The sequence below is a fragment of the Bufo bufo genome, chromosome 2 (assembly GCF_905171765.1).
Source record: "Bufo bufo chromosome 2, aBufBuf1.1, whole genome shotgun sequence".
NCBI lineage: Eukaryota > Metazoa > Chordata > Amphibia > Anura > Bufonidae > Bufo > Bufo bufo.
The window spans coordinates 723,248,070-723,320,158 of record NC_053390.1 but is presented as its reverse complement, the minus strand read 5'-3'; the positions used below and the strand labels follow the sequence as shown (position 1 = coordinate 723,320,158).

Sequence of the window (72,089 nt, the reverse complement as noted above, 5' to 3'; positions counted from 1 at the left end):
AGAAGGTCTGAAAGAATATCTGCACATTAGTTATCTGACAGCCTCTTTTGGTTTCACTTTGTCTGTGTGTTGCTGGTATGTCCACACCCCCTGTTCAGGTGTGGATCATGTGACCTTCACCTCCCCCTATTTAGTCTGACTTTACCCATCACTCCTTGCTCTGGATAGCTTCATTTGGTTTTTGAAAGAGTTGGAGTGTGGTTCGTGGTGAAGGCCTGTTTGTCCATCATCCATCAGCCTCAGAAGTTAAGTGTTCCGCTTGTTGTGTTTTGTATCCCCCCCACCTTTGTTGTTTACTAGGCCTCAGCGAGACGCTGGTTCCTTCACCAGGGAGGGAGTGGGTTGTCTCTGCCCTGTCATGACTATTAGGGCATCTCAGGGCCACCAGGGTTTTCTAGGTTCCTGTGTATGGGCATCTCTACCATCGAGAGGTGCCCATACGGATAGGAGTTAGGGCCAGGAACAGGGTTTTATAGGTGGTGACCCTTTTCCTTCCCTAGCGGTGAGGCCTAGTGTCTTTTACCTTCCTTCTAGTTGTCTTTTGGTGTTCTCCCCTACAACATCAGTGACACTAAGGAGCGTATGTGAGACACAAACAGGCGAGTACTAAGTGGCGACACCCCAAAAGGCAACAGTGGACTATCTGACCTGCGACCTACTAAGGCTACTTTCAGACTAGCGTTCAGAGAGGATCCGTCTGGTGTCTGCACAGACGGATCCTCTCCTATAATGCAGACGTTTGGATCCTTTCAGAACGGATCCGTCTGCATTATAGTTTAGAAAAAATTCTAAGTCTGAAAGTTGTTTACATTGAAAGTCAATGGGAGACGGATCCGTTTGAAAATTGAGCCATATTGTGTCAACTTCAAATGGATCTGTCCCCATTGACTTACATTGTAAGTCTGGACGGATCCGTTTGCCTCCGCACGGCCAGGCGGACACCCGAACGCTGAGAGCAGCGTTCGGGTGTCCGCCTGCTGAGCGGAGCGGAGGCTAAACGCTGCCAGACTGATGCATTCTGAGTGGATCCGCATCCACTCAGAATGCATTGGTAGCTGGACAGATGCGTTCGGGGCCGCTTGTGAGACCCTTCAAACGGAGCTCACAAGCGGAGCCCCGACGCTAGTGTGAAAGTAGCCTAAGGCTGCCTTCAACTGCTGAAGAACTCTGACAGGGCACCACCGGTGAGACGTGGGGAAGTAGGACACTGGGATCGGAGGACCCGTCTGAGAGGTCTTGGACGTCCTCAGAAGTAACTTGAAACCCTCAAGATGCGTAACCAGTTGGCTGTCTGTGACGAACTTACTGCTATTGGGGGGACAAGTAAACTCACCAGGCCTCAAGAAACCGTAAAATCGAAATAAATAGCCGCTTTAAGCACCAAGCTGGGCAAAACCCCGAAAGGATTCTTATCCAGAACATCAGACAGGTTACGGAATAGCCTACCCATAACGGCTTGTCTGCGTACCTGGCCTCCTGGGCCACATCTACTTAACCCCCTCAGCGTTGCTTTGAATGCATGAGCAGAAAACAACGAACCCCGTTCTGGATGACTAACGGAAAGGAAATGCTGCACCCCTGACAGGTAGGATTTCACTGTGTTGTGTGACAGGTTGAGTTCCGAGTGGCAGTAACCTATAAAAGCAAGGATGTACTCGATGAAGCTGGTCTCTCCTTGAGGGCATTTCTCCAGGAATTTGCAATATACGGCCCACCCAGTGCAGTAAGCATTAGCCGTGTTCGGAGAAAGTGACTCAGCTAATAAGGTATGGGCCATGGCCAGGTGACTAGTCAAACCAATATTAGCAACTTGTGGGGGGGGGGGGGGGGACAGCAGCACCCGAAACATCCGCCTCTGGCATGACCTGCGAAAAAAGGGAAAAAATTAGCCCTCGATAAGGCGTCAGCTGCCACATTTTGAGAACCTGGTACATGCGTACTAGTAATATAGAAATTATGTTGCAACGAGAGTTGAACTAGACGCCTCATGAGACACATGACATGTAACAACTTAGACAAACCACTGCTTATAATATCTACCACTGCGGCGTTGTCTGTTACAGTGAGATTTGTCCAGCGGCTGCCCCAGATAAAGGCGGCCGCCACTATGGGGTACAGCTCGAAGAGTGCGGAGGTTTGCAGGAAACCCGGGATCTGTCTAACCTCAGCTGGCCACTCACCTGCGACCCAGTGGGTGCCAAAAATAGCAGCAAAACCTGTGCCAGCAGCCGCGTCCGAGAAGATTACTGGAGACAGGCTAGACAATTCGGGAATAAACAAGGACACCCCATTCCACTGGCTGAGGAAGTGGTCCCACAAGTGTAGGTCAGATAAGGCCTGACTATGCAGGCGTCCTGGTGCGGAGCAGTAGCGAGGAGGGCCAACAAGCGGGAAATGAATGACCTGCCTTGCGGAATGATCCTCATAGCAAAATTTAACATGCCCAGTAACAATTGTAAATCAGCCTTAGTGACCACGGTGGTAACTGAGAACCTGTGAATGACTTCCCTGATCCTAACTTGTTCGACGGCAACCTGGCTAACATGTTATCCGAATCTAACACTATGACTAGGAAAGTAATGACTGTGGATGGGCCCTCAACTTTCTTGGGGGATACCGGGACTCCCATATGAGAAAAACAACTCAAAAGTTTCCCCAGACCCAGGGGGGCCGGCCCTGGCCTCTCGATCAGCAGGAAATCATCTAAGTAATGGAGGACGTGCTCACAGTGGATTTTATTCTCTAATACCCAATGGAGGGCCTGAGCCAACTGATCGAACAGCCACGGGCTGCTCTTAGAACCAAAAGTAAGTTTTGTGGAAAAGTAGTATTGGTCCCTCCACTTAATGCCGTGCCACTGCCAGAGAGCTGGCGTAATAGGGAGTAACTTAAAGGCATCAGAGATATTGGCCTTGGACAATGCTGCTCCGGGTCCTAACCGAATGATAATGGCGAAAGCCTGGTCAATGAACGAATACCTCATGCCCACTTCCTCTGAGGGAATAAGGGAGTTGAGGCTGGGAAAATGGGACCCATGCGGGGCTGACAGATCTATGATCAGTCTCTCCTTCTTACTAAACGTACCCGTGACCACCCCTACAGGACTGACTCTCCACCGCTGGAAAGGGGGCATCTTAAAAGGACCGATCAAAAAACCTTTATCCAACTCTGCGTTTATCAACTTGTCTATGGCGCTAGGATTCTTGCCAGCTGACTGAAGATTCTTACACTCGTGCGTAAACTCTGGAACGGTGACCAACCCGGTATGAAAACCTTTAGAAAATCCTGAAACCAAAAACTCCACGAAACCTGGATTAGGATGACCCACTAAGAACCCCCGTAAGCAACCAGTATCGACAACACTCATGTAGGCTTTGATCGATTTTAATGTGCAAGTGACTTTGGGGTGGGCCCTGAAGCAATTAGAACAAATATGTAGCAAGCGGCATTGACTGAAATTACACGAAGAGTAGTTGTAATTGTTACAAATCTGGGCCCTACCCAACTGAACAATAGGCCGACCCAACTTGTCAACTGAGCTGGAAGACCTGAAAACGTCTAGCGGTCCGGCCGACGAACCAGAAGGGTTAGACGGCACACTGGTGGCTGACTTGTGGCACCACTCAGGCGTGTGAAAAATCGACTGACATGATGAACAGGAAGGGGCTTTCAAACCAGCAAAATGCCTACAAAACAACTCAGTGTCTAAATTGGACCAATCTGTGACGAACTGAAACTGCGCTAAAGCCGCTGCTGCCTTGGCGGAATAGGAACAATGATAATCATAAAACAAACAGCCGAAATACTTATACCCTAACTCTGTGACTCGGAAAAGGTACAAATCAAATTCTTCCCTCCTATCAGGCCTAACAGAACATATCACATCTCTAAACAGACTGAACGCCATGACAAATTTGGGGATTGTCAACTTGCGATTGAGCCTGTGGTCACGGCCTCTCAGCACCACAGAGACCTCACCGCAGGCAATGACCTTACTGTCGGAGAAGTCCCTGGTGGCAATCAGCAAAGAAGCAAGGTTAACATCCCTACCCTCTAATATATCATTTTTGATGTTAGCCAGAACAAAATGTGCAGGAAAGACATTGGGAATGGCCTGCGTTGAACGACAGCCACCTGTTGCGGATGTAGAGGCAACGGGTAGGTCCGGAGGAGAGACAGGAACGACCGATGCACAAGACTCTACCGTCTCCAACCTTGCTTGTATACTAGTGACGGACGACACTAAGCTATTCAACATGACGTGTAACTGGGTGAGTGACGTTTGCACCGTGGCCATGGAGACGACATCTTGACACGGAGCCACTGAGTCTTTCAACAACCGGTACAACTCAGCCTTCCTGGCGGAAGCCAAGAAAGGAATACCCCTCTTTGTTAGTTCCGTAGTAAGCCTAGGGATAGTCCATGCACGTAGGGACGGAATACTGCCCCCTTCAGACATTCCCACAACATCCTCATCCACGGAAGCCTCAACGATATCTGAAGCTCGCGACATTTCAGCTGTAGAGACAATACAACACGAAACAACGGACAGCGAATGAGACATGAACAACACTTACAATCTTTCTCCTCCCCCCCGACGTGTACCCCTACTACCTGGCAGGTAAGTCAAGATCCTGGACGTAACTTGAGAGAAATGCTTTAACCTAGAAGCAAACAATTATGCCGTCAACACTGGATCACACACCACGCCGGGAGGAAACCACAAACAACGGTAAGAAGAGGGTAAGCAACCGAGACTAGCGAGTAGAATTGAAGGAGACTATGCTAACTTATATTATTACTCATAATATCACTTCTCCCCTTCTTTCCTCTTTTTATTTTTTTATTTATGTTATTTTTTTATTTATTTTCCCTTTTTTTTTTTTTTTAATCCAATTATATTTATTTCCCCCTCCTTTTACCCCTGAGAAAGACTGGCACCCTCAAGATACCACTAACAACCCGGTACAGGGCTTAAACCGACCAGGCAGAGCCCTCCACACACACACTGGCTCACCACCTGCCTGTTCAGACCCCGGGACAGACCAGTGACAACCCTGTAACTTACAAAACCCCTCAACAAGCCCCGCCTTTACACATATATATATATATACTGTGTGTGTATGCATGTATGTATGTGTGTGTGTGTGTGTGTGTGTGTGTACGGTATATATACACTCACCTAAAGAATTATTAGGAACACCATACTAATATGGTGTTGGACCCCCTTTTGCCTTCAGAACTGCCTTAATTCTACGTGGCATTGATTCAACAAGGTGCTGATAGCATTCTTTAGAAATGTTGGCCCATATTGATAGGATAGCATCTTGCAGTTGATGGAGATTTGAGGGATGCACATCCAGGGCACGAAGCTCCCGTTCCACCACATCCCAAAGATGCTCTATTGGGTTGAGATCTGGTGACTGTGGGGGCCATTTTAGTACAGTGAACTCATTGTCATGTTCAAGAAACCAATTTGAAATGATTCGAGCTTTGTGACATGGTGCATTATCCTGCTGGAAGTAGCCATCAGAGGATGGGTACATGGTGGTCATGAAGGGATGGACATGGTCAGAAACAATGCTCAGGTAGCCCGTGGCATTTAAACGATGCCCAATTGGCACTAAGGGGCCTAAAGTGTGCCCAGAAAACATCCCTCACACCATTACACCACCACCACCAGCCTGCACAGTGGTAACAAGGCATGATGGATACATGTTCTCATTCTGTAGTAATAGAGTAATGAGCGAGCACTCATACACTTGGCAACCAAATTGACATGTGCAGAAAATATTTATTATATCCCCATAAAATACAAGTAATAAAATTTATAAGAACAATGTAGCAATAATATACAACATTACAATCACATATATTGTGGTAGATATGATCAACACTATATTCATATGACTCAATAGTGTCGATAAATTCAATAATATATATCACACCAAGAAACTTCAAGTATATGCTGTTATTTGGGAAAGAGGGGGTATTATCTTCTAGCGCTCTATCCCAATTTGGGAAACTGAATGTCACTGAAAATGTTGTAGGTGTATTCACTGGGAGCGCAACATGTTCATAAAGTGTCCACAGGAATCCTGATAATGTGAAAAGTCTCTTATAGCATATCCTTTTATGGTCGATATGAGCTTTGGATTGAAGAAAACTTTAAATCGATATTTGGCTTACCGTCTAGCGTCTGCTGTCTCCCTATTGCTTCAATGGAGCTTTAAATATTTGCCGGCTTATTCAGTCGCTCCATACAGCAAGCTGGTTTAAATTTCGCGGGAGTTCCAAAGATCGCGGGAGTTGCCACTCTGTTCCGCAATTTCCTTTGGTGCAGCTTTCGACGATAAGAATAGTTAATCCTTTAACTGTAGAGATTTTCTTCTGTATGGCCATACAGTATTATCGGAGGCTTTTCAATGCAGGTACATCACTTGTTTCACCATACGCGTTACGGGTAGATTCACTCTCCCTTCCTCAGTGGTCCAGAGTGAATCTACCCGTGAATCTACCCGTAACGCGTATGGTGAAACAAGTGATGTACCTGCATTGAAAAGCCTCCGATAATACTGTATGGCCATACAGAAGAAAATCTCTACAGTAAAGGATTAACTATTCTTATCGTCGAAAGCTGCACCAAAGGAAATTGCGGAACAGAGTGGCAACTCCCGCGATCTTTGGAACTCCCGCGAAATTTAAACCAGCTTGCTGTATGGAGCGACTGAATAAGCCGGCAAATATTTAAAGCTCCATTGAAGCAATAGGGAGACAGCAGACGCTAGACGGTAAGCCAAATATCGATTTAAAGTTTTCTTCAATCCAAAGCTCATATCGACCATAAAAGGATATGCTATAAGAGACTTTTCACATTATCAGGATTCCTGTGGACACTTTATGAACATGTTGCGCTCCCAGTGAATACACCTACAACATTTTCAGTGACATTCAGTTTCCCAAATTGGGATAGAGCGCTAGAAGATAATACCCCCTCTTTCCCAAATAACAGCATATACTTGAAGTTTCTTGGTGTGATATATATTATTGAATTTATCGACACTATTGAGTCATATGAATATAGTGTTGATCATATCTACCACAATATATGTGACTGTAATGTTGTATATTATTGCTACATTGTTCTTATAAATTTTATTACTTGTATTTTATGGGGATATAATAAATATTTTCTGCACATGTCAATTTGGTTGCCAAGTGTATGAGTGCTCGCTCATTACTCTATTACTACATTTGCCTTTAAGAGAGGGTGGGGTGATTCCCTCTATATGAGCTTGCAGCACCATACCTTAACTACTTGCTAGTGAGCCACCACAACCTACCACTATTTTATGTTCTCATTCTGTTTACGCCATATTCGGACTCTACCATTTGAATGTCAGACAGTCCAATTTTGGTGAGCTTGTGCAAATTGTAGCCTCTTTTTCCTATTTGTAGTGGAGATGAGTGGTACCCGGTGGGGTCTTCTGCTGTTGTAGCCCATCCGCCTCAAGGTTGTGCGTGTTGTGGCTTCACAAATGCTTTGCTGCATACCTCGGTTGTAACGAGTGGTTATTTCAGTCAACGTTGCTCTTCTATCAGCTTGAATCAGTCGGCCCATTCTCCTCTGACCTCTAGCATCCACAAGGCATTTTTGCCCACAGGACTGCCGCATACTGGATGTTTTTCCCTTTTCACACCATTCTTTGTAAACCCTAGAAATGGTTGTGTGTGAAAATCCCAGTAACTGAGCAGATTGTGAAATACTCAGACCGGCCCGTCTGGCACCAACAACCATGCCACGCTCAAAATAGCTTAAATCACCTTTCTTTCCCATTCTGACATTCAGTTTGGAGTTCAGAAGATTGTCTTGACCAGGACCACCCCCCTAAATGCATTGAAGCAACTGCCATGTGATTGGTTGACTAGATAATTGCATTAATGAGAAATAGAACAGGTGTTCCTAATAATTCTTTAGGTGAGTGTGTATATATATATATTACTTAGGCTACTTTCACACTTGCAACAGAGTGATCCGGCAAGCAGTTCCGTCGCCGGAACTGCCTGCCGGATCAGGCAAAACGTATACCAACTGATGGCATTTGTAAGACTGATCAGGATCCTCATCAGTCTAAAAAATGCCTGATCAGTCAGAAAAATGCATTGAAATGCCGGATCCGTCTTTCCGGTGTAATCCGGCAAAACGGATCCGGCATTTTTAATTTTTTAACCTTTTTTTCGGTCTACGCATGCGCAGGCTGGAAGGACGGATCCGGCATTCCGGTATTTTAAATGCCCTATCCAGCACTAATACATTCCTATGGAAAAAAATGCCGGCATTCAGGCAAGTCTTTTGGCCGGAGAAAAAAACCGTAGCATGCTGCGGTTTTATCTTTTGCCTGATCAGTCAAAAAGACTGAACTGAAGACATCCTGGTGCATCCTGAATGGATTACTCTCCATTCAGAATGCATTAGGATAAAACTGATCAGTTATTTTCCGGTATAGAGCCCCTAGGACGGAACTCTATGCCGGAAAAGAAAAACGCAAGTGTCAAAGTACCCTTAAATTGTACTTTATATTTGTGCGGGGAGGGAGAAGCCCAATTCTGAGTTTTGCTATGGGGCCCCATGATTTCTATGTTCGCCCCTGGAGCCAAGCGTATTTGCAGACCCAAAGTGGATTTACAATCTTCCAAGCAGCAGCCAGGGTTCCTGTAGCCTGCCTTTACCCCCAGCAATCTTACCTGAAGTCCAGGGTGAAGATCCAATGAAGCTTGAGGTGAAGAATCTTCATTGCTCTGATCCAGGTCGGGAGGCGCCATCTAGTGGTGAGAGAATCAATGTTCAGTCAATGTCTAATTTACTTTCCAATCAACAATTTATATACCAACTTTCAGGGCAATTGGAACAACTTTGGTTTGGCCCGAATCAATTTGGATCAAAACCAAACTTTTTTAAAAAAATGAGGCGAACTTGACCCAAAACGAATCTCGACTGGTTTGCTAATCTCTAGTATGAATTTCAGAATATGGCGATTCAAATTACTGTATTTTTTAGGCTATAAGATGCACTGGACTATAATATGCAACTTAAATTTGGAGGAGGAGAAAATAAGAAAACATTTTTTTTTTATCAGACCTCAGATCAGACCCCCAGTCTTAGGCCTCATGCACACGACCGAGCCGTTTTTTTGCGGTCCGCGAATCCGCAAAAAACGGAAGCTGCCCGTATGCCTTCCGCGATTTGCAGAACGGAACGGGCGGCCCATTGTAGAAATGCCTATTCTTGTCTGCAAAACGGACAAGAATAGGACATGCTATATTTTTTTTGCGGGGCCACGGAATGGTGCAACGGATGCGGACAGCACACGGAGTTCTGTCCGCATCTTTTGCGGCCCCATTGAAGTGAATGGGTCCGCATCCGAGCCACCAAAACAGCGGCTCGGATGCGGACCCGAAAAATGGTCGTGTGCATGAGGCCTTAATCAGACCTCAGATCAGACCCTTATCAGATCCCCAGGTTCCATCAGCCTCAGATCAGACTTCATCAGCCTCAGATCGAACCCTCTGCCCCAACCTGCATCAGCCTTAGATCAGTTGCCTACCAGCCTCAGATCAGACCCCCATTAGTCCTCAGACCAAACTTACCTCGCTTGGTCTAGACAATGCTGCCACTCACTGCTCCCTGGTCTTCTTCTGTCCCATGCTGCACTGTGACCTGATGTCAGGTCAAAGTGTGTGCCTGCATGCAGTATATCCTGACACTGTCATATTATCAATGTGTCATAACATTGTCTTCATTAACATTTTGAACAGTTTTTCCTTTACAGCCTTAATTGTCAGTGTATCACCTTTAATTTGTCAGGGAGCTGCTCTGACTCTTTATCTGTACCCCTTATCTCTGAATTCCTGACGGCTCATTAACATTAAAGAATTTAGCTATAAGGGTCAGGAAAGCACAGCTAAGGGCTACAGATTGAACCATCAGAGCAGCTTCCAGACAGATTCAGTGTAAAGTAGAAAGAAATGGTCTGCAGAACAAAAATGGTTGAAACTTTTGAATCGTAGTCCGAAATGAGTAAAATGCAATGAGAAAAATTGCCTCCCAATGTGTTCATAGCCTGTAAGAGTTTTGAATCACTGGCTTATTACTTGCACTGATACTGAATGCTGTCTAGCCTATTATGTTGGGGTGCGCACTATGTGACTGGTGCTAGAGAGAGCTACCTTTATATCCTACTGCTTCTTCCTAAATTCGCTTTCAAGGTTTGGCATATGGTCAAAGACTACTATTCCTCCAACAGTCCCTCTGTGGCAAAATTCTATGTTTTCCTACTTAGACAACCTGGAGGATTGTTTTTTTGGGGGAAATGAGAGGTGCTGTTACTATGTATACGTTAGCAATGCCAATAAATCTTTTACTAAATGACAGGAGGTATATAATTGACTTTGTCACTCTTTTGATATCTACAGTTATGTCATGCTTTATGCTGTCAGTTTCCCAATATTGACTCTCCTATATCTAAGTACCCTTTAATTGGTCACCTAAGGTCCATAGGGACTTGTCTCTGCATTTTGGTTCTGCGTCTGATCCACATTGTTTTGGGAACACAGACACTGTCATTTCTATGGGGCTGCAAAAATGCAGACAGCACAAGGATGTCATCTGTGTGCTGTCCGCATCCGTGTGGCTGCTCCTCACATTACAGAACATGTCCTATTCTTGTCCATTTTGTGGACAAAGATAGGCATTTCTATTAAGGGACCGATGAAAGTGCAGGATGCACACAGCTGGTATTTGTATTTTGTGAATCTGATGTTTGCAAACCACAAAACAGCAAAGGCCATGTGCACGAGGCCTTATACATACACTTACTGGGCCCTAGACTTCCACACAACTTGCAGTTAACACAAGAGGAAGACACAAATGCTATGTTTTACAAATAGAGATTTGCAACCGGAGTTAGGGCTCTTTCACACCTGCGTTCTTTTCTTCCGGCATAGAGTTCCGTCGTCGGGGCTCTATGCCGGAAGAATCCTGATCAGTTTTATCCTAATGCATTCTGAATGGAGAGAAATCCGTTCAGGATGCATCAGGATGTCTTCAGTTCCGGAACGGAACGTTTTTTGGCCGGAGAAAATACCGCAGCATGCTGCGCTTTTTGCTCCGGCCAATAATCCGGAACACTTGCCGCAAGGCCGGATCCGGGATTAATGCCCATTGGAAGGCATTAATCCGGATCCGGCCTTAAGCTAAACGTCGTTTTGGCGCATTGCCGGACCCGACATTTAGCTTTTTCAGAGTGGTTACCATGGCTGCCGGGACGCTAAAGTCCTGACAGCCATGGTAAGTGTAGCGGGGAGCGGGGGAGCAGCATACTTACCGTCCGTGCGGCTCCCCGGGCGCTCCAGAGTGATGTCAGGGCGCCCCAAGCGCATGGATCATGTAATCGCATGGACACGTCATCCATGCGCATGGGGCGCTCTGACGTCATTCTGGAGCGCCCCGGGAGCCACACGGACTGTAAGTATACCGCTCCCCCGCTCCCCACTCCTACTATGGCAACCAGGACTTTAATAGCGTCCTGGGTGCCATAGTAACACTGAAAGCATTTTGAAGACGGCTCCGTCTTCAAATGCTTTCAGTACACTTGCGTTTTTCCAGATCCGGCGGGCACCTCCGGCAACGGAAGTGCACGCCGGATCCCAACAACGCAAGTGTGAAAGAGGCCTTAGCGTCCCCATTATATATTTCCCCCACAGTAAATAATATGACCACTCCATCAATGTTACTCATCACCGCAACAGCTAAAAAACACGAGAAGGCTTCCTCATAACAGGTGTCATCGTTGTGCACTCCCTAATGCAGAGTTCTGGCATATGGTATAGGAAAGCAAGTATATACAGTCATTCTAAGATGAGGTTCTAAATATCTGAACCAATATTATAATAATTCCAATTCTCGAACACACAGACTACATGGCCCAACCACACACATTTTCCAGTGAGAGATCTTATTTTTTTCGCTTGGAAGACTATTGTCATTCAGTGGATGAGAAATAGGCTTTCACGTTTAATTAACCACTTCCCGACCGCCCATTGACTATAAACGTCCTTGGGCGGTCGGTTTATCTCTGAATGGACGTTCTGGAATGTCCATTCAGAGATGGCAGCTGCACGCTAATCGTGCAGCTGCCGAGCAGGGGGCTCTCTGTCAGTGACAGCAGGGCACCCCAGGGAGAAGGCAGGGACCGTTCCTGGGTGTCCCTGCCTTCTAGATCGCTGTATACACTATGCCGCTTCCTGTCTCGACCCGGCGGTCATGTGATCCCCGGGGGCGGGTGAGTGCAGGAGCTGTCGAGTCTTCCATAGACCTCGATCAGCCCTGCACTGAGGCTGTACAGCGCTGTGTAGTGCTGTACAGCCTCTCTGGGGGGTGGATTTCCACTATAACTGGGGCTACTATGTCAGCCCCAGTTACAGGAGAAATCAACAGTGAAAAAAAAAAATGAAGTTAAATGTCCCCCAGAGGTCTTGTATGACCTTATAGGGGACACAAAGTGTAAAATAAAAAATGTAAAAATAAAAAAGTGTTTTAAAAAAAAAAAAGTTTCGCATAAAAAAAAAATTCCCCCCAAATCCGTTATTTCAAAAATGTTAAAAAAAAGAGAAGAAAAACAATAAAATAGACCGGCTCTATAATAATATCATATGATCTACCCCATCAGGTGTAAAAAAAAATAATAAAATATTGTGCCAAAACACAGTGAGCTCACCTCCCAAAAAACATAATGTTAATCAATCAAAAAATCGTATGTACCCCAAAATGGTAGCAATAAAAACGTCACCTCATCCTGCAAAAAATTTGCCCCCACACAAGACCATAGCCATAAAAATAAAAAAAATATGGCTCTATGAAAACTGCAACACAAAAACTTGATTTTTGTTTTCTAAAAATGCTCTTATTGTGTAAAATAAAAAATAATTGACATATTTGGTATCGTGGTGTCCGTAACAATTGGCTCTACAAAAATATCACATGACCTACCCCATCAAGTGAACGGTGTAAAAAAAAAAAAAAAAAAATTATGCCAAAAGTTTTTTTTGGTCACCTCACAAAAAACATAATGGTAGCAATAAAAACGTCACCTCGTACCACAAAAAACAAGCCCTCACACAAGACTGTAGCCATAAAAATGAAAAAAAATATATATGGCTCTAAGAAAATGTAAAACACAAAAACATGATTTTTTTTTCTAAAAATGTTTTTGTGTAAAACGTAAAAATAATAAAAAAAAAACTAGACATATTTGGTATCGTTGCATCCGTAATGACCCGATCTATAAAAATATCACATAATCTACCCCATCAAGTGAACGGTGTAAAAAAAATAATAATAGAAAAATGACAACAAACTGCTTTTTTTGTGACTTCACCTCCCAAAAATGAGATAAAAAGCAACCAGAAAGCCAAATGTACCCCAAAATGGTGCCAATAAAAACTACAACTTGTCTCACACAAAATAAGCCCTCACGCAGCTCATTCAACATAAAATAAAAAAAGTTATTGCTTTTAAAAACCATGACAGAAAATTCCATGTTAGAAAATCCAGATGCCGCTCCTTCCCTTCTGAGCCCCAAATAACAGTTTACAAGCACAATTGGGGTGTTACTGTATTCAGGAGAAAGTGGGTAGCAAATTGGGGGGGGGGGGGGATATTCTCCGGTAATCCTTTATGAAAAAGAAAGTTTATTGTAAAAAAAAAAATGTAATTTTTCATTTTCACTCCCAAGTATAAAAAATTCTATGAAACAGCTGTTGAGTGAAGTGCTCGCTACAACCCTTAAAAATTCCTTGGGTTGGTGTAGTTTACAAAATATAGTCACTTTTTTGGGGTTTTCACTGTGGGGGTACCTCAGGGTCCTTTCAAATGCAACATGGTGCCCAAAGACCATTCCAGCAAAATTTGCCCTTCAAAAACCATTTGACGCTCCTTGCCTTCTGTGCCCTATCGTGTGCCCAAACAGCGGTATACGACCACATATGGGGTGTTTCTAAAAAATGCAGAATTAAGGTAATAAATATTGAGGTTTGTTTTGTTGTTAACCCTTGATGTGTTCCAGGAAAAAAAATTATTAAAATGGAAAATCTGCAAAAAAGTGACATTTTGACATTTCCCCTCTATTTTGCTTTAATTCCTGTGGCATACCTAAAGGGTTAACAACATTTCTAAAACCAGTTTTGAATATGAGGGGTGTCATTTCTAAAATGGGGTCATTTATGGGTTTGTTCTATTATGTAAGCCCCACAAAGTGACTTTAGAACTGAACTTAAAAAGTGGGTTTTGGACATTTTAACAATTGCTTCTAAAATTCTCAGCCTTCTAACGTTGTAAAAAACATAATAAAGTAGACATATGGGGAATGTTAAGTAATACATATTTTATGAGGTATCACTTTCTGTTTTAAAACCACAGAACAGACGGAGGAGGACGTGATGACGTAAGGACGCAACATTGCTGTGGCGGCGAAAATAACCTCGCCACTGGGTTTTGGAGGGGCCTGTTTGCCAGCCTCTTGCTTCAGGATTATTGCCCATATACTAACTTTGAAGGAGAAGGTAGACCGGCCGCACAGCCTAAATGAGTGAAGGCCGCTCTCCTGATGCCGGCTTCCTCACTGGGACGTAGTCGGCGCAGGCGCAGTGAGGAATCCGGCACCAGGAGCACATCATTCACTCATTGCGCCGAAGACAGAAGTGAACGGCGCAGGCGCGGGATTTCGTCAACGATGTGGTGGACCGTGGCATCAATCAAAAGGAGCTGGGTGGGCAGAACAGGGGACCAGGGCGGGATAAAGCGTGAGTAGACGGAGCCTCTAGGTGCTGATTTTACGCCCAGATAGCACCTAGAGGCTCATTAGCATATAATAAAAGTGCTATTTTTACAAAAACACGGCTGCAGGGACAAATGTTAGAGACATACTGATATGTAGTGCTGACATTAGCGCATCGCTAATGTCAGTCAGCTACATAACAGTATTTCTGGTGGTAGAAGCCCTTTAAGTTAGCCCATTATGTTTGGTAATTGTATCACATGCAGAGCCCATTGTGTTTTGGTAATTGTATTTTGTTGATTTTGTCAAAGACAATGCCTATTCTGTTATTGAGTGCGTCACAGGCAATGCCATTGTGTTTGTTAATTGCGTTACAGACGATGCCATTGTGTTTGTTGAATGTATAGTTTTTGTGTTTAAACTGTAAAACTGTAAAGGATTGACTGCTATTAGAGTTGAGCGAACCCGAACTGTAAAGTTCGGGTTCGTACCGAACTTTAGGGTTTTCGGCACCCGGACCCGAACATTTACGTAAAAGTTCGGGTTCGGTGTTTGGCAATTTTTATGGCGCTTTTTGAAAGGCTGCACAGCAGCCAATCAACAAGCGTCATACTACTTGCCCCAAAAGGCCATCACAGCCATGCCTACTATTGGCATGGCTGTGATTGGCCAACTGCAGCATGTGACCCAGCCTCTATTTAAGCAGGAGTCACGTAGCGCTGCCCATCACTCTGCTCGGGTTAGTGTAGGGAGAGGCTACAGCTGCAGTGAGGAAGAGATCAGGGAGAAATCTTATCAAGAACAGTTTTTTGTACTCAGCGATCTACAGCAAAAGTGTTTTGTGGGTGCAGTGCACAATTTTTTTAAGCCTGCCCTGAGCCAACTACTGCTGAAAGCGAACTTTTTTTTCTTCAGTTAGTCAATATCAATACATAATCGGCTGCCATTTTATGCAACGATAGTAACCAAAAAGCCGTATTTATGGCCTAAATGTGACTTATGCTTGTCTAATCCCAGATGTGCAGTATATTAGATGTTATTTTCACCCTAACCAAAAAGCTGTATTTCTGTTCTAAATGTGACAGTCACTTATGCTTGTCTAATCCCAGATGTGCAGTATATTAGAGGGTTTTTTCACCCCGGTAACCAAAAAGCCATATTTCTGGCCTAAATGTGACAGTCACTTATGCACGTTTAATCCCAGATGTGCAGTATATTAGAGGGTTTTTTCACCCTAACCAAAAAGCTGTATTTCTGTTCTAAATGTGACAGTCACTTATGCTTATCTAATCCCAGATGTGCAGTATATTAGAGGGTTTTTTCACCCCAGTAACCAAAAAGCCATATTTCTGGCCTAAATGTGACAGTCACTTATGCACGTGTAATCCCAGATGTGCAGTATATTAGAGGGTTTTTTCATCCCAGTAACTAAAAAGCCGTATTTCTGGCCTAAATGTGACAGTCACTTATGCTTGTCTAATCCCAGATGTGCAGTATATTAGAGGGTTTTTTCACCCTAACCAAAAAGCTGTAATCCCAGATGTGCAGTATATCAGAGGCTTTTTTTCACCCCAGTATGCTAAAGCCGTATTTATGGCCTAAATGATTCTTTGTTTTCTTTTTTTTTATTTGTCCCAATATTTTGGGGGCTACCTACCCCAAGAAAACAAAAAACAAAAACATTGTTGGCTACCTCCTCCTCCTCCATTGCTGCCTCCACCTACAACACCACATTCACCGCCTCCTCAACCTCCAACTCTATATCCAGCTCCTTCTCTGAGTTGCAGGTTAATAATTTGTAATTTTTAGTTATTTTATTTCATTTTAAGTTATTTCCCTATCCACATTTGTTTGCAGAGCAGTTGCCATACTCTTAAGCACATTTTACTCTCTTTTACATCCCTCTAGTCTTTTCAAGGACTATTTTAGAGCCATTTTAATTCCAAAAAGTGCCAATTTTAGTGCCCTAAATTGAAAAAATTCTTATTTTCAATTGTCGGGTGACATTTTACCATTTTTGGCATATACAAACCCCTGCTGTGCCTGGGTGACAGGGGCCTAAATCTCTCAAAATCCTCTGTTGTATTGCTGGGTGACATGAACCCCCTTTTGCCGTGAATGAACCCCTGCTGTGCCTTAGTGACAGGGGCCTAAATCTCTCAAAATCCTCTGTTCTATTGCTGGGTGACATGAACCCCCTTTTGCCGTGAATGAACCCCTGCTGTGCCTGGGTGACAGGGGCCTAAATCTCTCAAAATCCTCTGTTCTATTGCTGGGTGACATGATCCTTCTTTTGCCGTGAATGAACCCCTGCTGTGCCTGGGTGACAGGGGCCTAAATCTCTCAAAATCCTCTGTTCTATTGCTTGGTGACATGAACCCCCTTTTGCTGTGAATGAACCCCTGCTCTGCATTGCTGACAGGGAACTAAATTTAGTGAAAACATCTGTTACTGATCGGGAGATGCGCGACTACAAGCGCACGCTGATGATAGCATTCCCACCTGACAGCGGGGGCACAGTGGAAGCACAAGGCGAAGGCAGAGGAGGAGAAAGAGTTCGCCAACAAACCTGAGAAGGCAGGGTTAGCATGGCCAAAATGTGGAAAAGCTTTGTCAGCCTTGGAGGTGCTGACCTGCCCTGCAGCCAGTGTATAGTGTGAATGTGTGTTTAGCACGGCAGAGAGCATTATCACAGGCCGCAGCCAATGTGGACAAACTTACGTTTATTAAAATGAACCAGGCATGGATCCCACAGGACTTGTCCGTATCTTGTGCAGAATAGACATTTATACCAGCCTCAACCATCCATTCTTGTACTCAAGTGCACTTATTCTTTGTTTTATTTTGTTATATGTCCCAATATTTTGGGGGATACCCCAATTGAAAAATAAAAAAAAACACAAATCAGTGTTGGCTACCTATTCCTCCTTCACCGCCGCTTCCACCTACACCGCCACGTCAACCTACACCGCCACATCCTCCCATCCACCGCCTCCTCAACCTCCTACTCCTAGATCCAGATTGTTATTTTTAATTTTTCTGTATTTTATGTTATTTTAAGTCATTTCCCTATCCACATTTGTTTGCAGAACAGTTGCCCTGGTCTTAAGCACATTTTGATGCCTTTTGCAGCCCTCTAGCCCTTTCCAGGACTATTTTAGAGCCATTTTAGTGCCCAAAAGTTCGGGTCCCCATTGACTTCAATGGGGTTCGGGGTCAAGTTCAGGTCAAGTTCGGGTCCCGAACCCGAACTTTTTTTCAAGTTCGGCCGAACCTGCCGAACCCGAACATCCAGGTGTCCGCTCAACTCCCAGGTGGTACCCAGGTGGTACCCTTGTTGGAAAATGTGTAAATAAGTCAATGCCTGTGTGTTCAATAAAGAGTTCCTGTTTTACCCTTCATCATGTTGAGGCTGGTGTTTGGGTAACTGATCGACACTGGGGATTGCTATACACTGAAGATTTGCTATACTCCCCTGGCTATAACTACTAGCTCTTGTAAGAGCTGTTCCTGTTCCTTGTTCTTGTGGTGGTTTTGGTGTCGAATGGACTGCTTGGAGTCCTCGGGAAGCGCTAGGAGCATCCATCAACGGGGGTACCCAGTCGGGGTGCCAGGAGATCCGTTACAGTGGTGGCAGCAGTGGGATGGCATCCTAGTGTGAGGAGAAGCAGCTCGGAGACACCGTTTGTGGAGTATATTGAGGGCAACGCTAGTATCCGTACAGCGCCCCTGGCTACAGCAGGATGGAATCGGCTAGTCTTCGGACAGCGTTCCACTACGAGGAGGAGGATTACCCGGACTGGAGGGATGCAGTCCGGAAAGGCGTCTTGCACGAGGCCCTGGAAGATGTACAGCGTCGGCGGGACAAGAGTCTCCCCAGTGAGGAGCAGCAGTTGCGGATGCGAGTGGCACTGCGAATGCCCCTTCTGGGAGAGCAGCCCCTGGATGAGTGGGTGACAGAACTCGAGAGCCTGGTATGGAAGGAGCTTTGGCTAGACGACGCCTACCAGGCACTCTGGTGGTATGTGATTCGGCACTCCCCCTGGATGGCTGAGCACGACAGACCCGAGGGTGAGGATTATGATGGCCCTGGCCTGTTGTTTGAGTCCTTCGCAGAACCGGAGTTCGGAGATGCTGGAGAGTCCCGGTTCTAGGATATCTATGACTACAGGGAGGCTATGCATGATTGGGCTACAGCGAGAGAGGTGAGACAAGACCTGGTATCTCTAGTGACAATGGAGTGGGAGCTGGAGCAGGATTACCAATACTTCCTCAGCTCAATTCGGCCCCAATATACACTGCCGGAGAGCTGGGTGGCAGTCCCAGACCTACAATCCTACAGCTGGGAAGACCCGACTGACGTATCCCCTGCTTCAGTACCAGCTGCGGAGGTAGGGGACCTTATAGACTGGTCCTGGGGGGAACCCCATATGGCAGGTGGAGATGGGACCGAGGTCTCTCCACCGGCCCTACAGGGATGCTGGGCAGTCGGCCCAGATCCCCAACGGCAGCCGGATTTTCAGGGAGTAGGGACAGTCGGCCCTGCTCCCCAGCGGCAGTATGTTTTGCAGGAAGAGAAGAGCATCTTCTCCATTCCCCAGCGGCAGTGTACCTTGAAGGGAGAGGAGACAACCGGTCTCTCTCCCTAACCACAGGGGGACAGCACCCCTAACTCCGATGGTGCAGATGGGACTGCATTCTCTGCACCAGGCCTACCAGGATGCTGGACAGCCGGTACAGATCCCCCACCAACATCGCAGGAATGCCAGGAGGAGGAGGTAAGCGATCCTTCCTCTCCACAGCTGATCCGCAACAAAGTCCTGGGGGTAGGATTCCCTGACCCCATCCCAGCGGAAGAGCTGGCATCTGGGAAGAGCACAGTTGGCCTCTTCCCTCCCCTATCCTCTTGTCCAGAGGCTGACTCCCCACAGGCTACCCCAGCGGAAGAGCTGGCATCTGGTCAGAGTGCAGTTGGCCTCTGCCCTCCCCTATTCTCTTGTCCAGAGACTGACTCCCCACAGGCTACCCCAGCGGAAGAGCTGGCATCTTGGCAGAGAGCAGTAGGCCTCTGCCCTCCCCTATCCTCTTGTCCAGAGGCTGACTCCCTACAGGCTACCCCAGCGGAAGAGCTGGCATCTGGGCAGAGTGCAGTTGGCCTCTGCCCTCCCATATCCTCTTGTCCAGAGGCTGACTCCCCACAGGCTACCCCAGCGGAAGAGCTGGCATCTGGGAAGAGCACAGTTGGCCTCTGCCCTCCCATATCCTCTTGTCCTGAGGCTGAATCCCCACAGGCTACCCCAGCGGAAGAGCTGGCCTCTGCCCTCCCCTATCCTCTTGTCCAGAGGCTGACTCCCCACAGGCTACCCCAGCGGAAGAGCTGGCATCTGGGCAGAGTGCAGTTGGCGTCTGCCCTCCCCTATCCTCTTGTCCAGAGGCTGACTCCCCACAGACTAGCCTAGCTGATGCGCTGGCACCAGGGCAGAGTACCGCTGATCCCTGCCCACAAAGCAACCTCCACTCCAAGCCAGGGAGCAACACAGAGACCACGAGTACCAGTTACCAACACAACCTTGGTGGACTCACTGGACAGAGACAGGCTACCAAATTCAACAGGTCCAGTATTTGGTTGTGGGTGGGCTGCCAGACTAACTCAGGAAGCGACCGGCGTGAGGTCAGGTATCTGGTTAGTCTTCCCTGGGAGGGGGAGATGTGTGGCGAAAATAACCTCGCCACTGTGTTTTGGAGGGGCCTGTTTGCCAGCCTCTTGCCTCAGGATTATGGCCCATATACTAACTTTGAAGGAGAAGGTAGACCGGCCACACAGCCTAAATTTGTGGAACTGTTTTGGGCAGGAAAGCCATGCTTGCGGTCGGCCAAATGTGACTTCCATGGAATTCGGGAACCCCTGCTCGGATCTGGGTGATTTTTGGATATGTTGTTCACCCAGATCAGAGCTATCAATGGATGTATAAATTATGGGGATATGTGGGGTTTAGAGGTGTTTTACGTGTTTTGGGGAAAATTTTTTTTTTTCTGCCTGTGAATGATTAAAGGGTTTCTACCACCAGACATACTGTTATGTAGCTGACTGACATTAGCGATGCGCTAATGTCAGCACTACATAACAGTATGCTTCTAACATTTGTCACTGCAGCCGTTTTTGTAAAAAAAAGCACTTTTATTATATGCTAATGAGCCTCTAGGTGCTATGTGGGCGTAAAATCAGCACCTCGAGGCTCCGTCTACTCACACTTTATCCCGCCCAGGTCCCCTGTTCTGCCCGCCTAGCTCCTCTTGATTGATGCCACAGTCCACCGCATCGTTGACGAAATCCCGCACCTGCGCCGTTCACTTCTGACATCACCTCTCAGGATCGGCTCTGATTGGCTGGAGGGGCAGACGGGCGGTTCAAATTGTTGCAGCGCTCCTCTCCTCCTCCTTTCTGTGTCCGGGAGTTTTTTTTTCTCTGTTAGGTTTAGGGTAAGTACGTGAACACCCGTGCCTCCACACACACGCACACCAAATAAAGATTTCCGCGCACACACACTCCCCTCTCTGCCGTACCCCATTCTGTCTGCATCCACCAGTGCCGGATCCAGTGAATTCCAGCAGGCTGTTCTCTGCTGGAACAGCCTACCAGAATCACTAACACAGATGTGAAAGTAGCCCAATACAGGTCCACATACCTCGTACATCCAGTGATGTCTCCTTTGATGTAGATGTTCTCTGTCCTCATCTTCTCCTTTCAGACCAGACCGCCATGATGATTTTTCAGCCATCTCTTCTCTCTGCAGAGTTTGAAAGACAGACATCTTAGTTTCCTACTTTTCCATCATCCTCCCACCTTCTGAACATCCCATCCTGCCACCCCCAATACTGTGCCCACTGTGCTCCCTATACAGGTTACACACAGATAGTTCCCCTTCAATAATTATTGGCACACAGTGTCCTAAAAAATAACTGTGCCTAGAAAACAGTGTCCCTGACACTAATAGTGTGAACATAATGTTCCCCAAAAATAATTGTGCTAAGCTGATATCGTGCCAGGGTGCCCCCTACAGTAACAGTGCTCCCCAAAGTCCCACCAATAGAAATAATTATCTACCAGACAACACGTAGTAGTACTAGTGCCCCTACAGTAATAAAATCCCCACTGTGTCCCAGAAGTAATACTCCCATAGTGCTCATACTAGTATTCAAGTTCCTCATAGTCCCTCAACTGTAATAAAGCCCACCATAATGCCCCCGGTAGTAATAATTCTCTTTATAATGTGTTACAGTAAAAATAAAAGTGCCCTGTTGTGTGGCAGTATAAGAAATACCTCCTATTAGTGCCCCCTGTAGAGCCAATGTCCCATAGTACCTTCATAATGTGTGCCAATGCCCTTTACTGTGTGCCCAAAAAAACTTTTAGTGCCCCCAGTTGAGACAAGGTCCCCATAGTGCCCTATAATTTCCGGCAGTATAAAATACTCCTATATCGTGCCCCAATAGTGCGCCTCCCCTCATCCCCATGGTGCCTGACAATGTGCCATAATAAAATGCCCCCATAATGTGTGCCAGTATAATTTCCCTATATAATGACCCCAATAGTGCTCCTCTCCTCCCTTCTCCATAGTGCCCCCCATGTGGGCCAGTATATAAGATGGGGTCCCCAGTAGATGCCCCCATAGTGCTCCCCCTTCTCCATAGTGCCCCCCATGTGTGCTAGTATATAAGATAGGGCCCTCAAAGTGCTCCTCCCCTCCATTGTGCCCCCCATGTCTGCCAGTGTATAAGATAGGGCCCCAGAAGATGCCCCCATAGTGCTACTTTCCCCCCTTCTCCATAGTGCCCCCTATGTGTGCCAGCATATAAGATAGGGTCCCCATAGTGCTCCTTCCTTTCCATAGTGCCCCCCATGTGTTCCAGTATATAAGATAGGGCCCCTCATATTTCTCCCCCCCTCCATAGTGCCCATGTGTGCCAGTATATAAAACAGTTATTTTTCATATTACAGTATATCAAATAGGCAGGCCCCCACATATGTCACTTGCTCAGATAGGCCCCCATATCTGTTGCTCAGGACCCCCCCTATCAGATGCCCATTAACACCCACATATCAGTTGCACAGACCCCCCCCCCCATATGCCAGTTGACCAGGACCCCCCCCATATCAGTTACTCAGGAGGACCCCCCCAATATCAGTTGTTTATTTATTCAGCCCGTTCCCCATATGTCAGTTGCTCAGCCCCCCCAATATCAGTTATTTATTTATTCAGCCGCCCCCCAATATCAGTTATTTATTCAGCCCCCCCATATGCTCATTCAGGCGCACCCCCCCCCCCTGCTCAGTCAGGAGTCGGACCCCCAGAGTCAGGCACCCCCATATGCTTATTTCAGGCCCCCCATAATGTGACAGACCCCAGGGCCCCATGATATCAGACTAAAATAAATAATTAAAACTTACCTCTCCTGCTCTCCCTGTCCTGTCTCCAACAGCCCGCGCTGCACACGTGACCTGACTGCGTACAGTGTCAGGTCATAGTGCGCGCTGTACGCAGTCAGGCTGGAGGAGACCAGCGCCGCAAGGGTAAGTAAGCAAGCGCCGATCTCTTGCATACTAGTGAGCGCTTCTGGATGCGCTTACTAGTATGATACTAGTGAGCGCTTCCAGAAGCGCTCACTAGTATGAATGGGCCCCCTCACACGCCGGGCCCCTGTGCAGCTGAACCGGCTGCACCGGCTTGTGTCCGCCCCTGGCAGCAACGGTCCTCAAGCCCGATTGTATCGTCGACTACAATCAGTATATGGGAGGAGTTCATCTCTCTGATCAAGTCCTCAAGCCATATAATGTCATGCGCAAAACCCGGGCACGGTACAAAAAAGTTGCGGTCTACTTGGTACAGGTTGCCTTGTACAACTCTTTTGTGCTGTCCCGGAGTGCTGGCAACACAGGGAAATTCCTGCAGTTCTATGAGGCAGTCCTCAAGGCCCTGATTTTTTCTGACCGGGAAAGAGCAGGCCGGAGTACCTCGGAACTGGAGGCGCCCAGATCGTCCCTGGCCAACACTTTCCAGGTGTGGTCCCCCATACTGGAAAGAAGGGACAGACCCAAAAAAGGTGCAGAGTGGGTCACAGGAGGAAGATACGGAAGGACACCACCACTCAGCGTGACACGTGCCCCGATCATCCGGGCCTCTGCATTATTGGTTGCTTCAGGGAGTACCACACTTCCATGGAGTACTAAATTTATAATCCCCTTCCCCAATTTTAATTCCATTTAGCCACTGACAATCAGAAAAAAAAACTATGGTTCCCTTACGTCCTACCAGCAGCACAGATGGGGTTAACTGCCCCTGTGGACTGGTAGGACCGGCGGAATTTTAATGAGCCCAAGAACCAATAAACGATCTTCAGCTCCCTGAAAGGGAGGAGATCACCCCCCAGCCCACCGTGTTTTTTTCTGTCCTCTGGACAGGTGGACTGGCGTGTCGCTCCCCCTCAGGGAGCTGAAGAGTGCTAGGGGCTCTTTTTTCCTTGATCTAAAAAGTTTGACCCTTCTTGGCCTCTCAGTGCCTTTATCATAGGCCTGATCGCGGCGATTTTTGTCTCTGGGGTACCGTCGGGGAGAGGGGTGTCCCCTCCCCTCTTCCTCCAACTCAGCTGCGGTATCCCGTCCTTTAATTGCCGCATGTGTGCGGCGCTATGGGCGCCATCTTCCGGAAGTGACGCGCACTAGGTGCGCTACGTCACTTCCGGTTTTTCGTAGCGATGCAGTGAGGGTTTAAACCTCACCACTTCTATTACAACTGTCTCCCCATAAACATCCTGGGATCCAGGATTAGTTGGGGGAGACATTTAGGGCAAGCTGAGCCTGTATAGGCTCTGTTATATCTCTGGGCTAGTTACGATTGAGGCCCCGCCAGTCAGTCAGTGCTCTGGTTGCATCGCTTTCACAAGCTAGCTCCAGAGTTCCCTGTGCCTTGAGATATTCTTGTATTGCTTGGCTTGGGTTTGTGCTTTCCTCTTTTACAGCTCTGATTTCTTCTAGTGCTGGTGGGCCCCCATAAGGTCTTGTTTCACCACCTCCAGGTAAATTTGTAGGTGTTATGACCTGTGTTCTTTCTAATTACAGACTATGGCTTCCCCTAAGGATCCGGATCAGCGAAAGGCTGGGGCCAAGAGGAAGCATCTGGCGTGTTACGAATGTAACACACCCTTAGACGACAGCTGTCCTTACTCCAGATGTGAGAGTTGTCGCACGGCATCCACGGAACCCACGATGCAGGAAATGTTTCAGGGGACGAAGACATACGTGGATGATTCCATTAAGGGAGTGGTGCGGCTGCTTAATGAGAGGCTACCAGGACCCTCTCAGACTCCCATGGATGTGGTCGCACCGGTCGAAAGACCTACCCCCTGTTCTGTAGGATCTTCTTCTGAGGAAGAAGAATTTACTTCTTGCTTTTTCCCTCCAGAAAAGACGCAGAAGTTACTCAAGTCCATCAGGTCGGGGGACCAGGATGTTGACATGGGGGAGTCCTCCGATCCCGCCGGACGGACACAGCATGTCTTTAGAGCGGATGAGACCCTTCTCTCTGTGATGCACACAGAATGGAGAAAGCCTGAGAAAGGTCCAGTTCTCACCAGAAAATTCAAACTGATGTACCCGATGGCTAAACCCTTGGTGGAATCGTGGGGTTCCGTTCCCAAGGTGGACATGGCTATAGCCAAGTTGTCCCGGCGCACTCTAGTCCCTGCAGACGATGGGTCTAGTCTGCAGGACCCTCTAGACCGGAGGGCAGAGTGCACCCTTAGAAGGAGTTACGCGGCGGCTGCTGCCTCCGCATCAACTTCAATTGCGGCCACTGAGGTAGCCGCCTATTTACGCTCTAAGCTCAACCAAATCCAGACGGACGTGGACCAGAGCGTATCAAGAGATGATATCCTGGCAGCCTTCAAGTCAGCCAATCTGGCTATGGACTTTCTGGTCGATTCCACCCAGATGCAGCTGAAGCTGGCCGCCAAAACTATGGCCCTAGTTTCAGCTGCCCGCAGACCACTTTGGCTGAAACCTTGGATAGCAGACAACGCGTCCAAGTTCAATCTTTGTGGGCTTCCCTTCGAACCGGATAGGCTATTCGGGTCCGAATTGGACAAGATAATGGAGGGGCTCTCCGATAAAAAGGGAAAGAGCCTCCCCCAGCAGCCCTTTCGGGGACGCCCCAGACAAGAGAAGAAAGGCGGAGGTCGTCCAGGGCAGCAGTCTAGGCGCAGAGATTGGGGGGGGGGGCCGTCTCGTAAATATTCGAGACGCTCCCGCAAACCCACCAGGGAGGCAAAACCCTCCCGACTATGGGCCTCTTCGAGGCTCTTGGATAAGCCCTGCTGCCCCTGCAGTGTCTCCTCTAGATTTTCCCGTACCCCTCCCCCAGATTCCCGTGGGGGGCCGTCTTACCCATTTCAAAGACTCTTGGAGCCGGTTGATTGCAGACCCCTGGGTCCAGGACATAGTTTCCGTCGGGTACCGGGTAGATCTTATCTCTCTCCCCCCAGAGAGATTCATCGCCACACGAAACTTTGGGTCTGCCAAACAAGTGGTCCTAGAATCTTACATTCAGGACTATATCTCCAAGGGAGCCCTAGAGGAGGTGCCGGCAGGGGAGAGGGGCCTAGGGATTTATTCACCAGTGTTCCTGGTCCCCAAAAAGACGGGAGATCTCCGGATGATCATCGACCTGAGATTTCTCAATCGATTTATAAGGAAAACAAGGTTTCGCATGGAAACCATAAGGTCAGTCAGCCATATCCTCAACCTCGGGGATGTCATGGCTACTCTGGACCTCAAAGATGCGTATCTTCACATTCCGATCCATTCCGCTTCCCGGAAACTCCTCAGGATCGCGGTCCAGATTTCAGGGGTTCGCAGGCACTTTCAGTTCGCCGCGCTTCCCTTCGGAATCTCTTCTGCCCCCCTTATCTTCACCAAGGTGGTGGTGTCGGTGGTGGCAGCTTTGAGACTTCAAGGACTGACTATTATTCCTTATCTGGACGATTGGCTTTTCATAGCCTCCTCAGTTTCGATCCTTACCCACCATCTTCAGATCGCAATTTCCTTTCTCCTCCGCCTGGGCTGGATTATCAACTGGCAGAAGTCGAATGTGAGCCCATCGACTTCAATCCATTATTTAGGATTCGTGGTCGACTCTGTGGAGATGTCCCTCCGGTTGACTCTAGAAAGGAAAGCGCGGATTCAGGACCTGGCAAAGGTCCTTTATGTCCCTCGTCGAGTCTCTATCCGGACTCTTATGAAGATGCTGGGGCTCATGTCAGCGGCTGCGGACGCAGTCCCTTAGGCGCTATGGCACCTCCGTCCTCTTCAGTCGGAGGTCTTACACTTATGGAACGGCAGCCCTACGGGGCTAGATTCCCTGTGCTCCCTGTCCGGTCAAACCCGGAATTCCCTCAGATGGTGGTTTCAGCTACCAGCAGGGAAGTCTATGACCCAACCAGCTTGGGTCAAATTGACTACAGACGCGTCCCTTGTAGGCTGGGGCGCTCACCTGGACGGATCCCCAGTACAGGGATCTTGGTCCCCCCTGGAGCGGCGTCTTTCTTCCAATCTTCGCGAGATGCGAGCTATCCGGCTAGCCCTCCTTCACTTCGCCCCTCAGATTCGGGGCAAAGCAGTGAAAGTCCAGTCAGACAATATGACTGCGGTTCTCTATATAAACAAGCAGGGAGGCACAAGATCATTGCCCTTTCTGTCAGAGATCGGGTTGATTCTCCGGTGGGCAGAGACGAACCTTTCCCATCTATCTGCCGTTCATATTCGAGGCTCCCTCAATATGATAGCGGACCGCTTAAGTCGAGGATTACCGACCATGGAGTGGTCTCTGCATCCGGAGATCTTCAGGCAGCTAGTTCACAGATGGGGTATGCCAGAGGTAGATCTCATGGCGAGCAGGTTCAACGCCAAGGTGCTGAGGTTCTGTTCCCTGTACAGGGAAGACAACCCCCTGGCGATAGATGCTCTGTCGATACCGTGGAGGTTCAGGCTGGCTTACATCTTCCCTCCGTTTTCTATGATACCGAGGGTATTGATGAAAATCCGTCAGGATCAGGCCTCGGTAATAGCCATCATACCGTTTTGGCCCAGGAGATCCTGGTTTACCCAGCTCATTCAGATGAGTCGGGGACAATACTGGAGACTCCCCCCGGAGCAGACCCTGGTGTCGTGGGACACTCACCTCTGCCCAGATCTGCACAGGTTCAACCTGACAGCCTGGAGGTTGATCAGTCCCTTCCCAACATAGAAGGGCTTTCCGAGTCGGTCCTGAGAACTTTGTCGCATTCCCGAGCAGAGTCTACAAAGAAGGCCTACTCCAGGATCATGAGAATCTTCGTGGCATGGTGTGATTCCAGACAGGTGGCATCCGCATATCCTCCCCTTCCTGCGATACTACAATTTCTTCAAGATGGATTAGATAGAGGCCTATCTCCAGCTACCTTGAAGGTACAGGTTTGTGCCATCTCGGCCTGTCTCAACAGGCCACATTCTCGGGACCCACTCATTAAACGCTTCCTGAAGGGAGCTGAAAGACTAAAGCCTACTATACTGAAACCTATCCCCCAGTGGGATCTTTCAGTAGTGCTCAGGGGGCTAGCATCTCCCCCCTTCGAGCCTTTGGAGGAGGTAGATTTCAAATTTTTTACTTTAAAGATGGTTTTTCTTCTGGCTATAGCTTCAGCCAAAAGAATCTCTGAATTGCAGGCTTTCTCTGCAATTCATCCGTACATTATTTTCTTACAGGATAGAGTACTCATGAAGTTTTTACCATACTTCAGGCCTAAGGTGCCTACCTTCCAAAATATCAATCAGGTAATCTCTTTACCAGTTTTGTTTACAGCCTCCTCCTCTGATACTCCAGCTAGAGACCCGCTGGATATTTCAAGATGCCTCCAGATCTATGTGGATAGATCTAGAGAGTTCAGGATAGATGAGAATCTTCTTATCCTGTTTGCCGGTAAGTCTAAAGGTCGTAAAGCGTCTAAAGCTACCATTAGTCGCTGGATCAAGGAGGCCATTAGGGAAGCTTTCGTCTCCCAATCCCTAGATCCTCCTGAGTTTGTGAGAGCCCATTCTACCAGGGCGGTCTCTACCTCGGTTGCGGAGAGAAGACTTCTCCCCTTAGAGTTGATCTGTAAGGCGGCCTCCTGGAGCTCTGAGTCAACCTTCATCTCCCATTATAGGATAGATGCTAGGATGGCAGAGTTTTCGGCTTTTGGGCAGACTGTTCTTAGTTCTGCCAGGCATGAGGACCCTCCCTAGGGGATTCTTCTTGCTATCTCCCCATCTGTGCTGCTGGTAGGACGTAAGGGAATCGTTAATTTCTAACGATAATTTGTTTTCCCTTAGTCCTAACAGCAGCACACAAATATCCCACCCTAGATACGTTATGCTTGTTAAAAACACGGTGGGCTGGGGGGTGATCTCCTCCCTTTCAGGGAGCTGAAGATCGTTTATTGGTTCTTGGGCTCATTAAAATTCCGCCGGTCCTACCAGTCCACAGGGGCAGTTAACCCCATCTGTGCTGCTGTTAGGACTAAGGGAAAACAAATTATCGTTAGAAATTAACGATTCTCAGACTTGAGACACTAAAACAAAAAAAAAATTTTTTTTTCAAAAATATTATTTTGTAAAACAAAAAATTAATAAAAAAGTTGACATATTAGGTATCACCGCGTCTGTAAGAATCTGCTCTATAAAAATACCCCATGACCTAACCCCTCAGATGAACACAGTAAAAAAATAAAAAAATAAATAAATAAAGCAAACGATCAAAAAGTCATATGCCAAAAAAAAAAAAAGCGGTGTAAAAAAAAGAATTTTTTTGTCACCTTAAATCACAAATAGTGTAATAGCAAGCGATCAAAAAGTCATATGCCCCCCAAAATAGTGCCAATAAAACCGTCTTCTCATCCCGCAAAAAATTAGCCCCTACCAAAGATAATCGGCTAAAAACAAAAAAAAACTGACTATTAGACTATGGAGATACTAAAATGTTAGTTTTTTTGTTTATAAAAGTATAATATAGTGTAAAACCTAAATACATGTTAAAAAAGTAGACATATTAGGTATTGCCGCGTCCGTAAGAATCTGCTCTATAAAAATACCCCATGACCTAACCCTTCAGATAAACACGGTCAAAAAAATAAAATAAAAACTGTGCCAAAACTATTTTTTTTCCAGTAACAAAGCAAGGGCTAACAGCCAAACAAGACTTTATATTTATTACCCTGATTCTGCAGTTTAGAGAAACACCCCATATGTGGTCGTAAACTGCTGTATGACCAAACGGCAGGGCGCAGAAGGAAAGGAACGCTGTATGGTTTCTGGAAGGCAGATTTTGATGGCCTTTCTTTTGGCACTATGTACCATTTGAACAACCCCTGATGCACCCCTAGAGTAGAAACTCCATAAAAGTGACCCATCTAAGAAACAACAGTTTATGGCAAATGGAGATGTAATTTCAGAATTTCTATTTTTGGTAACCTTGCCTCACAAAAATGTAATATAGAGCAACCAAAAATCATATGTACCCTAAAAATAGTCCCAACAAAACTGCCACCTTATCCCAAAGTTTTCAGAATGGGGTCACTTTTATGGAGTTTCTACTCTTGGGGTGCATCAGGGGGGCTTCAAATGGAACATGGTGTAAATAAACCAGTCCAGCAAAATCTGCCTTCCAAAAACCACACGGCGCACCCTTCCCTCTACGCCCTACCGTGTGCCCGTACAGTACTTTATGGCCACATATGGGGTGTTTCTGCAAACTACAGAATCGGGGCAATAAATATTGAGTTTTGTTTGGCTGTTAACCCTTGCTTTGTTAATGGAAAAAAAGGATTAAAATGGAAAATTTGCCAAAAAATTTTAATTCTTAAATTTCATCTCCATTTGCCAATAACTCTTGTGGAACACCTAAAGGGTTAACAACGTTTGTAAAATCAGTTTTGAATATCTTGAGGGGTGGAGTTTCTTAGATGTGGTCACTTTTATGGAGTTTCTACTTTAGGGGGGCTTCAAATAGGACATGGTGTAAATAAACCAGCCCAGCAAAATCTGCCTTCCAAAAACCACACGGCGCACCTTTCCCTCTACGCCCTACTGTGTGCCCGTACAGTACTTTACAGCCACATATGGGGTGTTTCTGCAAACTACAGAATCGGGGCAATAAATATTGAGTTTTGTTTGGCTGTTAACCCTTGCTTTGTTACTGGAAAAAATGGATTAAAATGGAAAATTAGGCAAAAAATTTAAATTCTTAAATTTCATCTCCATTTGCCAATAACTCTTGTGGAACACCTAAAGGGTTAACGACATTTGTAAAATCAGTTTTGAATACCTTGAGGGGTGTAGTTTCTATAATGGGGTCATTTGTGGGTGGTTTCTATTATGCAAGCCTCACAAAGTGACTTCAGACCTGAACTGGTCCTTAAAAAGTGGGTTTTTGTAAATTTGTGAAAAATTTCAAGTTTTGCTTCTAAACTTCTAAGCCTTGTAACGTCCCCAAAAAATAAAATGTAATTCCCAAAATGATCCAAACATGAAGTAGACATATGGGGAATGTAAAATAATAACTATTTTTGGACGTATTACTATCTATTATAAAAGTAGAGAAATAGAAATTTGCTAATTTTTCAAAATGTTTGGTAAATTTGGAATTTTTTTATAAATAAAAATGACATTTTTTGACTCCATTTTACCAGTGTCATGAAGTACAATATGTACCGAAAAAACAATCTCAGAATGGCCTGGATAAGTCAAAGCGTTTTAAAGTTATTACCACATAAAGTGACACTGGTCAGATTTGCAAAAAATGGCCTGGTCCTTAAGGTGAAAATGAGCCCAGTCCCTAAGGGGTTAAAGGCTGTTGATTCAGTGGAACATCTTGGTATGATGATATCGCCCAGGATTGAGGATTATATTCAGCCTAACTTGATTCCATTGATAAGGAAGTTGAGATAAAAAATTACTATATGGCTTTGACTACCATTATCTAGAGACGATAGAATGTCTGATTAAGGGTCCATTCACACGTCCGTAAGTGTTTTGCGGATCCGCAAAACACGGACACCTGCAATGTGCGATCCGCAATTTGCGGATCCGCACATCACAGACACTATAATAGAAAATGCCTTTTCTGGTCCGCAATTGCAGACAAGAATAGGACATGTTCTATTTTTTTCAGGAACGAAATTGCGGATCCCGAAAAAACAGATGCGGATCCCGAAAATGCGGATCCAGGAAATGTGGATTTGCATCCGTTCCAGCCCCATTGAAAGTGAATGGGTCCGCAAATTGCGGAACGAATGCGGACCCAAATTACGGACGTGTGAATGGACCCTAAGATGGTGATTTTGCCCCAACTTCTGTATACCCTCAGGAATTCCCCAGTCTGGATCGAGGACAAGTTTTTTAAGCTCATTGAGAGGATGATTAACGATCTACTTTAGGGAAGAAAGCGAGTGAGGTTAAAATTAGACAATTTTTATAAACCGTTGGAGCAGGGAGGGTTGAATCTTCCCTACTTCAAGGGATACTTTATAGCCGGGCAGCTTTAGTTATATTGTCATTGGGAGAAAAGTGCTTTGTGTAAGATCTTGGTTAAACGATCCCCATTTGATAATATATTTACACTACTGGAATCTGGGCAATTAATTAATACTGAACAAGAGTATAGAGTGACTGGTAATTTATTCTCTAGATCTTGGACCACCATTAGAAGATGGATGGGGATAAAGTGATCTTTTTTTGTGCACTCCTCTTTGGCATAATTTTTATTTACAGGAGGTTGATAAATTGCATGGGGATAGTTTTTGGCAAAAAAGTAATATTATGTATCTCTCACAGGTAGTGAAAAATGGAGAGGTATTGCCTTTTGTTAGTTTGGCACAAATAGGGAATTTAGATAATTTAGGCTGGTTAGGTATTTTCAGATCCGTTCCATTCTCCTTAATGTTAAAGAAGTTTCTTTTTTGGAGATAGACACTTCTTCACCTTTAAATATTGTGTTGGGAATCTCCAGCCGTAAGGGCAAGATCTCCCAATTATATAAATTGTTAATTAGGGCACTTTTTGATAAGGTGGTTTCTCGGGGGCAGAGGGCATGGGCAATTCATTGCCCAATCGTTATGACACAGGATTGTGGAAACATATTTAGTAATTTAAAATTAGTATCTCACAACTTTAATCATATATTGATACGGTTTAATATAATACATTAAGTATATATCACGCCAATATGGCTTAATAAATGGGGTCTACGAGAATCTTCAAATTGCCCTCAGTGTAATTCACAGTGAGCGGATTTTCTGCAAATCTTCTGGTTGTGTCCAAATCTAACACTCTCTATTGGGGTTTAATTCATGAGTAGTAATCCCGCTTACACCCGAGTGCTGGATATTGAGTGACTTATCTATGGTAGAATGCCATAAGTATCAAAGGATCTTGTTGGCTAAAATTATGTTTTTAGCCAAACTCTTAATTACTCGAGTCTGGTTTTCACATAACACCCCAAAGTTAAATGAGTGGCTACATCTGGTGAACAAGGTCAAGAGATGAGAATGGCCACAGAAACTCCGAAGAGAAATAGTCTAGGCTCTAGGATATTGGGGGGGGGGGGATTGGAGGTGGTAGACTTTTTTCTATCGACCCTCTTCCCCTCTCCATTTTTATTGTTCTTTTTTTTATTTTATTATTTTTTTCTTTCAAATTTTGAAAGGATTAGAGATGCATCGCTACTGAGGGAAGGAAAAAAAAAGTAGAGAAATAGAAATTTTTAATAGTGAATTTTTCAAAATTTTTGATAAATTTGAGTTTTTCATAAAGGTGAATATATTGACTCAAATTTATGACTATCATGAAGTACAATGTGTCACGAGAAAACAATCTCAGAATGACTTGGATAAGTAAAAGTGTTACAAAGTTATTACCACATAAAGTGACATGTCAGATTTACTAAATTAGGCCTGGTCAGGAAGGGGGTAAATGGCCGGGTCTGGAACTTGTTAATAGACAAAACATGTACAGTGCCTTGTAAAAGTATTCATACCCCTTGACGTTTTCCACTTTACACCCAAAAACTTAAATGTATTTTATGGGATAGACCAACAAAATGTAGCAAGTACAGTACATGTGAAGTGAAGAGAAAAATTATACATAGTTTTCAAAATGTCTTTACAAATAAAAATCTGGAAAGTGTGGCGTGCATTTGTATTCAGCTTTCCTGAGTCAATACTTTGTAGGATCAAGCTGCAAGTCTTTTGGGGTATTTCTCTACCAGCTTTGCACATCTGGAGGCTGAAATTTTTGCCCTTTCTATTTTTCAAAATAGCTCAAGCTCAGTCAGATTGGATGGAGAGCATCTGTACAGCAATTTAAGTCTTGCCACAGATTCTCAATGGGATTTAGGTCTGGACTTTGACTGGGCTATTCTAACACATGAATATGCTTTGCCCTAATCCATTCCATTGTAGCTCTGGCTTTATGTTTAGGGTTGTTGTCCTGCTGGAAGGTAAACCTCTGCCCCACACAAGTTTTTTCCAGCCTCTACCAGGTTTTTTTCCTATATTTAGTTCCATCCATCAACTCTAACCAGCTACTCTGTCCCTGCTGAAGAAAAGCATCCCCACAGCATGATGCTGCCACCACATTTTTGTTTCAAGTGCAGTTTTCAATCACACAGAGCGTTTTGCATTTAGGCCAAAAAGTTCAAACTAAGGCTACTTTCAGACTAGCGTTCAGAACGGATCCGTGTTCATTATAGTTTAGAAAAAATTCTAAGTCTGAAAGTTGTTCAGACGGATCCGTCCAGACTTTACATTGAAAGTCAATGGGGGACGGATCCGTTTGAAAATTGAGCCATATGGTGTCAACTTCAAACGGATCCGTCCCCATTGACTTACATTGTAAGTCTGGACGGATTCGTTTGCCTCCGCACGGCCAGGCGGACACCCGAACGCTGCAAGCAGCGTTCAGGTGTCCACCTGCTGAGCGGAGGCTGAATGCTGCCAGACTGATGCATTCTGAGCGGGTCCGCGTCCACTCAGAATGCATTGGTAGCTGGACGGATGCGTTCGGGGCCGCTTGTGAGACCCTACAAGCGGAGCCCCGACGCTAGTGTGAAAGTAGCCTTAGTATCATCTGACCAGAGCACCTTCTTTCACGTTTGCTATGTCCCCTACATGGCATGTGGCAAACGGGACTTCTTATGGCTTGCTTTAAAAAAATTATTTCTTCCACAAAGGCCAGATTTGTGGAGTACACAACTAATAGTTGTCCTGTGGACATTTTCTCCCGACAGAATGACCATGGGCCTTTTGGCTTCTTCTCTAACTAGTGCTCCCCTGGCCTGGTTGTCAGGTTAGGGGAATGACTACGTCTTGGTAGGTTTGCATTTGTGCCATACTCCTTCCATTGGGTTGAACAGTGCCCTGTGAGATGTTCAACGCTTGGAATATTTTTTATTTTTAAAACCTAACACTTACGCTAAACACCTAACGCTTTATACTTTGCCCCAACTGGATTTTATTTAGGGGTATCAGAGTACAAGTGGCTAAATACAAATGCACACCACACTTTTCAAATTTTTATTTATTAAAATTTTTGAAAACCATGTATCATTTTCTTTTCACTTCACACATACTTACTACTTTGTGTTGGCCTATCATATAAAATCTCAATAAAACTTTGTGGTTGTAATTTGAATAAGTGTGGAAAAGTTAAAAGGGTATGAATACTTTTTCAAGGCACTATATATGTGGCAATTCGATATCAAAATGGTGTATAGAAAAACAGGATTCCCTCAGAAGTTTTGGTCTGGAGTCCTGCACACCAACATATTTTCTGTCTGTGTCCGTCCCATTTTTTTGCGGACCGTATGCAGAACCATTCATTTCAATGGGTCCACAAAAAAAACAAAACGGAAAGTTACTCCATGTGCATTACGATTCCGTATGTCCATATTTTCATTCTGCAAAAAAATAGAACATGTCCTATAATTGTCCGCATTATGGCCAAGGATAGTGCTGTTCTATTAGGGGCCAGCTGTTCCGTTCTGCAAAATAATGAATGCACATGGACGTCATCCGTATTTTTGCAGACCACAAAATACATGCGGTCATGTGCATGAGCCGTTAAAGGGGTTGTCCGGGTTCAGAGCTGAACCCGGACATCCCTCCATTTTCACCCAGGCAGCCCCCCTGACAGGAGCATCGGAGCAGTTCATGCTCCGATGCTCTCCTTTGCCCTGCGCTAAATTACGCTGGGCAAAGGCATTTTTTTGGAGATCCGGTGACATACCGGGGCTCTCCATGGGGCTGCTAGGAACCCCGGTGGGCAGGATTTAGTAAAACTGCTAGGGCAGAGCTAAAGCCTGCCCATCAGAGCCAGTGACATCACCGAACACACTGCCGGGCTGAAGTTGCAGGGCAAGGGAGCGCATCGGAGCATGAGATGCTCCGATGCTAGGTTCATGGGGAGCTGCCTGGGTGAAAATAAGGCTATGTCTGGGTTCAGCTCTGAACCCGGACAACCCCTTTAAAGGGTTTCTCAAAGACTGGAAACCCCTTTGTGAATCATTCTGTTTCCTCCAGAAACTGCTAGTTGTCTGGGCCTCAATGTCTCCAATTTTGTAATATACGCATCTAATATCTCGGAGAACTCCTCCTGGCTGCAGCAGTGATGTTCTGTAGACTTCTGCAGCCGATCATTTGCCTCAGCGTTCCTGCACCATACACTACAGCACTTGCCTGGTATGATGACAGAGTGGCGGTAATGGATGGGAGCGGACACAGTAAGGGAGGGCAAGTTTTTTCTTTTTTTACTACTTTTACCAAGCCCCCCCCCCCCCCATCACTTTGTAAAATAATAAAAATAAAAACACACACACACCATGATTTAAGTAAATAGATCATGTTGTGATGTCATATTCCCTTTAAGTCTAGGCAAAACACTTTGGCCCAGGTTTACTAATGTGTCTGCACAAAAAAAAGTGCAAATTGATTGCCGCCAAGCTTCTAAAGTAGTGTCATCCACAAAAGCTACAGCCTACGATGTAAAACAGAGGGACAGTTAACTCTGACAGATGATTTACTTGAAAAAGAAAATAATAATTTGGACACTTGAATACTGCATAGATTTATATATAAAAAAAACAAAAACACCACAACGTACAGACAGCAGCATTGCACAAAACACACATTTGGAAGTCTTGAATTCAAATTAATTTACAGTATTTAAAATAGAAACAATAACTTTATACATAGTGCAATATGTTTCCTGCAACGAAAAGAAGCAGATTATCTCTACACTTTCTACAGGTAGAAGAAGTTTTCAGCTGGCAGGCATCCAGAATAGTCCAGAAATTTGTTCAAACCAATGCCATATGTGCAAAGACAGCAAAGACTCCGGCGGTGATTAGAGTCAGGACTGGACGACTTGTAAAGAGGTTCCAGGCGGTTAGTCATTTGGCCTGGTCTCTAGAAAAATATGTCATGATATGCTGGATTTTCAGGAGACGGTCTTTTAATGATCTCATAGAAAGGACAGACAGCTGATACCTGGGATCCACAGGTAACACAGCCAGGAGCCACCAGCACCAGGCCGGCCCACTCGGAGCAACCTGAAATTGGATAGAGATACATCAGATTTGAATTAATCAAGGATTCAAATGCAAAGACCAGCACAGAAATGTATTAACATAGAAGCCTCTCTCCTTCTGTACCAGTCTGTATTATGTATGTGCACCCCTTATTATTAAAGCACCATTTATTCCATGGCGCTGTACATATGATAAAAAAAATAAAATAAAAAAGGCAGACAACATTTTGCACAGTGTGTTTTCATTGAACATAATTTTAATTCATCCTATTATGAACTAATACCACATTCAGATATATAGTGGCATCTAAGGCATGGCAGCAGCATGTTTGCTCTGTGGTCTTTCAAGGAGTTATCCCATCAGAGACAATACTGCCCCTGGGACGTCTGGCTGATCACTGGGTGGCCGGCGACAGGAAATCCACAGCCAGTAGAATGGCAGCCATTCAGATGAATAGCCATGCCTGTAAAACAAGGACAGGCTGAATCTGCCACTCCTACAGAGCTGCTCTTTGTTCTGTCTCATAAGAAGTCCCGGCCGTATACTGCAGAGGCTGACAACTGGCTGCATGGTGACCTGGTGTGTGGAATGTAACCTCTGCAGCCAGGGAGATGCCGTCAGACCTTCAGGATTGGCGCACAACGATTGAAGCAGCAGGGGCGACAAAGGGCGAGTATAACTTTTGTTATATTATGACATTTACTGCTGTTGCCAGAGTTGTTATTCATCTCAAACAACCCCTTTAAGTAATTTTGTAGATACAAATGGGTTTCATTTATCAAAATGCTTAATGTCCTTGTTGCCCATAGCAACCAATCATGGCACAACTTTCATATTACCACAACAGGTTAAGAAATAAAAGCTGGGCTCTGACTGGTTGCCATGTCCATCAAGGATAGTTTTTTTCTTTTCAACAGTGCTGATATATCTGCTCCATGATCCTGCACTAGAGGCCACAGCAGTACTCATCTAGGCAAGGCTGACCCCTACCTGAATATTATCCTCTCTCTCTGGCATGGAGCCAAAATGATGAAGGATCTGACTCCGAAACCTGTATCTAAGGTTCTGAAACCAGCGACAAGCCTGAGCGTAGACGGCATTATGAAGTTCTCTGAGCTGTTGCAGTTCTTCTTCATCAACCTGTCCAGAAAATGAGGAGTGAGAAAGTAAGATTTTATTCAACCCTTTCCATATACAAAAACTATGGGGGTCATTTACCACCAGAAATACGCCTACATTAGGTGTATTTCTGGCGCACATTGCGGAGCAAAGGTTATTATTGCCGCAATCTGTGACTTTTCCCCGCTCACGCAAGGTAAAAAAAGTGGGCGTTGTGCCCTGTTTTAAGCCGCTGCATAATTTGTCAGATCCACTGCCAGTGCAGGGGCTCATTAAGACCAGTGTCTAAAATGGTGGTCTTAATAAATGACCCCCTAAACTTTTTTGGTCTTGGAAAACACATACACAACTGGCATCAATGTTGTACGTAGGAGAAAAAGAAATATAAAATTACCTGAGTATCAGTCAAGTACTCAATGTCAGCGGTGTAATAACCGTCCCTCATTCCTTTGTGTAAAACACGGAACCTTTTCCCTCCAATTGTATCAACCACAGAACGACCATCAGGTAAAAAATGGACGTTTCGAATCTGCAGCATGCAACCATAATCTGCAAAGCTAAAGGAGAATGCAGTGTTACACAATCTGCCCTGGAGGCAAGGTGGTCCATAGTGCGAGGGACAGATACCTACAGCATTACATCAAGCCATGTTAATGTCACATTTAAAGGGAACCAGTCAGCAAATTTCTGCTGCCTTAATTATGGGAGGTATAAAATACCAATGGGCTCCCTCATTACAACGGGCCATTGTTTACCCTCTACCAACAAGTAATTTCAGAGAAAAAAAAAAAAAAAACGTTTGAAAAATAAGTTGGGCATGAAGAGAAGTGTCGGCTTTTCCTCTCTAGATTGACAGGCATCACGCTATTAAGTGGGTAGGTAGAAGCAGGGGGTGGAGCATCATCTAGCGGACACTACTCCCTGTGCCATCTCTTTTTTTAAACTATGGGGGAGATTTATAACGAGGGGCGATTTTTAATCCCTTCCCAACATCTGCCATACATGTAGAGCGGATGTCGGGTCTTTAAAAGGGCCCCCGCTCAGGAGCTGAGCAGGTGCCCTAGTCACCGAGTGCCTCCGGTGGCAGAATCTGTGGTCAGTGATGACACCGATCACAGACTTAACCAACTGGACCACGGCATGTGAGCAGTCAAAAGTCATAAAAATTTTAATCATTCGTACTGCTGCATCCCAAAATGCCTATACTATGAAAATATTCTGTATGGTGAACGGAATAATGGAGAAAAAAAAAAAAAAATGGCCGATTCAACATTTATTTTTTTTGGTTGCTTCACCTGCCCAAAACAATTTTATAAAAAGTGATCCAAAAGTTATATACATAATGAAAAAAATATATATCTTCTTGATCTCTCACCAGGCTCTATACACATACAATATAAAAGTATGTGGTGTAAAAATGCAAAACTTCACAACATGTTTAATGCAAATAAGCACAAATGGTCACAAAACACTATTTTGAGAGTTGACATTTTGGAGAGCAGGGCTTGATAAATTGCCCCTATAGTTTTTGTTCTGAAATGCCAGTGTTTGAGTACAACTACGCCGATTGTAATTGCGGTATAAGTTTGCTGGTCTACTGTGCCGCAGCATGCCCAATTTATTGCAGAAGTTTGTTGAAACAAAGGATAAAATGCACGGCAAATGTGCAGTGGAAAATGGCCTGCCACATCTGGACATAGCCTTGGGTTTGCTTAGAAGTACACTTGCACCGGGTATCGAAGTTTCGATACCCAATGGATACTTTTAGACCCGGATCGATTCAATACCAGGTCTTACTATTTAACGATACTAGGCTACGCAGCCTAGTATCAGAGAACATGGTGCGCGCTGCTCTCAGCGAGTGCCATGTTCTCCTCAGCAGCACAGGGGAGAAGGAGGCAGTCCCTCCCTCCCCACTGTGCCACTGCCACCAATGGGAGTTTAGTACTGCGGAAGAGGGGAAGGACTGTGGCCACTGCACCACCAATGAATATAATTATCACAATAACTTAAGTGTAGGCAGCGGTATCACATACCTGGCACCCGCCATCTATGACATAGCGCTGCGATCCCCGGCAACCAACCCCGCACCTGAGGGGTTAACTGCCGCTGACCACAGCTCCATGTCATAGAGGGTGGGTGCTAGGTATGCGATACCGCTGCCGGCATGGAAAATCAGTCCTCCGATACTAACATCAGGGGGCTGCCTGGGTGAAATTATAGGTATGTCCAGATTCAGCTCTGAACCCGGACAACCCCTTTAAAGGTGGAAGCAGAATGAGGAAGATTAATCAAGACTGGCATGCCTCACCATAAATTAGGCACAGATCTGCACCTAGAGTTAAATCTAGGCCAGCTCACCAGTAGAGGTCATCTGGAATCTGGCATATATGAGGACTAATGACCCTGCCCACACCACACCCTTTTTCAAAAAGCAATGAGAGTGTCGGTAAAACTCCATTTGCACCAGTTTCCTGGTGTATGGGAGTGATAAATCTCTCCCTATGTGTTACTTGCTCCTCACCTGTGTGCGCACCATTATGTATTACTATGCTCATTCATCCTTACATTAGAACAATATTTATTTTAATCACAGGCAAAATTACCCCTTTTCCGGATCACTGATGCACATTCCAAATTGCTTTGTACCGGTTTCCATACATCTCCGAATCATAAGTCGATAGCGTGGTTCAAACACATGTAGAGGACAAGGCACAGTTGGATAGGCCATTGTGCATACAAACATTGGCACGTTTTTTGTTAAGCTAAAAAAAAAAAAAAAAGGGTTAGAAGCCGGCCCTTATCTCATCAGTACTAACCAGCACCAGCGCCTATACGTAGTGGCGGGTGAGGACAATGCAGTGGTAAAAGCATATATATATATATGTAAGAAATCTAATTACTCTGATAGTTCAGTGTTTTCTTCTTCATGAAGCCTTTTTCTCTCAGACAGCTCTTCAGGGAGATATTGCTTAATTAAATCTTCCAATAATGTTGTCACATTGTAGGTTCTGTGTGCTAGATACTACGAGAAAAAGAAAATCGCGTTACAAGAAGGATAAAAACACACAATGGAACTCAACGGTGACAAACTTCAGAGATGGCATAAGCCGGTGCTGAATGCTGCCACAAAAGGAGCATGCGATATTTAAAGAGGTTGTGCAAGTGGGGGGGGGGGGGGGGGGGTGGCAAACCTCTCCTGCTAGGGTCCAGCATCAGGAAGCAGGCAAGAGAGTGTCCCTTTGCAGGTCTGCCCTGGAAAGGGGGGGGGGGGGGGGGGGGTGCGGTTGCCCTCGGTGCGCACCATGTTCTTCTCATCAGCCGGCACAGTGGAAAAGGAAGGAGTCCCTCCTTTCCCACTGTGACACGGCTGCTGCTGCCACCAATGAGAAGATAATACTGAGGAGGAGGGGAAGGGCGGTGAACACTGCTCTACCAATGCATATAATTAACCCCTAAATACAAACGTAGGCGGTAGGTGCCGACAGTATCACACAGCCGGAACCTGGCCTCAGTGACAGGGCGCGGTGATCCATGCTATTTAACCCCTCAGGTGCTGCATCGCCACGACCCGTTACTGACGCCACCTACGTTTGTATTTAGAGGTCAATTATATTCATTGGTGTCAGCTTCCGATTGGAGCTCCAGCAGCGAAATTGCGGGGCTCTGATCGGTTACCATGGCAGCCAGGACACTACTAAAGCCATCCATGGCAAGCTCCCTGCTGCTGTGTGCACAAAGCACAGGGCAGCAGGGACAGTGTAAATTTTAAATCGCCCCCTTTTTTTAGTCACCTTGTCCCCCCCCAAAAATAAGATAGGACTATTATGGGCTGGACGTTCCACAAAATAAACAATTTTTTGGTGTGGTATTGAATGGCATCGAGTATCGCAATACTTTTTCATGGTATCGAATTCGAATCTAAATTTTGGTATTGTGACAACCCTATTAGGCACTCACCTCTGTTAAGCTCTGCTTACATAAGGGACATTGAGGCGTGTGATCCAAGCAGCGCTCCAGGCATTTCTTGCAGAAGGTGTGTCCACAAGGTGTGGTAACTGGCTCATAAAATAACCTGGAAACAATCAGAATTCATTTATTCTTTCTACAACACAGAAACAACCATGTCCAAACAAACCAAACTAACTTTCCAAAAAGATGAATTAATGACTACTGTACTCAATGTCACTTCAGTGTTTATTCACCAGACATGCGACGTTTCGACTCATGCGAGTCTTTTTCAAGCATTGTGACATGGACAATGAGTCGAAACGTCGCATGACTGGTGAATAAACAATGAAGTAACATTAAAGACATTGAGTGTCGCGGTCATCTATTCATCTTTTTGGCTACCAGGAGCCCAGCAGGCTAGGGCCCAACACTGCTGGCACCGCTACCTTTTGGACAAACTAAGAGGTATTAGGCTACTTTCACACTAGCGATCCATCATGGATCTGCAAAAACGCTTCCTTTACAATAATACAACCGCATGCATCCGTCATGAACAGATCCGGTTGCATTAGGTCTTCTATAGCCATGACTGATCCGTCTTAAACACCATTGAAAGTCAAGGGGGGACGGATCTGTTTTCTATTGTGCCAGAGAAAACGAATCCGTCACCCTTTAACTTACATTGTGTGCCAGGACGGATCCGTTTGGCTCCGCTTCGTCAGGTGGACAGCAAAACGCTGCAGGCAGCATTTTGGTGTCCGCCTCCACAGCAGAATGGTGACGGAACGGAGCCAAACTGATGCATTCTGAGCGGATCCTTATCCATTCAGAATGCATTAGGGCAAAACTGATCTGTTTTGGACCGCTTGTGAGAGCCCTGAACGGATCTCACAAACGGAAAGCCAAAACGCCAGTGTGAAAGTAGCCTTAATGAGTAGTGCTGTCTTCTAGATTCCAAACTAACTTTCCAACCATGAGATTAATGCTCATACTAGGCACAATTTAATTACACACAGATCACAATGTTAGGCTACATTCACACGACCATATGTATTTTGCCGTTCGCCCCCAAAAAATTAAAAAATACGGATGATGTCCGCGTGATATCTGTGTTGCATCCATTTTTTTGCGGATCCATTGCAACAATGCCTATCCTTGTCCGCAAAATGTGTGCATTTTTTGCGGACCCATTGAAATAAATGGGTCCTCATCCAATCCACAAAAAATATAAAAATATAAACAGAATGGACATGCCGCCCCCAAAAGAAAAAAACAAAACAAAAAAAAAAAGTGCCACTCTTGTCCATGGGCTTCATCTGATACTGCAGCGCCCTCCCACTCACTTGAACGCAGCATAATCTTTTCTAGGCAATAAAAACAGCTAGTTACTAACCTTATGCAAAGGGAGCACTCAAAGTCACTTCCGTCAATCAGCTTGTGTAGGACGGATGGGTCTGCTATTAAACTGGAGGAGCCACCAACAAAGGTGTCTAGGACAGAACAGAAATAATTGCTGTTAGCTGAATATCTCAAGGGGCACGAGATCTAACACCAAGAGACCCAAAAGAACTTGAGCTCATTTTCTCACACGTTGCTGTGATTTTGTGGATAACATCTTTTCTGATATTGCTCGGTATATTGCCAGACAAATCTTTATTTAAAAATAAAATAAAAAGCTCTTTATATTGGGCCAAATCTTTATGGCTATGCCCAGCGGTACATATACAGAAGAATCTCCTAAGTGGGGGTCCACTAACAAAGTTCCTACTTTACACCATTTTGGCTAGACGAGCCCAAGCTCTGGGACACCCCCCTCCCCGGCCAAATTGGAAAAACATGGGTTGGATAGGTCATAATTGTGTAAGGTAGGGTTAAAGATGGGACATAAATGATAGTTCTACCTCCATGCCGTAAATGTTTCTTCCGACCATCGTCACATACAGTGACATCTTGATCAGAGAAGGAGAACTTTCTTTTCAGCAGCATGCCATTTTCATGGTTTGATAGGAGGGGTTCAGAAGCAACTCTTTTCAGGCCTTCCTCAGTCTTCTCCTCACAGTGCAGAACATGCACAGACTGTGTGCGCTGCAAGCCACTATTGATCAGGCTCTTTGCTTGTTTTGGCGTGCCAGCATCCTGTAAATGACCATTAAATAAGATTAATACGAGGTATAACTTGTCTGCACTCAATCGACTGGATATACAAGTGGGAAAAAGGATAGGTGGAGGAAAAAAACTTATCAAAACAAAAACGATGGGCCTCAATTATCAGAACCAATCCCTCTGTAGCTTTCTAAGGGGTAAGTCCAGTCTGCTAAAAATATAGAGCACTAGATCGGTCCACAGTATACAAGAGGCTTACTAATCACGTTCTAGTTTCAATTTTGGCTTTCCGAATGTCACGAGACCGAAACAGTGTAGTGGTAACAGTTATGGCAAGACGCCCTGTCTGCCGATCATGCGATTGCCGCTCCAGCTTGCTCCGCCCCCTTTCCTGGAACTCACCGGCCTGCTGGCGTACGGTGCAGTCTGTCCAAATGACCAGTTCAACTGTTAGTAGCACATTGTCTGGTCACAAGATCTAAGGGGGGAGTCACAACCCAAACTGAAATTTATCATAGAACGCAGACAAATACTTTATTCTAACTTTTTAGCCGATTGGACAACCCCTTCCGATTATTAGAACAGTTTAAGAAATGAATGCTTAGTTCTTACTGGCTGCTTTAGGCAAGACCTCCGTTTAGATGCAGGAGAACATAGTTCTCCGATGTGATAAAAAGCAGACCGCTAAAGGAGCCAAAAGTCAGAAATTTACCTGCTCTAGACTTGTGTGCAAATGATAAGTCATTTCCTTCCTATCCGATCCCAACACAAACGGTTTTAATGGCAGATTTGGCAAAGGTTTTATTTCAAGATCTTTCAGAATACCTTCCACAGTCTCCGGGACAGGAAAAAGGAAGTCACGCAGAATCTGCAATCAAGAAATTAAAAGAAACCTCAGAACAATTGTCTATGACTTTTAGAGCCCAATGTGGCATGTTCAGCTGCAGAGGAAATGACTACACCCCCAGTACTGTAATCCTCTGCGTTCCTTATAGTTTATATAGTTTTCAGTCAATAAGTCTCACATCTTGGTTACTGTATGATGTATTACAATCCCCATAAATTAATTCCTCGCACCAAAAAGATCCAATCGTCGCACTGCACAGATTGTTTTTTTACAGCTCAAAATCTTGCAAAAGGTTTAAAAACACATAGCGCTAATACAATGCGGCTGAAGTATTCAAGCCAAAAAGTTAAATGTTAGGGACAAGGCTCAGAGTCCTATGACATGTGCTACAGAGCAGCCAGCTCAATATCACAAGCATGACCCGCTCACAGGGCTGAAAATAGGGTAGACCGTAATCTATCATCATTTCTTTCACTTAAAAGGGGTCGTCTCTTCTCAGACAATGGCGGCATATATATGTGCTGCAGCGGGGGGGGTTAGACATCTATTGTCTGCCACATACAATGCTGTCTTGACACCTTTTTCTGGGAGGTCATTATCACCTACTGACTCCAATTAGGATAATGGAATCAACACCTTTGACCCCATGCTGGGTATAATGACCTCTGACCCCATGCTGGGTATAATTACCAGATGTTGATTCAGTTACATATTTATTCCCAGAGAATTCTTGTACAGTCACTCAGAATTGAGAAAGCTCGTTGGAAGAACAAGTGAAACGTTTTCAAGAAATCTACAGTAAGTCCAGTTGCCTTGATTTATTCTTCACAGATATACCATGACCTGGATAAATAAGAACCTTAACAGACACTGTATGGTCATAGATTCGGGCTGTGAATGGATTTCAGTTAGGCGAGACACAGAAGAACAAGTTCAATGTGAGAATGATGCTGCGTGTGTTAGATTCTCCGTTCTGACGTCTGCTCCCCCGACAGAATCATAAGGCATTATGATAACTTATAATGCAGTGTCTCTGCTGGACCTTTATCTAATGAATTACACTGAGGGAATTATGTCAGAACAATACAGTAGATCCGAGGTCTCGCAGGGACACACAGCATTATAAATTATAATGCCGTGCAATCCTGTCAGAGGAGGTCAGAACGGGAAATCACACTTACACATGCAGAGTGTTTCTCGCATTGAACTCGCTCGTCTGTGTTTGGCCTTTGTCCTTGGCTTAATCCTGGTTGATCTGAGGTTATCCGTGTGTATGAAAAGCTACTTTGAACACCAGCCACCCAGCTATGCACATAGTAAAAGGGAAAGCCCAATACTGGGTACATGGTTTAAAGACGACTTTACAGAAGCATACAATGCTCCGTTACCTTTTCTATCTCGTTCCTGGCAGACGTAAACTCCTCATCTAAAGCCAGGCACTGTAGATAAAATCTTAAAGATTGGTAAAGGTTCTCCGTCTCCTGCAGCAATTTGGCTTTCCTGAAGTAGACCTATAAATGGAAACAGGGCTTGTAAAGTCATCTAACAAAGCAGATTACACAGTGCGGAAGTATAGATTAAAATGTGTCAGTTTGCCAGGGAGCATACTAATAGGTGGCACCACCCAACTAGGGGGGCAAAAAAGAGTGGTGTATACCCTCTTTCTGCTGTATGGAATACACACTGCGCAGATGGAAGCCTATGGGCAATGAAGTTGTAATTAAAAAAAAACATATAGGTCCAACGCCGCCTGCTGTGCCAGACATTACATTCTCAAGGTGTATATACATGCACTCACCTGGATGAGGGGCTATAAACTAGACTGGACAGGGCAAATAGAAGTTGTGTAATGATCAGAGGTTGGCTATATGTTCACTAGGAAGACCACTAGGTGATCACACGTGTTCATGCATGGTTGTATCCAGTGAGTTTAACTCATACACTGAGGGTTGGATTTGTATGTGAAGTTTAGGAAGATTATGTATATAAGCCAAACGGGATCCCTTCCCCCTATGAGCATTTTCCCTTGTGTGTCGAACGTGTTAATGCTCCTGGCTGGCCGTAATAAACCTTAGGGCTTCATTAGACCTGGAGAAAGTCGGGCAGATCATCACTAACAAGCCTTAGTAGGAACACTCATTAGCGATGATCTGCCTGTGTAAAAGTGCCGCCGATTCCCTGATGAATAAACAAATGCTTGTTCATCTGGCAATTACAATTTTTTAGCAGGCCATCATTGTTCCCGGCGGCAGATCGTGCCGTCTAATCACACTCTGCTGCCAACAAATAATGATTCTGTATGGGGACAAGCGATCACTTCACCCCATACTATAGAGGAGATCGCTGCATGTAATAGCAGTGCTCTCCTCCACCAGCAAGCGATTGTCAGCCTCAACTGCTGGTCTAATACTCTTCCTGGAGACATGACTGGTCATCATGTAGTAGAATCAATAAGGCTGGGAACCTTGTAACATCACCTTTCTGTCACATAATGTAATAACACAATTACTACAGAAAATTCATGGTAACATCCTCCAGACTCGATACATTTCTACTGTCCCAAACTCCACAGCCCTGGTTTCAAAACTGTAGAAATAAAATTCCCAGCGTGCCCCGTCGGGTAAAAAATAAAATAAAAATCCTTCTCCCTCTAGTGCAGGGTTTCTCAACTCCAGTCCTCAGGGCCCACCTGCCGGCCATGATATAATTAGTGTCAGTGCATCAGGACTTACCACAGGTATTCATTCTGTGGGATATTCTCAAATCCTGACCGGTAGGTGGGCCCTGAGGACTGGAGAAACCCTGCTCTAGTGTGATACATTTACATTTTGCCCAATATTTCAGTATCGCTCTTTAATCATCACCTCTGGCCAGTTGGGTTGCTTTGAGAGGGCATAGTCCAGATCTTCGTGAGCTTTCCCATATTCAAATAGTGCAGCATGGGACTCGGCTCTGTAAACACGTAGTGTCAGGTCATTGGCATCTGCAAGAGAGAAAGGTGGAAGCACAAAGAAGCATGAAGAACGGGCCAACAATCCAAGTGGCTTATTAATGAACCCAACTAGAAGTCCCATAATGTATCATAATGGAGCTTAGCTGGCCGGGCTCTGACAGATTATATATTCCTTTAAGTGTATTAAAACGGTTTTCATATTGATGGCCTATCCATCAACACGAAATCGGTAGGGGTCCAACACCCGTAACCTGGCCAATCAGCTGTTTAAAGAGGACCTTTCATCAGGCTAGCTCTAGTCTAATTATTATCCTACCTTATAGGGCGGCCCCCACTGATGCCATGGCACTTTTTTAGTGCCATGGCGCTGTTGGCCCCGTATATTTTGGCGCCTTGTATTATAATGAGGCGACTTGGTTATACTAGGCGGAGACTTGTATTTCTCCTGGGAGTGGTAATCTTTTCCCTGGCTGTGAGCGCATCCAATCGTAGCGCCCCGCTCTTAGCGAGAACTTGAGCTCCTCCCTGGCTAAGAGCGGGTCGCTCCTATTGGATGCGCGCACAGCTAGGGAGAAGATAACCACTCCCAGGAAAAATACAAGTCTCCGCCTAGTATAACCAAGTCGCCTCATTATAATACAAGGCGCCAAAATATAGAGCAGACGAACGGGTAGGATAATAATTAGACTAAAGCTAGCCTGATGAAAGGTCATCTTTAAAGAGGACGCAGCGCTTTATGAGCACTTCACGTGTATTGGTCACGTGACGTAGGAGCAACTCAGTCCCAATGAAGTGAATGGGGTTGAACTGTGACACCAAGCACAACCGCTATACAATGCACGGCCCTGTGCTTGCTAAGCTACGAGGAGGCTGCAGTGCTCATAGGAGCGCTGCTGGCTTTTCAAACAGCTGATCGGCAGGGGTCATGGGTATAAGACCCCCACCCATCAGGTACTGATGAACTATCCTGAGGATAGGTCATCAGTATCAAAATCTTGGAAAACCTCTTTAATGTTATAGCTAGTAAGCTTTCCTCTCCTTCTCCCTCTCTACTTCTAATCTCGTTTGGAAACTCTTCTAATCCAGAAAGCGGTAAAGGCACGTAGGATTAGCCAATAAACAGCAGGTCAGACTGCGTCCAAATACTCAAGGAGAAAATCATGATTTAAAAAAAAAAAAGAAGATTGTGTGGACACCTTGGCAGAGACACATAGGTAGATAACATAGTGAACCCTCTGAGATGAATGCCCAAAAATTGCGTTAAAAACTGGTCTTCTATGGCCATGTGATTGCTGAGGCCAGAAGTGGTCAGGTGAACCACGGACATGACATCACTGCAGGACCAGAATGACGGGAGTTTCAAAAAAAGTAAAGATTATTTCTTTGTTTTAGTAAAACCCCTTTAAAAGGGGTATTCTCATCTTGATATTTCCTCCTCACCTGGACTGCAGCGAGCGGCCGGGTGAAAATAAAGTGTCTTTTGCACAAGCGCGCCCCATGAATTCGGGAGGCGAGTGGTGGCAGTATCTTTGGGATACCATATGACAACAATGAGGTAGGAGGGAAAGAATTTTATCAAGAAGGGTGGGAATTTGCCAATACAATATATTTACAAAAATTATCACCGGCTCATCATTAACAGGTTAAACAGTGATCATTGTGATGGGAATAGCCCTTCAACTGAAAAAGGAGTTCTATAAAAAAAAAGAAAGACAACCCCCACTACGTCCTCCACAAATGTCCTCATCTCTGACTCCTTCCTGTGACTGGCCAGTAAAGTGCAGGATTACCCGTAAGCCACATTTCACTGCTGACATGTAAAACAAGAACTAGATGGGACATTTATTATTTTGCACACCTCTTGAAAACATAGAATGAAATCCAGTACCGTACAGATGCTCTCCCCTCCTCCACAGCCCTGGGTGCTAGTTGTATAACGTATGACATCACAAGAGGATTGTTTCACAACCAGCATTCACGTGACCCCGGAGAGGAGCTTCCATCCCCAGCCAGAATGCTGTGGGTTACTCAACTCCTTCCACTATAGTCCCAGAGGGAAGTGCTGAGCATAATTCCGCTACAGTCCACTAGATGTGACCACTGCGTGCACCTTCTGACTGGTGTTTCTATGCAAATATATAAAACTCTTGAGCGGACTGAACCTCCAGCTTTTGCATATCTGAGGAAGGAGAAATGAGAGTGGATTTAAAGGGGTTGTCCGAGTTCAGAGCTCAACCCGGACATACCCATATTTTCACCCAGGCAGCCCCCTGAGGCTATCATCGGAGCTGCGCTCCCTTGCTGCAGGGCACAGGCTCTTTTGTTTATCATAACACACTGCCGGGCGGAAGGAATGGAGTTCATAAGGAGACATGAAGTAGAGAGGACAGCATGTCCAGTGTGGCTTTCTATAGAAGCATTTCATCTGAACCATCTCAAAAGAAAATGCTTGTTCTAGAGGCCGGTGCATCACCGACAAGGTCTTGCAAAAGTATTCACCCCTCTTGGTGGTTCTCCTATTTTACAGTATTGCCATCTGGAATTAAACTGATTTTAGTTTAGATTCTATGGAATGGACCTGACAAAATAGCCCAAATGAAAACAAAAATAAAAACTAAAATGTTGCGAGTGCACGTCTGGAGCAACCCAATAAACTTTAGAAGTCACAATTTGTCACGTTGACTATGGTCGCCCCGCTGTACAATCGAGAGAACGGGGGCCCTGTGTAGCCTGAATCAAGTGTCGGTCAAGCATGCGTGCCGCTGCTCCGCTCAACCCTATGGGATTGGCGAGCGCTTGTACTCTGTCATCTCTGACGGTTCTGTAGAGTTGGGCGGAACGGCAGTGTGCTCGCTCGACTCCGTGGATTTGCCATGATTTTGCGGTAATTGCAGCAAAATGAAAAGGCTATTTGCTTATACCAACTGAACGCACAGTAGTGTAATCTAGAAGGTTCCCACATAGAAAAGCTGAATCACTAAGTAATAAAAGGTAATATAGGTTTGTAAAAAATAAAACTGTTGGAATCAATTGCCCCGAACTCACTAGGAAGTACATGTTGGACCGCCCCAACGTCAGAGAACGAGATCTAACTACGCCTGCTATGTGCCAAAACCTGTGACGTTTTCTGGCTTCAGGCAGATTTCAGTGCCAGAAAACCGCTCTATGTGACGGCAGTATTTCCCGGGCTGAACGCGTTCAACCCAGGAAATACTGCCGTCACCCGGACTAGACTTAGGGTACTTTCACACTAGTGTTATTCTTTTCCGGTATTGAAATCCGGTAAAGGGTCTCAATACCGGAAAAAGATCAGTTTTGTCCTAATGCATTCTGAATAGAAAGCAATCCGTTCCCCGAACAATACCGCACTTTCCGGCATTAATTTCCAGAGAGATGTATTAATGGTTTTCCGTTCTGAGCCTGCGCCGGGATATAGGAGGAGCTATTTTCTCTTTTGATCTTTGAAAAACTTTAAATACCGGATCTGTTATTCCGGATAATACCGGATGAGATGGATCCGGCATATCACCGGATACGTCTAACAGATCCGGAAAAAAAGGCTATCCGTTTGTATACGGGTTGCGGGATCCTGCAGACAGTTCCGTTGCCAGAACTGCCTGCCGGATTCCAATAACGCTTAGTCTTAATAAATCTGCTCCACCCCTTCTGCCGTTTCACAAACACAAAATTGAAAGCTAGTTTTCATTTTTTTTTGCTGAAATTGTGCTAATACCGCCCACCTGACGTTTTATAATACCGTTCTGCGGAGGGTGTGATCTGTCTGCACCTACAGTAGAGGGGGGGAAATCACCTCTCTAGAAATGTACAGAGGGCAATACCCACAGAATAAAAACAAAAAGCCAGATGACTGTATATAACTGTACATACAACAGAATTACAGGTCATATGGACCTGTAACAATTTGTAATAATTTATAACATTTTTTTTATATGTTAAAAATGACAAAAGAAAGTTTGTAACAGCAAAATGTTAAAATGTTTTGGTAGGTTAACTATATTCTACCTTCTTTTGAAAAATAAAATATATCGACAAGAAAAAGCCAGATGACGATCAATAGGCCATCATTACATCTGCCATAAGGGTGACCACCCAGGTCTTCCAGAGGGACAGGTGTGAAAGGGTCACCACCGCGCAGCTCCCCAGTAGTCACCACCGCGCAGCTCCCCAGTAGTCACCACCGCGCAGCTCCCCAGTAGTCACCACCGCGCAGCTCCCCAGTAGTCACCACCGCGCAGCTCCCCAGTAGTCACCACCGCGCAGCTCCCCAGTAGTCACCACCGCGCAGCTCCCCAGTAGTCACCACCGCGCAGCTCCCCAGTAGTCACCACCGCGCAGCTCCCCAGTAGTCACCACCGCGCAGCTCCCCAGTAGTCACCACCGCGCAGCTCCCCAGTAGTCACCACCGCGCAGCTCCCCAGTAGTCACCACCGCGCAGCTCCCCAGTAGTCACCACCGCGCAGCTCCCCAGTAGTCACCACCGCGCAGCTCCCCAGTAGTCACCACCGCGCAGCTCCCCAGTAGTCACCGTGCGCAGGGGTCACTATACCACAGCTCCCCAGTAGTCACTATCCCGCAGGGGTCACCCCACTGCCCCCCTGTAGGCACAGCAGTAGGACCACATAGTGTTGGCATTCGGGAGCTGCTGCCACCCAGCTTTCCCAGGCACAGATCTCTATGGCCATCATCTTCCTACCTGTGTCTATGGCGGGGCGGATCCTGGCCAGCGCCTCCCGGTGCTCCCCGGCCTCCTGCAGCTCGGCGATATCCCGGTGCTGCCAGCTCTTCCCGGGCACACACTTGTCGGCCAGCTGCCTGAGCAGCACACAGGTCCGGCGGGGCGGGTGCCCCACGTCCCCCTGGCACAGCCGGCAGCGGTTCCTGGGCTCCCCCCGCAGACAGGGCCAGCAGTACGTGTGCCCGCACTGCACAGTGACCGGGTCCCGCAGGAAGCCGCCACAGCCCGGACACCGCAGCACACACTGCGCTTCCTCCCGCACCACGACCGAGCCCCGGTACTGCCGCAACAGACACTCCAGCAGAGGCTCCAGCTGTAACGGGCGCGACATATTGAGAGAGTCTATGAGCTGGCCGGGCGCCGCGGACGACATGACGAGATCCGTGGTCTCCGCTAGCACATACTGCCACACTCACTACCTGCTATTACATAAAGTGCAGCGCTGCCAACAGGTCAGGTGACCGCGGGGACACTTCTCATTGGCTGCGGCGCGGGAGAAGCTTATAAAACAGCGGCGGCGGATGCCCGCTTGCATAACAAGACGTAACAGACAGAGGCAGGGCCGGGGGCGGGGAGAGGCCGCTGACGTGCGGGAGCGCTCGTAACCGGAGCATGTAATACGGCGCGTCACCAGCGGGGCTTATGTAACGGGCCCCACCACTTACCCATGGCTACCTACCTGGGCGCCGTTATGCGGTATTTTATAAACCGCGCTGGAAAATGAGCAACAAGGCAAACAGATTAGTACTGGTAGGAGGAAGGGGCACATTTATACAGTGACACCGGGTACTTTCCTAATTGTGCTCTAGACCTTGCGCCATTTTGATCCGATTCTATAGCAATATAGGCTGGGCATAGCATTTCTACAGTATGGATCCGCAAAATACGGATGACATACGGATGTGTTCCGTGTGCGTTCTGTATATTTTGCGGACCCATTGACTTGAATGGGGCCTCGGACCGTCATTTGCGGACAATAATAGGATGTGCACTACTGTTTTGCAGAACGGAAACGGAATGCACACCGAGTACCTTCCGTTGTTTTTGCGGACCCGTTAAAGTGAAAGGTTCCGCATACGGACCGTAAGAAACCTGTAACGGAAGCGGAAAGAAAATACGTTCGTGTGCATGAGCCCCAACGCAGTGATGACCAACCTGCGGCCCTCCAACGAGGCTGAAGTTGGTTTCTTATTCACATCATTTGTATTTTATTAATTTTTTTTAAAGATTTTTGAGGAAACCTTATCAACAGTAACAAAAAAAGTTGCAGTGAGCCGTGCTTAACGTACTTCAGTTGAAAGCGACATTAAAATACAAAAATTGGGAACAAAATGGGCAAAACAAGTAAGGAATTAAATGAATTTGGGCCAGTGATCTCACACTGCCAACATACTGTTTGTAATGCCCCGCATCAGGTACAGTGGAGTTCACCCTGGCCCAACAGGTTATGGGCATGAAAACTGGCATCAAAGTGGGCAGACGGAGACACTTTTCACTGACTTGAATAAGTAACTGATGTTTTTAAGGGGTTAAATGAATTTGGGCCAGTGATCTCACACTGTCAACATACAGTGGGTGATGCCCTGCATCAGATACAGTGGAGTTCAGCCTGGCACAAACAGATTCTGGGCATGAAAACTGGCATCAGAGTGGGCAGACAGGCACTTTTCACTGAATTGAATAAGTAGTGTTTTTAAGGGGTTAATTGAATTCGGACCAGTGATGTCGCACTGCCAACATACAGAGGGTGATGCCCCGCATCAGGTATAGTGGAGTTCACCCTGGCCCAACAGGTTATGGGCATGAAAACTGGCATCAAAGTGGGCAGACGGAGACACTTTTCACTGACTTGAATAAGTAACTGATGTTTTTAAGGGGTTAAATGAATTTGGGCCAGTGATCTCACACTGTCAACATACAGTGGGTGATGCCCTGCATCAGATACAGTGGAGTTCAGCCTGGCGCAAACAGATTCTGGGCATGAAAACTGGCATCAGAGTGGGCAGACAGGCACTTTTCACTGAATTGAATAAGTAGTGTTTTTAAGGGGTTAATTGAATTCGAACCAGTGATGTCGCACTGCCAACATACAGAGGGTGATGACCTGCATCAGGTATAGTGGAGTTCAACCTGGCCCAAACAGGTTCTGGGTATGAAAACTGGCATCAGAGTGGGCAGACAGGCACTTTTCACTGAATTGAATAAGTAGTGTTTTTAAGGGGTTAATTGAATTCGGACCAGTGATGTCGCACTGCCAACATACAGTGGGTGATGCCCCGCATCAGGTATAGTGGAGTTCAACCTGGCCCAAACAGGTTCTGGGTATGAAAACTGGCCTGCCCACTTCAATGCCAGTTTTCATGCCCAGAAACCGTTTGGGACAGGCTGAACTCCACTGCATCTGATGTGGGGCATCACCCCCTGTATGTTAGCAGTGCAAGATCCGTGGCCTGAATTTATTTAATTCCTTAAAAACATTAGTTACTTATTCAAATCAGGCTACTTTCACATTAGCGTTTTTCTTTTCCGGCGCTGAGTTACGTCCTAGGGGCTCAAATCCGGAAAAGAACTGATCAGTTTTATCCCCATGCATTCTGAATGGAGAGTCAGTCCTTCAGGATGCATCAGGATGTCTTCAGTTCAGTCTTTTCAGAAAACCGTAGCATGCAGTATTTTTACCTCCGGCCAAAAAGCCTGAACACTTTGACTGAACGCCGGATCCGGCCTTTTTCCCATTGACTTGTATTAACGCCGGATCTGGCGCTGTGTGTTCAGTCAAAACGGATCCGGCTTTTGCATGTTAAACCCGAAAAATGTGAAAAAAAAGTTAAAGTCCATAAATGGCGGATCCGTTTTTTCCAATGCATTTTTTCATTGTGATCAAAATCCTGATCAGGATTCAAATGTAATCCGTTTTCACACGTTTTTCCGGATCCGGCGGGCAGTTCCGGTGTTGGAATTGAACGCCGGATTAAAACAACGCTAGTGTGAAAGTAGCCTCAGTGAAAAGCATCCGTCTGCCCACTTTGATGCCAGTTTTCATGCCCCGAACCTGTTTGGGCCAGGTTAAACCTGTTATCGCAATTTATGCGATTCCCTTCTTCCTTTGTGTGGTGCCAAATCAATTAGAAGTATAAGTATGTGCATGCCATGCAGCTTTCATAATGAGACCAGACCCACTAGGTGGTTTCATGGGAAAGCACTTCCTCATCCCCCGAGCAAGAACAAGAGAGCTTTATTCAAGCTACATTCACTTAAATACCAGACAGGACATCACAAAAGGGGGTGTTCCTTAAGAAGAGACGATTTGCTCCTTAACCTGATAGGAGTGGTCTCAGCAACTTCAACTCTGAGTTCATAGGTAGATTTGAAAACTGCAACCTAATCCCCCCCTTACCCCTCCCCAATTGACCTTAAAGAGGACCTTTCACTTGTAAAAACAATGTGAACTAAGTATACAGACGTGTAGAGCGGCGCCCGGGGATCTCACTGCACTTACTATTATCCCCGGGCGCCGCTCCGTTCTCCCGTTATAGGCTCCGGTACCTTTGCTCTGTAAGTTATAGTAGGCGGTGTCTTCCCTTGTCCTGTGGGCGTCTCCTTCTCCTAGGCTGCAGCGCTGGCCAATCGCAGCGCACAGCTCACAGCCTGGGAGAAAAAAAAAACTAACGGGAGAACGGAGCGGCGCCCGGGGATAATAGTAAGTGCAGTGAGATCCCCGGGCGCCGCTCTATATGGCAGCATACTTAGTTCACATTGTTTTTACAAGTGAAAGGTCCTCTTTAACCCCTTAAGGACCGGGCTCATTTTCACCTTAAGGACCAGGCTCATTTTCACCTTAAGGACCAGGCCATTTTTTGCAAATCTGACTAGTGTCACTTTAAGTGCTCATAACTTTAAAACGCTTTGACTTACCCAGGCCGTTCTGAGATTGTTTTTTCGTCACATATTGTACTTCATGACACTGCTAAAATTGGGTCAAAAAAGTTAATTTTTTTGCATAAAAAAATACAATTTTTACCGTAAATTTTGAAAAATTAGCAAATTTCAAATTTTCAGTTTCTCTACCTCTGTAATACATAGTAATACCCCCAAAAATTGTGATGACTTTACATTCCCCATATGTCTACTTCATGCTTGAATTGTTTTGGGAATGATATTTTATTTTTTGGGGATGTTACATGGCTTAGAAGTTTAGAAGCAAATTTTGAAATTTTCAGAAATCTTCAAAATCCCACTTTTTATGGACCAGTTCAGGTTTGAAGTCATATTGTGAGGCTTAGATAATAGAAACCTCCCAAAAATGACCCCATTCTAGAAACTACACCCCTCAAGGTATTCAAAACTGTTTTTTCAAACTTTGTTAACCCTTTAGGTGTTCCACAAGAGTTAATGGCAGATGGAGAAACAATTTTGAAATTTATATTTTTTGGAAAATTTTCCAATATAATCAATTTTCTCCAGGAGTAAAACAAGGGTTAACTGCCAAACAACACTCAAAATGGGTTGCCCTGATTCTGTAGTTTGCAAAAACACCCCATATGTGGTCGTAAACTACTGTTTGGCCGAACGGTAGCACATAGAAGGAGGGGAACACCATATGGGTTTTGGAAGGCAGATTTGGCAGGACTGGTTTTGTTTATACCATGTCCCATTTGAAGCCCCCTGTTGCACCCCTAGAATAGAAATTTCAAAAAAGTGACTCCATCTAAGAAAGTACACCCCTCAAGGTATTCAAAACTGGGTTTACAAACTTTGTTAACCCTTTAGGTGTTCCACAAGAGTTAATGGCAGATGGAGAAACAATTTTGAAATTTCTATTTTTTGGAAAATTTTCCAATATAATCAATTTTTTCCAGGAGTAAAACAAGGGTTAACTGCCAAACAACACTCAAAATGGGTTGCCCTGATTCTGTAGTTTGCAAAAACACCCCATATGTGGTCGTAAACTACTGTTTGGCCGAACGGTAGCACATAGAAGGAGGGGAACACCATATGGGTTTTGGAAGGCAGATTTGGCAGGACTGGTTTTGTTTATACCATGTCCCATTTGAAGCCCCCTGTTGCACCCCTAGAATAGAAATTTCAAAAAAGTGACTCCATCTAAGAAAGTACACCCCTCAAGGTATTCAAAACTGGGTTTACAAACTTTGTTAACCCTTTAGGTGTTCCACAAGAGTTAATGGCAGATGGAGAAACAATTTTGAAATTTCTATTTTTTGGAAAATTTTCCAATATAATCAATTTTTTCCAGGAGTAAAACAAGGGTTAACTGCCAAACAACACTCAAAATGGGTTGCCCTGATTCTGTAGTTTGCAAAAACACCCCATATGTGGTCGTAAACTACTGTTTGGCCGAACGGTAGCACATAGAAGGAGGGGAACACCATATGGGTTTTGGAAGGCAGATTTGGCAGGACTGGTTTTGTTTATACCATGTCCCATTTGAAGCCCCCTGTTGCACCCCTAGAATAGAAATTTCAAAAAAGTGACTCCATCTAAGAAAGTACACCCCTCAAGGTATTCAAAACTGGGTTTACAAACTTTGTTAACCCTTTAGGTGTTCCACAAGAGTTAATGGCAGATGGAGAAACAATTTTGAAATTTCTATTTTTTGGAAAATTTTCCAATATAATCAATTTTTTCCAGGAGTAAAACAAGGGTTAACTGCCAAACAACACTCAAAATGGGTTGCCCTGATTCTGTAGTTTGCAAAAACACCCCATATGTGGTCGTAAACTACTGTTTGGCCGAACGGTAGCACATAGAAGGAGGGGAACACCATATGGGTTTTGGAAGGCAGATTTGGCAGGACTGGTTTTGTTTATACCATGTCCCATTTGAAGCCCCCTGTTGCACCCCTAGAATAGAAATTTCAAAAAAGTGACTCCATCTAAGAAAGTACACCCCTCAAGGTATTCAAAACTGGGTTTACAAACTTTGTTAACCCTTTAGGTGTTCCACAAGAGTTAATGGCAGATGGAGAAACAATTTTGAAATTTCTATTTTTTGGAAAATTTTCCAATATAATCAATTTTTTCCAGGAGTAAAACAAGGGTTAACTGCCAAACAACACTCAAAATGGGTTGCCCTGATTCTGTAGTTTGCAAAAACACCCCATATGTGGTCGTAAACTACTGTTTGGCCGAACGGTAGCACATAGAAGGAGGGGAACACCATATGGGTTTTGGAAGGCAGATTTGGCAGGACTGGTTTTGTTTATACCATGTCCCATTTGAAGCCCCCTGTTGCACCCCTAGAATAGAAATTTCAAAAAAGTGACTCCATCTAAGAAAGTACACCCCTCAAGGTATTCAAAACTGGGTTTACAAACTTTGTTAACCCTTTAGGTGTTCCACAAGAGTTAATGGCAGATGGAGAAACAATTTTGAAATTTCTATTTTTTGGAAAATTTTCCAATATAATCAATTTTTTCCAGGAGTAAAACAAGGGTTAACTGCCAAACAACACTCAAAATGGGTTGCCCTGATTCTGTAGTTTGCAAAAACACCCCATATGTGGTCGTAAACTACTGTTTGGCCGAACGGTAGCACATAGAAGGAGGGGAACACCATATGGGTTTTGGAAGGCAGATTTGGTAGGACTGGTTTTGTTTATACCATGTCCCATTTGAAGCCCCCTGTTGCACCCCTAGAATAGAAATTTCAAAAAAGTGACTCCATCTAAGAAAGTACACCCCTCAAGGTATTCAAAACTGGGTTTACAAACTTTGTTAACCCTTTAGGTGTTCCACAAGAGTTAATGGCAGATGGAGAAACAATTTTGAAATTTCTATTTTTTGGAAAATTTTCCAATATAATCAATTTTTTCCAGGAGTAAAACAAGGGTTAACTGCCAAACAACACTCAAAATGGGTTGCCCTGATTCTGTAGTTTGCAAAAACACCCCATATGTGGTCGTAAACTACTATTTGGCTAAACGGCAGGACATAGAAGAAGGGGAACGTCATTTTTGGAAGGCAGATTTTGCTGGACTGGTTTATTGACACCATGTACCCTTTCAAGCCCCCTGATGCACCCCTAGAGTAGAAACTCCATAAAAGTGACCCCATCTAGGAAACTACGGGATAAGGTGGTTGTTGTTTTGGGACTATTTTTGGGGTAAATTTGATTTTTGGTTGCTCTATATTAGTCTTTTTTGAGGCAATGTAACAAAAAAATGTAATTCTAAAATTGTTTCTACATTCACTATTTGGTTTTGTGGAACACCTAAAGGGTTAACATAGTTTGTAAAGTAACTTTTGAATACCTTGAGGGGTGTAGTTTCTTAGATGGGGTCACTTTTTTGGAGTTTCTAGTCTAGGCTACATCAGGGGGGGCTTCTAATGGGACATGGTGTCAAAAAAAAAACTGTCCATCAAAATCTGCCTTCCAGAAACCATATGGAGTTCCCTTCGTTCTATGCCCTGCCGTGCGGCTATATAGCCATTTACGACCACATATGGGGTGTTTCTGCAAACTACAGAATCGGGGCAATAAATATTTAGTTTTGTTTGGCTGTTAACCCTTGCTTTATTACCGGCAAAATGGATTCAAATTGAAATTTTGCCCAAAAATTGGTGTTTTGGCACAGTTTTTATTTTATATTTTTAACACCGTTCATCCGAGGCGTTTGGTCAAAAGTTATTTTTATAGCGACGACTTTTACGCACGCGACGATGCCCAATATGTATGGCTCTCAGACTTTGGAGACACTAAGCAGGCATCCTAAAACTGCGGCCCTCCAGATATTGTAAAACTACAATTCCCACCATGCCCTGCTGATGGCTGTAGGTTGTCTGGGCATGCTGGGAGTTATAGTTTTACAACATCTGGAGGGCCGCAGTTTGAGGATGCTTGCTCTAAAACTCATATTTTTTGGGGAAAGAAAAATTGTTTCCGTGTCTCCAAAGTCTGAGAGCCATAGTGTTTTATGTTCTCTAGTGGACTGTTGAGGATTATAAAAATTTAGTACTCCATGGAAGTGTGATACTCCCTGAAGCAATTGATAATGCAGAGGCCCGGATGATCGGGGCAAGTGTCACATTGAGTAGTGGTGTCCTTCCGTATCCCCCTCTTGTGACACACTCTGCACTTTTTTTGGGTTCGTCCCTTCTTTCCAGTATGGGGGACCACACCTGGAAAGTGTTGGCCAGGGACGATCCGGGCGCCTCCAATTCCCGAGGTACTCCGGCCTGCTCTTTCCCGGTCCGAAAAGATCAGGTCTTTGAGGACTGCCTCATAGAACTGGAGGAATGTCCCTGTGCTGCCAGCGCTTCGGGATAGTACAAAAGAGTTGTACATGGCAACCTGTACCAAGTAGACCGCAACTTTTTTGTACCATGCCCGGGTTTTGCGCATGGCGTTATATGGCGTGAGGACTTGATCAGAGAGATCAACTCCTCCCATATACCGATTGTAGTCGACGATACAATCGGGCTTGAGGACCGTTGCCGCGGTACCTCGCACAGGGACAGGGGTGGTGCCGTTACCGTGGATTGTGGACAGCATAAGGACATCCCTCTTGTCCTTATACCTGACCAGCAACAGGTTTCCACTGGTAAGGGCACGGGTCTCACCCCTGGGGATAGGTACCTGGAGGGGGTAGGCAGGGAGGCCGCGTTGATTTTTCCGCACGGTCCCACAAGCGAACGTGGATCTGGCGGCAAGGGACCTGAACAAGGGAATGCTGGTATAAAAGTTATCCACGTACAAGTGGTAACCATTATCCAGCAGTGGGTACATAAGGTCCCACACGAGTTTCCCGCTAACACCCAGAGTGGGGGGACATTCTGGGGGTTCAATACGGGAATCTCGCCCCTCGTACACACGAAATTTGTAAGTGTACCCTGAGGCACTCTCACAAATTTTGTATAGCTTCACGCCATACCTCGCCCGCTTTGTGGGAATGTATTGGCGGAAACTGAGTCTCCCCTTGAACGCAACGAGAGACTCATCAACCGCGACCTCCCTTCCAGGTACGTAGGCCTGCTGAAATGTGGCCCCAAAGTGATCGATGACCGGCCGTATCTTATACAGCCGGTCATAGGCAGGATCACTTCGGGGGGGACATGCTGCATTATCGGAATAATGCAGACATTTCCGGATGGCCTCAAACCGGTGACGTATCATGACCATACTGTACAGTGGGGTCTGGTAGAGTATGTCCCCACTCCAGTATTGCCTGACACTGGGTTTTTGGACTAGACCCATATGCAGCACGAGGCCCCAAAATGTCCTCATTTCGGCTGCACTGACCGGCGTCCAGCCACCGGGTCTAGCCAAAACTGAGCCTGGGTTTTGAGCGACGAACTGTTGGGCGTACAGATTCGTCTGCTCCACCATCAAATTCACCAGTGAGTTACTGAAAAAAAAACTAAAATAGTCTATTTCAGTAAACCCCACTGTGGGAATCTGGATTCCAGGATTGCCAGCAAAATCCGGAATCTCAGGCTCAAAGTCCACTGGGGGACACCAGCTAAGTTCATCGGCAGGGGGCTCCGGTGGACTTATTTGGTGGGCCGGGAAACCAGTACGAACCCCAGGGCGGCTCGTACTAGGGTGGGCCACAGGATCCCTAGCATGTGGGGCCCCTGGCTCCGCCTGGCGGCGTCTCCGCCGCCTTGGTGGCTCATCGTCATCAGATGATGATGAGGAGGATGCGGATGACAAAAGGAATGTGGGGTCATCCTCATCCTCACTGGGGCTCTCAGAGTCGGAGGCAATCTGGGCGTATGCCTCCTCGGCCGAGAACATCCGGTGGGCCATGGGTGTGTGTGCGTGTAGGTGTGCGTGTGTGGCAAACTTTATTATATGTGCGTGTGTGTGGGGGCAACGGGTGTTCGCGTACTAAAAAGTCCAGGCAAAAAAATGGGCAAGTGTTAGAAAAAAAAAAAGTTAAAACTTGCTGATCAGCGGTACAACGCTGATCAGCGGTCGGTGGGGTGGTGGGGCGGGCGATGCGCTAACAGTGGACGGACGCTAAAAAGTGCCGGCCAGTCAGCGCACGCAGAAAAAAAAAAGTGGTGGTGAGTGGGGGGTGGGGGGGGCTGGTGGGGGGTGGGTGGGGGGGGGGAGGCAGGTGGGGGGGGGGGGGAAGTGGCTGGTGGGGGGTGGGTGGGGGGGCAAGTGGCAGGAGGGGTCTGGGTTAGGGTTAGATGGAAGTTTGGAAGTTTGGAATAAAAGTACTTTTTTTTTTTTTTTTTTCTAACTTACTTTTCCCTTCTTTCCCTGCCTAACGGTGCCTCTCCCTCACTGACCCTAACCTACCTGGGTGGCGATGGGTGCAGGAGGGTGATGGATGCCGATTAGGGGGACACAGGAGCTCGTTCTGGACGGTGCTGCACGGTCAGGGTGCTGGACAGGAAGAGGAGGGGAGAGAGGAGCGCAGGAAGTTTGAATCTCGCGCCTCTCTCCCCTGCACCAATCAGCACCCTGGACAGCGGCATTCAGCACCAGGGCCAGCACCGCCTCTCCAAATCCTCGGACTGCGATAGGTGGTGTATAATTACGCCACCGATCGCAGTCTTTTTCCGGTTCATCGGGTCACAGGACACCCGAATGGACCGGAAACGCAGAAAACCGCAGGTCTGAATTGACCTGCGGTTTTCTGCGATCGCCGATACGGGGGGGTCAAATGACCCCCCCCTGCATTGTTACGGGATGCCGGCTGAATGATTTCAGCCGAAATCCCGTTCCGATTAACCCCTGCGGCGCCGGAGTTCCGATTTTAAGTCAGGACGTACCGGTACGTCCTCGGTCCTTAAGGACTCGGGAAATAGGGCGTACCGGTACGTCCTAGGTACTTAGTTCACATTGTTTTTACAAGTGAAAGGTCCTCTTTAACCCCTTAAGGACCGGGCTCATTTTCACCTTAAGGACCAGGCTCATTTTCACCTTAAGGACCAGGCCATTTTTTGCAAATCTGACTAGTGTCACTTTAAGTGCTCATAACTTTAAAACGCTTTGACTTACCCAGGCCGTTCTGAGATTGTTTTTTCGTCACATATTGTACTTCATGACACTGCTAAAATTGGGTCAAAAAAGTTAATTTTTTTGCATAAAAAAATACAATTTTTACCGTAAATTTTGAAAAATTAGCAAATTTCAAATTTTCAGTTTCTCTACCTCTGTAATACATAGTAATACCCCCAAAAATTGTGATGACTTTACATTCCCCATATGTCTACTTCATGCTTGAATTGTTTTGGGAATGATATTTTATTTTTTGGGGATGTTACATGGCTTAGAAGTTTAGAAGCAAATTTTGAAATTTTCAGAAATCTTCAAAATCCCACTTTTTATGGACCAGTTCAGGTTTGAAGTCATATTGTGAGGCTTAGATAATAGAAACCTCCCAAAAATGACCCCATTCTAGAAACTACACCCCTCAAGGTATTCAAAACTGTTTTTTCAAACTTTGTTAACCCTTTAGGTGTTCCACAAGAGTTAATGGCAGATGGAGAAACAATTTTGAAATTTATATTTTTTGGAAAATTTTCCAATATAATCAATTTTCTCCAGGAGTAAAACAAGGGTTAACTGCCAAACAACACTCAAAATGGGTTGCCCTGATTCTGTAGTTTGCAAAAACACCCCATATGTGGTCGTAAACTACTGTTTGGCCGAACGGTAGCACATAGAAGGAGGGGAACACCATATGGGTTTTGGAAGGCAGATTTGGCAGGACTGGTTTTGTTTATACCATGTCCCATTTGAAGCCCCCTGTTGCACCCCTAGAATAGAAATTTCAAAAAAGTGACTCCATCTAAGAAAGTACACCCCTCAAGGTATTCAAAACTGGGTTTACAAACTTTGTTAACCCTTTAGGTGTTCCACAAGAGTTAATGGCAGATGGAGAAACAATTTTGAAATTTCTATTTTTTGGAAAATTTTCCAATATAATCAATTTTTTCCAGGAGTAAAACAAGGGTTAACTGCCAAACAACACTCAAAATGGGTTGCCCTGATTCTGTAGTTTGCAAAAACACCCCATATGTGGTCGTAAACTACTGTTTGGCCGAACGGTAGCACATAGAAGGAGGGGAACACCATATGGGTTTTGGAAGGCAGATTTGGCAGGACTGGTTTTGTTTATACCATGTCCCATTTGAAGCCCCCTGTTGCACCCCTAGAATAGAAATTTCAAAAAAGTGACTCCATCTAAGAAAGTACACCCCTCAAGGTATTCAAAACTGGGTTTACAAACTTTGTTAACCCTTTAGGTGTTCCACAAGAGTTAATGGCAGATGGAGAAACAATTTTGAAATTTCTATTTTTTGGAAAATTTTCCAATATAATCAATTTTTTCCAGGAGTAAAACAAGGGTTAACTGCCAAACAACACTCAAAATGGGTTGCCCTGATTCTGTAGTTTGCAAAAACACCCCATATGTGGTCGTAAACTACTGTTTGGCCGAACGGTAGCACATAGAAGGAGGGGAACACCATATGGGTTTTGGAAGGCAGATTTGGCAGGACTGGTTTTGTTTATACCATGTCCCATTTGAAGCCCCCTGTTGCACCCCTAGAATAGAAATTTCAAAAAAGTGACTCCATCTAAGAAAGTACACCCCTCAAGGTATTCAAAACTGGGTTTACAAACTTTGTTAACCCTTTAGGTGTTCCACAAGAGTTAATGGCAGATGGAGAAACAATTTTGAAATTTCTATTTTTTGGAAAATTTTCCAATATAATCAATTTTTTCCAGGAGTAAAACAAGGGTTAACTGCCAAACAACACTCAAAATGGGTTGCCCTGATTCTGTAGTTTGCAAAAACACCCCATATGTGGTCGTAAACTACTGTTTGGCCGAACGGTAGCACATAGAAGGAGGGGAACACCATATGGGTTTTGGAAGGCAGATTTGGCAGGACTGGTTTTGTTTATACCATGTCCCATTTGAAGCCCCCTGTTGCACCCCTAGAATAGAAATTTCAAAAAAGTGACTCCATCTAAGAAAGTACACCCCTCAAGGTATTCAAAACTGGGTTTACAAACTTTGTTAACCCTTTAGGTGTTCCACAAGAGTTAATGGCAGATGGAGAAACAATTTTGAAATTTCTATTTTTTGGAAAATTTTCCAATATAATCAATTTTTTCCAGGAGTAAAACAAGGGTTAACTGCCAAACAACACTCAAAATGGGTTGCCCTGATTCTGTAGTTTGCAAAAACACCCCATATGTGGTCGTAAACTACTGTTTGGCCGAACGGTAGCACATAGAAGGAGGGGAACACCATATGGGTTTTGGAAGGCAGATTTGGCAGGACTGGTTTTGTTTATACCATGTCCCATTTGAAGCCCCCTGTTGCACCCCTAGAATAGAAATTTCAAAAAAGTGACTCCATCTAAGAAAGTACACCCCTCAAGGTATTCAAAACTGGGTTTACAAACTTTGTTAACCCTTTAGGTGTTCCACAAGAGTTAATGGCAGATGGAGAAACAATTTTGAAATTTCTATTTTTTGGAAAATTTTCCAATATAATCAATTTTTTCCAGGAGTAAAACAAGGGTTAACTGCCAAACAACACTCAAAATGGGTTGCCCTGATTCTGTAGTTTGCAAAAACACCCCATATGTGGTCGTAAACTACTGTTTGGCCGAACGGTAGCACATAGAAGGAGGGGAACACCATATGGGTTTTGGAAGGCAGATTTGGTAGGACTGGTTTTGTTTATACCATGTCCCATTTGAAGCCCCCTGTTGCACCCCTAGAATAGAAATTTCAAAAAAGTGACTCCATCTAAGAAAGTACACCCCTCAAGGTATTCAAAACTGGGTTTACAAACTTTGTTAACCCTTTAGGTGTTCCACAAGAGTTAATGGCAGATGGAGAAACAATTTTGAAATTTCTATTTTTTGGAAAATTTTCCAATATAATCAATTTTTTCCAGGAGTAAAACAAGGGTTAACTGCCAAACAACACTCAAAATGGGTTGCCCTGATTCTGTAGTTTGCAAAAACACCCCATATGTGGTCGTAAACTACTATTTGGCTAAACGGCAGGACATAGAAGAAGGGGAACGTCATTTTTGGAAGGCAGATTTTGCTGGACTGGTTTATTGACACCATGTACCCTTTCAAGCCCCCTGATGCACCCCTAGAGTAGAAACTCCATAAAAGTGACCCCATCTAGGAAACTACGGGATAAGGTGGTTGTTGTTTTGGGACTATTTTTGGGGTAAATTTGATTTTTGGTTGCTCTATATTAGTCTTTTTTGAGGCAATGTAACAAAAAAATGTAATTCTAAAATTGTTTCTACATTCACTATTTGGTTTTGTGGAACACCTAAAGGGTTAACATAGTTTGTAAAGTAACTTTTGAATACCTTGAGGGGTGTAGTTTCTTAGATGGGGTCACTTTTTTGGAGTTTCTAGTCTAGGCTACATCAGGGGGGGCTTCTAATGGGACATGGTGTCAAAAAAAAAACTGTCCATCAAAATCTGCCTTCCAGAAACCATATGGAGTTCCCTTCGTTCTATGCCCTGCCGTGCGGCTATATAGCCATTTACGACCACATATGGGGTGTTTCTGCAAACTACAGAATCGGGGCAATAAATATTTAGTTTTGTTTGGCTGTTAACCCTTGCTTTATTACCGGCAAAATGGATTCAAATTGAAATTTTGCCCAAAAATTGGTGTTTTGGCACAGTTTTTATTTTATATTTTTAACACCGTTCATCCGAGGCGTTTGGTCAAAAGTTATTTTTATAGCGACGACTTTTACGCACGCGACGATGCCCAATATGTATGGCTCTCAGACTTTGGAGACACTAAGCAGGCATCCTAAAACTGCGGCCCTCCAGATATTGTAAAACTACAATTCCCACCATGCCCTGCTGATGGCTGTAGGTTGTCTGGGCATGCTGGGAGTTATAGTTTTACAACATCTGGAGGGCCGCAGTTTGAGGATGCTTGCTCTAAAACTCATATTTTTTGGGGAAAGAAAAATTGTTTCCGTGTCTCCAAAGTCTGAGAGCCATAGTGTTTTATGTTCTCTAGTGGACTGTTGAGGATTATAAAAATTTAGTACTCCATGGAAGTGTGATACTCCCTGAAGCAATTGATAATGCAGAGGCCCGGATGATCGGGGCAAGTGTCACATTGAGTAGTGGTGTCCTTCCGTATCCCCCTCTTGTGACACACTCTGCACTTTTTTTGGGTTCGTCCCTTCTTTCCAGTATGGGGGACCACACCTGGAAAGTGTTGGCCAGGGACGATCCGGGCGCCTCCAATTCCCGAGGTACTCCGGCCTGCTCTTTCCCGGTCCGAAAAGATCAGGTCTTTGAGGACTGCCTCATAGAACTGGAGGAATGTCCCTGTGCTGCCAGCGCTTCGGGATAGTACAAAAGAGTTGTACATGGCAACCTGTACCAAGTAGACCGCAACTTTTTTGTACCATGCCCGGGTTTTGCGCATGGCGTTATATGGCGTGAGGACTTGATCAGAGAGATCAACTCCTCCCATATACCGATTGTAGTCGACGATACAATCGGGCTTGAGGACCGTTGCCGCGGTACCTCGCACAGGGACAGGGGTGGTGCCGTTACCGTGGATTGTGGACAGCATAAGGACATCCCTCTTGTCCTTATACCTGACCAGCAACAGGTTTCCACTGGTAAGGGCACGGGTCTCACCCCTGGGGATAGGTACCTGGAGGGGGTAGGCAGGGAGGCCGCGTTGATTTTTCCGCACGGTCCCACAAGCGAACGTGGATCTGGCGGCAAGGGACCTGAACAAGGGAATGCTGGTATAAAAGTTATCCACGTACAAGTGGTAACCATTATCCAGCAGTGGGTACATAAGGTCCCACACGAGTTTCCCGCTAACACCCAGAGTGGGGGGACATTCTGGGGGTTCAATACGGGAATCTCGCCCCTCGTACACACGAAATTTGTAAGTGTACCCTGAGGCACTCTCACAAATTTTGTATAGCTTCACGCCATACCTCGCCCGCTTTGTGGGAATGTATTGGCGGAAACTGAGTCTCCCCTTGAACGCAACGAGAGACTCATCAACCGCGACCTCCCTTCCAGGTACGTAGGCCTGCTGAAATGTGGCCCCAAAGTGATCGATGACCGGCCGTATCTTATACAGCCGGTCATAGGCAGGATCACTTCGGGGGGGACATGCTGCATTATCGGAATAATGCAGACATTTCCGGATGGCCTCAAACCGGTGACGTATCATGACCATACTGTACAGTGGGGTCTGGTAGAGTATGTCCCCACTCCAGTATTGCCTGACACTGGGTTTTTGGACTAGACCCATATGCAGCACGAGGCCCCAAAATGTCCTCATTTCGGCTGCACTGACCGGCGTCCAGCCACCGGGTCTAGCCAAAACTGAGCCTGGGTTTTGAGCGACGAACTGTTGGGCGTACAGATTCGTCTGCTCCACCATCAAATTCACCAGTGAGTTACTGAAAAAAAAACTAAAATAGTCTATTTCAGTAAACCCCACTGTGGGAATCTGGATTCCAGGATTGCCAGCAAAATCCGGAATCTCAGGCTCAAAGTCCACTGGGGGACACCAGCTAAGTTCATCGGCAGGGGGCTCCGGTGGACTTATTTGGTGGGCCGGGAAACCAGTACGAACCCCAGGGCGGCTCGTACTAGGGTGGGCCACAGGATCCCTAGCATGTGGGGCCCCTGGCTCCGCCTGGCGGCGTCTCCGCCGCCTTGGTGGCTCATCGTCATCAGATGATGATGAGGAGGATGCGGATGACAAAAGGAATGTGGGGTCATCCTCATCCTCACTGGGGCTCTCAGAGTCGGAGGCAATCTGGGCGTATGCCTCCTCGGCCGAGAACATCCGGTGGGCCATGGGTGTGTGTGCGTGTAGGTGTGCGTGTGTGGCAAACTTTATTATATGTGCGTGTGTGTGGGGGCAACGGGTGTTCGCGTACTAAAAAGTCCAGGCAAAAAAATGGGCAAGTGTTAGAAAAAAAAAAAGTTAAAACTTGCTGATCAGCGGTACAACGCTGATCAGCGGTCGGTGGGGTGGTGGGGCGGGCGATGCGCTAACAGTGGACGGACGCTAAAAAGTGCCGGCCAGTCAGCGCACGCAGAAAAAAAAAAGTGGTGGTGAGTGGGGGGTGGGGGGTGCTGGTGGGGGGTGGGGGGGGGGGGGAGGCAGGGGGGGGGGGGGGGGAAGTGGCTGGTGGGGGGTGGGTGGGGGGGCAAGTGGCAGGAGGGGTCTGGGTTAGGGTTAGATGGAAGTTTGGAAGTTTGGAATAAAAGTACTTTTTTTTTTTTTTTTTTCTAACTTACTTTTCCCTTCTTTCCCTGCCTAACGGTGCCTCTCCCTCACTGACCCTAACCTACCTGGGTGGCGATGGGTGCAGGAGGGTGATGGATGCCGATTAGGGGGACACAGGAGCTCGTTCTGGACGGTGCTGCACGGTCAGGGTGCTGGACAGGAAGAGGAGGGGAGAGAGGAGCGCAGGAAGTTTGAATCTCGCGCCTCTCTCCCCTGCACCAATCAGCACCCTGGACAGCGGCATTCAGCACCAGGGCCAGCACCGCCTCTCCAAATCCTCGGACTGCGATAGGTGGTGTATAATTACGCCACCGATCGCAGTCTTTTTCCGGTTCATCGGGTCACAGGACACCCGAATGGACCGGAAACGCAGAAAACCGCAGGTCTGAATTGACCTGCGGTTTTCTGCGATCGCCGATACGGGGGGGTCAAATGACCCCCCCCTGCATTGTTACGGGATGCCGGCTGAATGATTTCAGCCGAAATCCCGTTCCGATTAACCCCTGCGGCGCCGGAGTTCCGATTTTAAGTCAGGACGTACCGGTACGTCCTCGGTCCTTAAGGACTCGGGAAATAGGGCGTACCGGTACGTCCTAGGTCCTTAAGGACTCGGGAAATAGGGCGTACCGGTACGTCCTAGGTCCTTAAGGGGTTAAGAAAAAAGAATGCACACACGGCTCATGCAACTTGTTTGCGGCCATCTAGTGGACATAAAATATGTACTACAGGATGTTCATGTTATATATATAGAGAGATATAAAGCCTATTTCTCACAAATTCCACTATATCTGATGCGGGGCATCACCCACTGTATGTTGGCAGTGCGACATCACTGGCCCAAATTCAGTTAACCCCTTAAAAACATCAGTTACTTATTCAATTCAGTGAAAAGTGTCTCCGTCTGCCCACTTTGATGCCAGTTTTCATGCCCAGAACCTGTTTTGGACAGGATGAACTCCACTGCATCTGATGTGGGGCATCACCCTCTGTATGTTGGCAGTGCGAAATCAGTGGCCCGAATTCAGTTAACCCCTTAAAAACATCAGTTACTTATTCAAATCAGTGAAAAGTGTCTCCGTCTGCCCACTCTGATGCCAGTTTTCATGCCCAGAATCTGTTCAGGACAGGCTGAACTCCACTGCATCTGATGCGGGGCATCACCCTCTCTGTATGTTGGCAGTGTGAGATCAGTGGCGCAAATTAATTTAACCCCTTAAAAACATCAGTTACTTATTCAAATCAGTGAGAAGTGTCTGTCTGCCCACTTTGATGCCAGTTTTCATGCCCAGAACCTGTTTGGGCCACCCTGACCTCCACTGCATCTGATGCGGGGCATCACCCTCTGTATGATGGCAGTGCGACATCACTGGCCCGAATTCAGTTAACCCCTTAAAAACATCAGTTACTTATTCAATTCAGTGAAAAGTGCCTGTTTGCCCACTTTGATGCCAGTTTTCATGCCCATAACCTGTTCAGGACAGGCTGAACTCTACTGCATCTGATGTGGGGCATCACCCTCTGTATGTTGGCAGTGCGAGACCAGTGGCCCAAATTCATTTAACCTTTTTAAAAACATCAGTTACTTATTCAAATCAGTGAAAAGTGTCCGTCTGCCCA

General features: G+C 45.6%; 1 protein-coding gene across 1 annotated transcript; it reads right to left on the bottom strand.

Moving 5' to 3' along the window:
* Positions 1-37,016: 37,016 nt before the first annotated feature.
* LONRF1 (LON peptidase N-terminal domain and ring finger 1) lies at positions 37,017-53,763 on the bottom strand. Its single transcript, XM_040418811.1, has 12 exons — positions 53,171-53,763; positions 48,368-48,486; positions 46,892-47,014; positions 45,369-45,524; positions 44,455-44,689; positions 43,947-44,043; positions 42,563-42,677; positions 41,506-41,627; positions 41,209-41,367; positions 38,997-39,159; positions 38,474-38,623; positions 37,017-37,504 (listed from the first exon to the last, which is right to left on the bottom strand). Exons 1-12 carry the CDS (start codon positions 53,583-53,585, stop codon positions 37,346-37,348), a joined length of 2,013 nt encoding a protein of 670 aa, XP_040274745.1. The 5' UTR covers positions 53,586-53,763; the 3' UTR covers positions 37,017-37,345.
* Positions 53,764-72,089: the final 18,326 nt, after the last annotated feature.

Excerpts from the sequence above, each read along its gene's own strand:
- LONRF1 (XM_040418811.1), bottom strand. The coding sequence starts at position 53,585 with ATGTCGTCCGCGGCGCCCGGCCAGCTCATAGACTCTCTCAATATGTCG. Across the intron at positions 44,690-45,368 it reads TGCACACAAGTCTAGAGCAG|GATGCTGGCACGCCAAAACA; the intron begins GTAAATTTCTGA and ends GGTCATTTACAG. Across the intron at positions 44,044-44,454 it reads GAAACATTTACGGCATGGAG|ACACCTTTGTTGGTGGCTCC; the intron begins GTAGAACTATCA and ends GTTCTGTCCTAG.